The sequence below is a fragment of the Oncorhynchus masou genome, chromosome 12, assembly GCF_036934945.1.
Source record: "Oncorhynchus masou masou isolate Uvic2021 chromosome 12, UVic_Omas_1.1, whole genome shotgun sequence".
Lineage (NCBI taxonomy): Eukaryota > Metazoa > Chordata > Actinopteri > Salmoniformes > Salmonidae > Oncorhynchus > Oncorhynchus masou.
This window is the reverse complement of record NC_088223.1, coordinates 42,252,292-42,323,934: the sequence shown is the minus strand read 5'-3', so window position 1 is coordinate 42,323,934 and position 71,643 is coordinate 42,252,292. Positions and strand designations below refer to the sequence as shown.

Here is a 71,643-nt window from a genome sequence, read left to right as displayed (position 1 = left end):
AGATTTAAAAAAGAGTCTGTAATTTGCTTTCTAATGATCATGATGATCTTTTTGTAAAAGAAGTGAATTTATCACTGCTGAAGTGAAAATCATCCTCTCTTGGGGAATGCTGCTTTTTAGTTAGCTTTGTGACAGTATCAAATATAAATTTGAGATTGTTCTTATTTTCCTCAATTAAGTTGGAAAAATAGGTTTATCGAGTAGCAGTGAGGGCTTTTTGATACTGCGCGGTACTGTTTTTCCAAGCTAGTCGGAAGACTTCCAGTTTGGTGTAGCACCATTTTCGTTCCAATTTTCTGGAAGCTTGCTTCAGAGCTTGGGTAGTGTCTGTATACCAGGGAGCTAGTTTCTTATGACAAATGTTTTTAGGGGTGCAACTGCATCTAGGGTATTACTCAAGGTTAATTTGAGTTCCTCAGTTAGGTGGTTAACTGATTTTTGTACTCTGACGTTCTAGGGTAGGTGGAGGGAGTCTGGAAGGGCATCTAGGAATCTTTGGGTTGTCTGAGAATAGCACGGCTTTTGATGACCTTTGGTTGGTGTCTGAGCAGATTATTTGTTGTGATTGCAAACTGAATAAAATGGTGGTCCAGGATTATGAGGAAAAACATTAAGATCCACAACATTTATTCCACTGGACAAAACTAGGTCCAGAGTATGACTGTGGCAGTGAGTATGTCGGGAGACATGTTGGACAAAACCCACTGAGTCGATGATGGCTCCAAAAGATTTTTGGAGTGGGTCGGTGGACTTTTCCATGTGAATATTAAAGTCAACAAAAATGTGAATATTATCTCCCATGACTACAAGGTCCGATAGGAATTCAGGGAACTCAGTGAGGAACGCTGTTTATGGCCCAGGATTCCTGTAAAGTGATTGAGTAGGCTGCATAGATTTCATGACTAGAAGCTCAAAAGACAAACTGAATTTGCTATCGTAAATGTTAGCAACACCTCCGCCTTTGCGGAATATGGTCACTATTGTAACCAGGAGGTGAGGCCTCATTTAACACAGTAAATTTATAAGCCTTAAGCCATGTTTCAGTCAGGCCAATCACATCAAGATTATGTTCAGTGATTAGTTCATTGACTATAACTGCCTTGGAAGTGAGGGATCTAACATTAAGTAGCCCTATTTTGAGATATCACAATCTCTTTCAATAATGACAGGAATGGAGGAGGTCTTTATTCCAGTGAGATTGCTAAGGCGAACATCGCCATGTTTAGTTTTGCCCAACCTAGATCGAGGCACACAACAGCTGAGCTGACTACACTGACTGTGCTAGTGGCAGACTTAACTAAGCTGGCAGGCTGGCTAACAGCCTGCTGCCTGGCCTGCACCCTGTCCCATTGTGGAGCTTGGGAAGTTAGAGCCCGGTCTATGTTCGTAGATAAGATGAGAGCACCCCTTCATCTAGGATGGAGTCCGTCACTCCTCAGCAGGCCAGGCTTGGTCCTGTTTGTGGGTGAGTCCCAGAAAGAGGGCCAATTATCTACAAATCATATATTTTGGGAGGGGCAGAAAACTTATTTCAACCAGCGATTGAGTTGTGAGACTGCTGTAGAGCTCATCACTCCCCCTAACTGGGAGGGGGTCAGAGACAATTACTTGATGCCGCCACATCTTTCTAGCTGATTTACACGCTGAAGCTATGTTGCGCTTGGTGACCTCTGACTCTTTCATCCTAACATCATTGGTGCCGACGTGGATAACAATATCCCTATACTCTCTACACTCGCCAGTTTTAGCCTTAGCCAGCACCATCTTCAGATTAGCCTTAACGTTGGTAGCCCTGCCCCCTGGTAAACAGTGTATGATTGCTGGATGATTAGTTTGAAGTCTAATACTGTCTCCAATGACTAGGGTTTTCAATTTGTCAGAGCTAATGGGAGGTTTCGGCGTCTCAGACCCCGTAACGGGAGGAGGAGAGACCAGAGAAGACTCGGCCTCTGACTTCGACCCTTTGCTTAATGGGGAGAACTGGTTGAAATTTCTGTGGGCTGAATGAGCAACACCGGTTGAGCATTCCTACAGCATTTCCTTCCAGAAGCTATGAGAAAATTGTCCGACTGCGTGGATTGTGCGAGGGGATTTATACTACTATCTGTACTTATTGGTGGCACAGACGCTGTTTCATCCTTTCCTACACTTAAATTACCCTTGCCTAACGATTGCGTCTGTAGCTGGGCTTGCAGCACAGCTATCCTCGCCATAAGGCAATTGTTCTCCTGTATAATATGAGTACAGCGACTGCAATTAGAAGGCATAATGTTAATGTTACTACTTAGCTTCGGCTGGTGGATACCCTGACGAACCACGTCCAGATAAAGCGTCCAGGGTGAAAAGGTTCAATTAAAAAAGTTGAGCGATGGAAAAAATAAAAATATAAAACGTAATTAAAAAGTAAAAAACGCAAAGTTGGCAGGTAGCAAAGTAAGGATAGCAACAAACCGCCCAGCAGCACGTAAACAAGTCTACATTCTAATGGAGTTGGCCTAGTATTTTATATTAAACCTACCTTACGCATCCAATTGTTTCTCCATTTGTAACTTACCCACCAAAAATATAAATATGCTGTTTAACATTTTGTTTTATTTGTGCTGTCTAATTCCTAAAATGGTGTAACTTGTACACTGGGATTCAGGAAGCAAGTTAAGGGAGTGTATTTAATAAATAAATGAACATAGAACAAAACAAAAAACACGGGTAGCATACAGACATGAACAGAAACATAGTCAATAACACCTAGGGGAAGAACCAAAGGGAGTGACAGATATAGGGAAGATAATCAGGAAGTTGATGGAGTCCAGGTGAATCAGATGAGGTGCTGATGCGTGTAATGATGGTGACAGGTGTGTGTAATAATAAGCAGACTGGCAACCTCGAGTGCCGGAGAGGGAGCATACATGACAAATGGAATAGAAGAAGAATCTGTGTGCTCTCGGATAGTAGCAATAGTTCATATGGTGTTCTTCGATGTCCCAGGTATTGGCATTAATGAATAAATAATGTCATATTTACTTAATGAGTCCACTGTGGGGCTCTATAGATGGGTTAGCTGACAACTTCTAGAAAACAATACACGTGCTTCTAAGGGGCATAATCATTGGCTTAGATTGTTGATAACGTATATATATATATAACTATAATTTTGTCTCCAATGTTTATTGAAAACATAAATAAAGTTGCACAATAAGCACTTGTTGTCTTAAATGCATTGTTACAGTTGTTGGTTAGCTAGCTAGAATTTTGCCATATTAGCACAGATGTGACATCAGTCAAAACACCTCAGAACAAGTCATGGGATCAAGAACAAGATCAATCAATCTGAAACGAGCCACTTATGATGGCAGTTTCTTGTCATTGTTGCTAGCTATCTGGCCATCCAGACCACTGAGGTATAGAAAGAAGGTTTGCCCCATTGTTGAGCCTCATGGGTCAAGAATCAAAACACAATTGGCTAACTTATTTCCCAACATGATTTTAATTAAAACAAACTTTAACTCCCTAGAGTTGATTGACGCAAAGAAAATCCCCATCAGAATCCGTCAATTTAAGATAGACATACATTTTTGCATTGGATGTGTCTCAATCCACCACATACGCCTATGTCGCACTTCTGCATTTGTGGTGAATGGTGGAAGAGTGAGACATCACTCTCACGAAAACCTCTGTAGCGTCCGAACGGTTTGTCCTACAAAACTATTACAACCCCAGGTACCTTCCATTTTCCAACTTCTGTTTGTAGCGTCTGAATGGTTTGGGCTACATAAATACGTTGGAGTTCTACGTTTTGCTCTGTGACCCACACAAGTGTCACGGGACTCGTCTGAAGGTAACCGGTACTGGTTTACATGTTTTTTTATGGAAGTGTGAGGGTAGTTTTGTGCCTACCTCAAAAATGGGTTAAATATTTTTTATATCTCATAGATAAAGGACAAACGCTTCAAAACCTTGTTTCTTATGATACATTTTTTGACTTTCTTTAAAAAAAACACATTTATAAATGTGTTATTCAATGCATTTCTTTGGACTATAGTAGTAAAGGCCAAATTCAATATTTTAACAAATGATTATTTATTTAATATTTTTTTCATACCGAAAAAGGCCCTAAATTATTTTAGCAAATAACTAAATGATCCATAGTATGACCATCTTAAAACAATTCCCCCCCCCCCCCCCAACGGCTTGGAATTAATAAGATAAAAGATAGAAATAGGATAAGTAGGCTTGAGGTATTTTTAAATAAACTTAGATGACCTAAAATAAAATATGAACAGTGACGTCACGATAACAGAATGACGCAGTAAAGCCAAATCAAATGAATGACTCAATGAGGCCCGAGTAACAAAACCGTCCAGTTGTTACTTGTCATTCATTTGATTTCGGCTTATTGCATCATTTTGTTATCGTGTCTGTTGGTTGATTTCTGGTATGTAGCTGGATGAACCACTGAATTTGGAGGTAACTGCCAAAATAAAGGAAACATCAATATAAAGTGTTGGCATTGGTTCTACAACTGGAACTCTATAAAACACCATTCTTCCAAGAGAAATTACATAATTTAGTGTTTTGTTGATTCTGGTGGAAACCCATGTCTCAGGCGCAGCTCCACACAAACACACTTTAAACCCCTAATGCTCCTTTGAGACCCCTCTTTCAAAGTCAGTGAGATCTTTTTTATTCTAGCCATGGTAACCAAAATAATGGACAACTGGGCACTTTTATGCATGAGCCTTGGCATGATGGGGGTGTTAATTGCTTAAATAACTTAGGGAACCACACCTGCATAGAAGCACCTGCTTTCAATATACTTGGCATCCCTCGTTTACGCAAGTATTTGCTTTATTTTGGCAGTTACCTGCAGGTTTATCAAATAACTATATGAACTGTGGTCCAGAGAACATAAACAGGACAAGGAGAGTGCCCAAATCCATCCATCCATTGCAGGTAAATTCAAGTAAAATATGTTGTCCTGGTTTTTATCTTGGCCAGGTCGCAGTTGTAAATGAGAACTTGTTCTCAACTTGCCTTCCTGGTTAAATAAAGAAATAAAGAAATACAATTCCCTGGGGAAGGAGGGGCGGTTGGCATGGTGATAACGGGTAATGACGCCAGTCTAGCTCGCTCTGGAAGTTTCAAGCAAGTGAAAACAACTGAAAGTGGCGTAAATTGGACTGAAAGAAAACACACACAGCTTGCTAAACGCATATGTCGCTAGATAGCAAGCGAAATATTACTCTTGTTCGTTTAGGAGGCTATAATGAAATGTTCATTTGACTAACGTTAGACTGTAACAACAGTAGCTATAGTATAGTTACGGTCAACATCTGTGAATTTTAGCTTGCTAGCGAGCTTGCTAACGTCACCTGCCTACTGTACTTACTTACTAGCTAGCTAAGCTACATCACCTTGAGGATGAAAAAGAGGGTTGAGAAAGTCGTGAAAGAGAAGGCAGCTGGAAACGTTGAGGATGAGTTTTCGAAAACTGCTGGTAAGATGAAGGAATTCAGTCCCAGCCTTGCCTGACAAGTCCAGTTTCTAATGACAAGTGCTATTTACGTAGACCGTGGTGCAGATGCAGAAGTTTGGCTTATTTTGTTTTATATTTCGGTTGTTAATTAAATAGCTGAGCACTTCACTGTTCTTTGTCCCTTTCTCTGCCCATTAGGACTAAATATACAGGAGAAATGTCCAGTTCAGAGGATAGGTAAGATTTGAACCAGTAACATTATCTGGGCAGAGGAAGAGAAGATAAATATCACGAGTAGGCATATTCATCCTCCTCTGCCCAGATATACCTCAGTTGCCCAGATACTGGTTCAGGTAAGATTGTACTATTTTGGGAAATATATAGTACTGTACCTAACATTTTGTTTGTTGCTGCAGATTGAACTTCCTGTTTTTAATAACCTCAGTACAGTGACATACTATTGCAAAACTGAATGGGTAGTCATAATGACAGATGGAATCACTGGATGTCATTCTGTGGTTGGATCTTCTCTCTAAAAGATGATTATCAGTGCTCTGGCAGCCTGGAGATGGACTTCCCTGAGCTGTGTTCTCTTCTGGGCATGAAGGAGATCCCTGCTGTAACCCCACGAGCCCCAGCCTCTGTCACTCCTACCACAGAGAGAGGCAACATGGGTAAATGACAGTCCACCAGCCATTCACATGAACCACCAAACTGTGGCGCTAAGCCTCATGTCTTACTCGTTTCTCTATTGCTAGACCCAGGGTTTTTTCTAGATCAAAAAGGGGCTTAGGTATTGGACGCTGCAGGGGGCGTGACAATGGGCGTGGTCGACCTGTTGCTTTTTTAAGCCAATTTCCTGCATTTCTAAAACATTATTCATGAAGCTGAGATAAATGTTTACAGTTTTAAAGCAAATTTACACACATTCTACATATTCTACCATGGAGCTGAGATAATTGTTTTGCAGTGTTAAAGCAAATTTCCCATCAATTCTATGCATTTTGCCATGGCTAATGCTGTGTACTTTTGCTCAAACATAAGAACAAAATCAGTACTGCTAAATTAATTGTTTTTGGAATTTTTAATTATACCTGTCTAGCTTTTATTTTGGTGATTTTTGTTTATATTATTTTTGATTATATTATAAAACTATTGGCCCATTTATATTTTCTACATACTTTATATATTTTATTTACGGTATACATTTTGTGTGTGCCTGTGTGCACACATTTCATTACACATTATTCCCAAGCTCTCTCATCCTCATTCAGGTTGTGTCCCAAATAGCACCCTATTCCCTATAATGTACTACTTTTGATCAATGCCCATAAGTGTACTATAAAGTGAATAGGGTGCCATTTGGGACTCAGGCTCACTTATTATTATTGCTGTTTATCATTTACATACTTGTGGTGTCAGAGGAGAGCCAGTCCCAGATGGGTGCTGGTATAGCGACCACAACGTGGTGCCCTAAACCACGCCTCCAAGTGGAGCTGGAGAGCGAGGACCCTCGCAGTATTAAGGAGGTCAGGGTGTGTGGTGAGAGCATAACTGAACCAAACATAATCCATCACTGTCTGAACAACATTAGAATACTCCTAAAGTAAACAATGTAGTGTAGTTGTGATAGTAAACAACATACAGAAAAAATCATTTAAAGATATGAGTTGTTTTAAAACAATACTGCTTTCTCTCAAGAGACACTGACATTGACATTTGAACTCTACCACTTCTCTTACATATTCACCTCTTACACATTGAACAATATAAATAGTACCATGTAGTGCCATTGTATGAACATAATTTGTAATGGCAAACAAGAAGTGTCAGAGCCATTGTTTCTGTCATTTCGTAGGGTGGAAGGTAGATGAGCTGATGGCTCGAGTGCTTAACAAGACACTTCCAGCCCTAAGCAACCTACAGAATCTGCAGTGAGTACTGTATTTAGATTGAGATGCATATTTTTGTACTTCATGATATACAGTATTTGCCCAAGGCAAAGCTAAGCTCTATTGGGCATGTTCGGCATGTTTTTTTTTACCCCAGCTTATGTCCTTTTCCTGGAAGAAACTGAGCAAAATATCCCACATTTATTGTTACTTGGTTGTTAGTGTAATGTTTGGGGGGTAGGCATTGCTCTTGCAATATTATCTTCTGTGTTGCAGTCTGTGGTGTGCTGGTCTGACGGGGCGAACTCTGACCTCCCTGAAGAATACAATATCTCTCTGCTCAAACCTAAGGTGATTGGATGATTCACCATATACAGTGCCTTCAGAAAGTATTCATTATACCCCTTGACTTATTCCACATTGTGTTAGACTGAATTCAAAATGTATTACATTTATTATTTTCTCACTCATCTGCATACAATACCCCATAATGACAAAGTGAAAACATGTTTTTAGAAATATTAGCACATTTATTGAATATTAAATACAGAAATATGTAATTAACATAAGTATTCACACCCCTGAGCCAATACTTTATAAAAGCACCTTTGTTAGTGATTACAGCTGTGAGTCTTTCTGGGTAAGTCTCTAAGAGGTTTCCACAACTGGATTGTGCAACATTTGCCCATTTAGTCTTTTCTAAATTCTTCAAGCTCTGTCAAATTGGTTGTCTAGCAATGATCAACAACCATTTTCAGGCCTTGCCATAGATTTAAGTAGATTTAAGTCAAAATTTTAACTCAGCCACTCAGGAACATTCAATGTCATCTTGGTAAGCAACTCCAGTGTAGATTTGGCCTTGTGTTTTAGGCTATTGTCCTGCTGAAAGGTGAATTATTCTCCCAGTTCTGGTGGAAAGCAGACTGAACCAGATGTTTCTGGTTCAGGATCTGAACCAGGTTTTCCTCTAGGATTTGCCTGTGCTTAGCTCCATTCAATTTTTTTTTTATCCTGAAAAACTCCCCAGTTCTTACCGATTAGAAGCATACCCATAACATGATGCAGCCACCACTATGATTGAAAATATGGAGAGCGGTACTCAGTAATGTGTTGTATGAGATTTGCCCCAAATATAATCAGGACAAAAAAATGAATTGCTTCGCCACATTTTTTTGCAGTATTTTAGTGCCTTGTTGCAAACAGGATGCATGTTTTGGAATACTTTTACTCTGTGCAGGCTTCCTTCTTATCCCTCTATCAAGTAGGTTAGTACTGTGGAGTAACTACAATGTTGTTGATCCATCCTCAGTTTTCTCCTATCACAGCCTTTAAACTTTGTAACTGATTTTTAAAGTCACCTTACACAAAATTGTATGCGTGGGATACAGAAATGAGGTAGTCATTAAAATATACTATTGCACAAAGTCCATGCAACTTATTGTGGGACTTTAAGCAATTTTTTTTAATAACTCTTTTAACTTATTTAGGCTTGCCATAACAAAGGGCTTGAATACTTATTGACTCAAGACATTTAAGTTTTAAATGTTTAATTCATTTGTAAAAATGTCAATAAACATAATTGCACTTTGACATTATGGGGTATTGTGTGTAGGCCAGTGCCAAAAATATATATATATATATTTAATCCATATTAAATTCAGGCTGTAAAGTGGAAAAAGTCAAAGGGTGTGAATACTTCCTGAATGCACCGTACCTATTCTCTTTGAATGTGCTTCACTACCTGTGTCATGGAGATATGCAGAGCATAATGAAAGAATATTTGGGCCCGTATTAATCAAGCATTTCGGAGTAGTGCTGATTTAGGATCAGTTTTACCTTTTAGATTACAATGATAAGATAACATGGACAGCAGGGACCTGATCTTCAGGCAGCGCTCGTACTCTGAGACGCTTGATACAGTCGGCCCCTGAACTTCTCATGTTCTCTGTCTCTCGGTTAGGACTGTGGTTTTGGAGGGAAACCCACTACCAGAGCAGAGTTATCACCTCCTTATATCTGAAGACAGTATGTGAGTCCCTGTTTTTTATTTATTATTATATATATTTTTTTTTTCAATCATTCTTACACACACATTTCAATGATGATGTATCACTGCAATACAGGCTTACTCATGTATCACTGCGTAATAACCGGATTGGCGAGGAGGGAGCACGCCTGATTGGCTCAGCCCTCGCTACAGCCCAGACTGCCAACAATAATCTTCTGTCACTCAATCTGGCCTTCAATTCCATTGGTGATGCGGGTGCTGCTCATATAGCACAGGTACTCTGGATGAGAGCATCTGCTAAATTAGTCAAATGTAAAAAATGTAGCCCACAATTGTAGAAATGTGTTTTCCACATTTACCAGCCTTGAAGGATGATACGTGGCAGATATTTGTTGTTGTATCAACTTCTTTCTCCCCTATTTTTGCTACCAGGGTTTGCGTCTGAATCGCTCTTTGCTGTGTCTCTCTCTGGCCAATAATCATATTGGAGACACAGGAGCCTCTCGTCTGGCAGAGGTGGGTACTTAACCGCTTACAAATGATTCCCCTTTAAAAATAAACTAAGAGTTTTCAAAGGGTGTATAACAAATGGCACTCTATTCCTTAAATTTGTATTTTTTTATTTTACCTTTATTTAACTAGGCAAGTCAGTTAAGAACAAATTCTTATTTTCAATGACGGCCTAGGAACAGTGGGTTAACTGCCTGTTCAGGGGCAGAACGACAGATTTGTACCTTGTCAGCTCGGGGATTTGAACTTGCAACCTTTCGGTTACTAGTCCAACGCTCTAACCACTAGGCTACCCTGCCGCCCCAAATAGTGCATTCCCTATGGGCCTGGTTTGAAGTAGTGCATTACATAGGGAATAGGGTGCCATTTGGGATCCAAGTCTTTTTTTTGTATCTTTACCCTCCCAATGATCTCTCTCTCTCTGTGTGGGTTCCTTAGGTGCTGGGTCCCTTTTCTCTGACCCATGACGAGGTTGTTGAGAGGAGGAGGCTGCTGCTCAGAAGAGACCAGTCGGTGAGAGCGGAAAGCACACCTACACACTACTTTTCTTAAATTCATTTTTTTTAGGACTGGAGCAGTCACACTTCTTTTTATATATTTGCTTTTCATATATTTTTTTTATTAGATAGAACAATAACAGGATGATCAATGGATGATCAATACTGACAGGAAAGGTAGGAAGAGAGAGAGAGTGTGCTAGAAAAGCAGTGTGACGGATTTAAACCCACGCTCTCACCTGGATATGTATTCTGGAGGCAGCGGCTTAGACCGCTAGAACATCCCAAGCCACACACACACACACACACACACCTACACACTTCTATAGAAGAATAACACATCAATAGCTACACACTAACTCAAAACTAAACTGCACGCACACTAATCTGATCCTTTTCTCTCTCTCTCTCTGTCTTCCCAGCCCTCTCATGCTGACTCTAAGTGTGAACGACCTCTCTCCATCCCCAGCAGCTCCTCACTGGAGCGCAACGTCAGCAAAGGAGCCAAGGTTGCCTCTAAGAAAAAAGTATCTACCAGAACTCGGGTCTAGTTTCCCAGACACTGATTAGGCCTAGTCCTGGACTAAGGCATGGTCTAGGAAAGGGGTTTCCAAACATTTTGGGCTCGTGACCCTATTACAAATCCGACTGACAGTACTTCAATCTAAAACAATTATGGTTTGAAGTGACTGAATTGCATTAGAAAGATATCGGGAAGTTCAGATCATCAGGCAAAAATTGGATATGATCTTCTATGTAGAAAAGAACACCATCATTGTTTTGAATTTGGTGCCTGGTCCTGTTCTTTCTAATGAATACTGCATGGCCTGTAAGCATTGTAGAGGGAAACAGACAATAAAAATGTGTTCCTGAGAGTCTTAGGTCGGGTTCCCCTGCGGCGACGATGAATGCATCAAGCAATGGTTGATGATCGACTTGATGATCGACTTTTTCATGGAAGAATGGTGTCGCAGCCCTCCAATAGAGTTCCAGACACTTGTAGAATCTATGCCAAGGCACATTGAAGCTGTTCTGGTTCATGTTGGCCCCACACATACTGAGACACTTTATGTTGGTGTTTCATTTATTTCGGCAGTCATCTGTAGCGTATAGCTTCAAAAGTTAGAGCCACATTTGAAGGAAGGAAGGAAGGGGGAGATAATTTAAGTGGTGTACAGTGTATTCAGACCCCTTCACTTTTTCCACATTTTGTTATGTTACAGCCTTATTCTAAAATGGATTAGATTATTTATTTTCCTCAATCTACACACAATACCCCATAATGACAAAGCAAAAACTGGTTTTTAGAAATGTTTGCAAATGTACAAAAAAACAACAGAAATACCTTATTTAACATAAGTATTCAGACCCTTTGCTATGAGACTTGAAATTGAGCTCAGGTGCATCCTGTTTCCATTGATCATCCTTGAGCTGTTTCAATAACTTGATTGGAGTCCACCTGTAGTAAAGTCAAATGATTGGACATGTTTTGGAAAGGCACATGCCTGTCTGACTATATAAGGTCTCACAGTTGACAGTGCATGTCATTGCAAAAAGCAAGCCATGAGGCCATGTTGAGGCACAGATCTGGGGAAGGGTACCAAAAAATATCTGAAGCATTGAAGGTCCACAAGAACACAGTGGCCTCCATCATTTTTAAATGGAAGAGTCTGGAACCACCAAGACTCTTCCAAGAGCTGGCCGCCCAGACAAACTGAGCAATCGAGGGAGAAGGGCCTTGGTCAGGGAGATGACCACGATCACAGTGGTCACTCTGACAGAGCTCCGGAGTTCCTCTGTGGAGATGGACAACCATCTCAGCTGCACTCCACCAATCAGGCCTTTATGGTAAAGTGGCCAGAAGGAAGCCACTCCTCAGTAAAAGGCAAATGACAGCCCGCATGGAGTTTGCCACAAGGCATCTAAAGGACTCTTGACCACGAGAAACAACATTCTCTGGTATGATGAAACCAAGTTTTAACTCTTTGGCCTGAATGCCAAGCGTCACATCTGGAGGAAACCTGGCACCATCCCTACGGTGAAGCATGGTGGTGGCAGCATCAATGCTGTGGGGATGTTTTTGAGGGGCAGGGACTGGGAGACTCGTCAGGATCGAGGGAATGGTGAACAGAGAAAAGTACAGAGAGCTCTTTGATGAAAACCTGCTTAGGACCTCAGACTGGGGCGAAGGTTCACCTTCCAACATGACAACGACCCTAAGCACACAGCCAAGACAACGCAGGAGTGGCTTCGGGACAAGTCTCCGAATGTCCTTGAGTGGCCCAGCCAGAGCCCGGACTTGAACCTGATCGAACATCTCTGGAGAGACCTGAAAATAGCTGTGCAGTGATGCTCCCCATCGAACCTGACAGAGCTTGAGGATCTGCAGAAAAGAATAGAGAAACTCCCCAAATACAGGTGTGCCAAGCTTGTAGCGTCATACCCAAGAAGACGAGGCTGTAATCACTGCCAAAGGGGCTTCAACAAAGTACTCAGTAAAGGGTCCAAATACTTATGTAAATGTGTTATTTCAAGGGTTTTATTTTTTATACATTTCTAAAAACCTGTTCTTGCTTTGTTATTATGGGGTATCATGTGTAGATTGATGAGCAGAAAAAAAACAATTTAATACATTTTAGAATAAGGCTGTAACGTAACAAAATGTGGAAAAAGTCCAGGGGTCTGAATACTTTACGAATCCACAAGGCGCATTTGTAAATGAGACCTAGGTCTCAATATGTCTTCACTGTTAAAATAAAGATAACACACATATATATATATATTTTAAAATCAGACGACCCCCACCGTTGGTCGCGACCCCAAGTTTGGGAAACGCTGTTCTAGGCTTAATCTGTCTCAGGGAAACCACCCATACAGTATGATCTCTTTCATAAACACACAGAAAAAAAGGTTCCTTCATATTCAGATTAATCACTTGATTTTTTTTTTTAGGACACAGCCAAAAAGGATGAGAAGCCAGCAGCAAACCAGACAGGAGGGGTAGCAGGAAAGAAAGAGGAACCAAAGTTGGCCAGAAAAGGTAAAGCATTGTCATAAACCCTTATGATAACCATAATATTTCTCTCTCTTCTATACCTTAGTTTTTCTTGTTCCCTCTTTCAGCCTCTGACACCAAGTTGCCCCGGGGTAAAGGGGGAAAGTCAGGGGGTAAAGAGAAGCGCCCATCTGTGTTGGATCAAGAGGTACCAACAGAGACCCTGTTAGACTCAGGTTAAATGCATTGTATCCCCTTGGAAATATGTACATTGTGGACAGCTCATGTCCCTCTGTTTCTTTCTGCAGGAGAAGGCCAATGCTACACAGAATAAGGTGTGTTTGTTTGGGTGTATGTGTACATTGCAGTTTGTCTCACAGATGACAACATGTTAGTGTTTCTTTTCAAAGAGAAGAAGCTTAGACTGTGAAATGCACAATGTTTGGATTTGGTGGATATCCAGTGCATTCGGAAAGTATTCAGACCCCTTGACTTTTTCCACATTTTGTTACATTACAGCCTTACTCTAAGATTTATTAAATTGTTTTCCCCCCTCAATCTACACACAATACCCCATAATGACAAAGCAAAAACAGGTTTTAAAAAAACTGAAATATCACAATTTACATATGTTTTCAGACCCTTTACTCAGTACTTTGTTGAGGCACCTTTTGCAGAGATTACAGCCTCGAGTCTTCTTGGGTATGACGCTACAAGCTTGGCACACCTGTATTTGGGAGTTTCTCTGCAAATCCTTTCAAGCTCTGTCAGGTTGGATGGGGAGCGTTGCTGCACAGCTATTTTCAGGTCTCTCCAGAAATGTTCAAGTCCGGGCTCTGGCTGGGCCACTCAAGGACATTCAGAGACTTGTCCCAAAGCCACTCCTGTGTGGTCTTGGCTGTTTGCTTAGGGTTGTTGTCCTGTTGGAATGTGAACCTTCGCCCAGGTCTGAATTACTGAGCACTCTGGAGAAGGTTTTCATCAAGGACCTCTCTGTACGTTGCTCCTTTCATCTTTCCCTTGATCCTGACTACTCTCCCAATCCCTGCTGCTGAAAAACATCCCCACAGCATGATGCTGCCACCACCATGCTTCACCGTAGGGATTAGTGCCAGGTTTCCTCCAGATGTGACACTTGGCATTAAGGCCAAATAGTTAAATCTTGGTTTCATCAGGCCAGAGAATCTTGTTTCTTTACTGACTTTTTACCCATGGGGACATTTTGTTGCAGTGTCATGTACACAACAAAACAAATTGACAATACAACTTTCATAAGTTACATACCATTAAAAAGAGACTAGCCTGCTGGCCTTACTCGGTGGATAGGAACATTAGCCCGAGCTATTTAGGAGGAATATCACACCTGGCACAAATAATTGTCTAGTTCTGTTTTTCCTTCCGAGGGATGCATTATACCTGCGCCCAGAGGGGAGTAGTTCAAAGTCCGGGTACAGGGGGTGGCTTGGGTCTAAAATGATTTTGTGAGCCTTGCGGAGGGCCATGACCTTAAAGTTCTCATCCAGGCCTGTCTGTTTGACTCCAAGTACCTTGCTTGATGTGGTGATAATCCTTCTCAGCATATTTCTCTGGCTGACAGTAGAATTGCCAAACCAACAAACAATACAAAAAGTGAAAACTCAATGAAAGATTTGTAAAACAGAGTCAGTATAGTACAATTAACATTAAAAGATCCCAGCTTTTTGAGAAAGTACAGTCTCTGTTGACTCTTTTTGTAGATTAGTTTCTCATGGTCAGAGTCCTTTAGGATCCTTTCGGCAAACTCCAAGCAGGCTGTCATGTTCCTTTTACTGAGGAGTGGCTTCCATCTAGCCACTCTACCCTAAAGGCCTGATTGGTGGAGTGCTGGAAGGTTCTCCCATCTCCACAGAGGAACTGGAGCTCTGTCAGAGTGAACATCGGGCTCTTGGTCACCTCCCTTACCAAGGCCATTCTCCCCCGATTGTTCAGTGTGGCCAGTTCTAGGAAGACTTATTGAGGACTTACAATGCTGCAGAAATATTTTGGTACCCTTACCCAGATCTGTGCCTCGACTCAATCCTGTCTATGAGCTCTATGGACAATTCCTTTGACCTCGTGGCTTGGTTTTTGCCCTGACATGCACTGTGAACTGTGGGACCTTACAAGACAGGTGTGTGCCTTTCCAAATCATGTCCAATCAATTGAATTTACCACAGGTGGACTCCCAAGTTGTAGAAACATCTCAAGGATGATCAATGGAAAGAGAATGCACCTGAGCTAAATTTGAGTCTCATAGCAAAGGGTCTGAATACTTATGTAAATAAGGTATTTCTGTTTTTTAATTTTAATAGATTAGCTAAAATGTCTAAACCTGTTTTCACTTTGACATTATGGGGTATTGTGTGTAGATTGAAGGGGGGGTATTTAATCCATTTTAGAATAAGGCTGTAACGTAACAAAATGTGGAAAAGTGAAGAGGTCTAAATACTTTCCTAATGCACTGTATGATGTACATAAAACTAACTGTTAAAGCATTATTACCACTGTATGTCCAATCAAACCTCATCAATATTTTGATACTGAGTTGCATCCCAAATAGCATCCTATTCCCTTCATAGTGCACTACTTTTGCCCTGGTCAAGAGTAGCACACTATAAAAGGAATAAGGTGCTTAATGGGACACAACTCAGATTTTTCATCCAGTTTCCTTCCACCAGTCAGCAGAGTTGGTTGAGACAGTGAGCCCCCTGCTGGAGCCGGGAGTGCAACACACTGGAGGCCGAGTAATTCTGCCTGGGAACACAGCCCTCACTTCCCTCAACCTAGCAGGTCAGACTCTGCGCCAATTCCCAGAGACACATTACTTGGACTCGAGTTTGACTCGAGTCACAACTTTGATGGCTTGAGACTCAACTTGATAGAAAATAACTTGCGACTTGATTTGGACTTTGAGCCTCAAGACGCGGGACTTGACTTTGACTTGAGCCTTGAAATGATCTGGCCAGGTTTTTGTAATGTTTTGTCACTCTGCGGCACAGAGTCTCCGTGGATTACTCTCCACGCAGCCAGAGACAGTAGCCGCAGCATTGCCCTTGCAAAAAAAACATGCAACAGATTGGCTAGAGAAACGCACACTTGTCACTGATTGGACCAGCAAATTATCAACACAGGGCGGGAGAGCTAGTGAACAGATTACTGATTTGATGTACAGCAATAGATCGGGTGCAGCGCAAATGTCAAAATGTAAGGAGACAGGATTGCCATAATAAATAAATATTCAGCTCTAAAAATTGTCTATCCACTTCTATCCACAGTCCATATAAGGAAATTAGTCAATTGAAATAAATTCATTACATTTACATTACATTTAAGTCATTTAGCAGACGCTCTTATCCAGAGCGACTTACAAATTAGGCCCTAATCTATGGATTTTGCATGACTGGGAATACAGATATGGATCTGTTGGTCACAGATACCTTAAAATATGTAGGGGTGTGGATCAGAAAACCAGTCAGTATCTGGTGTGAGATGTCACAGCACGACACATCTCCTTCGCATAGAGTTGATTCTGGCCTGTGGAATGTTGTCCCACTCTTCAATTGCTGTGAGAAGCATCCCAAACATGCTTAATGGGTGACATGTCTGGTGAGTATGCAGGCCATGGAAGAACTGGGACATTTTCAGCTTCCAGGAATTGTGTACAGATCTTTGAGACATGGGGACGTGCATTATCATGCAGAATCATGAGGTGATGGCGGCAGATGGCACAACAATAGACTTCAGTATCTTTGTGCATTCAAATTGTAATTGTGTTTGTTGTCCGTAGCTTATGCCTGCCCATACCATAGCCCCACCATGGGGCACTCTGTTCACAACGTTGACATCAGCAAACCGCTTGTCCACATGATGCCGTACACGCCGTCTGCCCAGTACAGTTGAAGCCGGGATTCATCCAAGAAGAGCACACTTCTCCAGCGTGCCAGTGGTCATCGAATTCCGAGTTATTTGACAGTTTGTGCAGAATTCCTTTGGTTGTGCAAACTCACAATTTCATCAGCTGGATGGGTGGCTGATCTCAGACGATCCCGCAGGTGAAGAAGCTGGATGTGGAGGTCCTGGGCTGCCGTGGTTAAATGTGGTCTGAGGTTGTGAGGCCGGTTGGACATACTGCCAAATTCTCTAAAACGACAATGGAGGAGGCATTAACATTAATTTCTCTGACAACAGCTCTGTTGGACATACCTGCAGTCAGCATGCAATTGCATGCTCCCTCAAAACTGGACACATCTGTGAAATTGGGTTGTGTGACGAAACTGCACATTTTAGGGTGGACTTTTATTGTCCCCAGCACAAGGTGCACCTGTGTAATGTTCATGCTGTTTAATCAGCTTGATATGGCACACCTGTCAGGTGGATGGATTATCTTGGCAAAGGTGAAATGCTTACTAACAGTGATGTAAACACATTTGCGTATGGAACATGTCGGTATCTTTCATTTAATCTCATGAAACATGGAACCAACACTTAACATGTTGCGTTTCATATTTTTGTTCAGTGTGCATATTCCATCTAATCCTAAAATAATTGCTAACTTTTCAACATTCCATCCCTGTACTGTTTATTGAAACACTTGGACATATGTTTTCATGTACCATTTCTTACCTTCCGAGTGGGCACGATGTTCATTGCAAACTTTCATGTGCACAAGACTCATGACGTAGAAATTCTGTTAATTTAATTAAATATGGTGTTGTGTGTTTGTCAACCGCAAACATTTCAACAATAGAACAAAGTGCTCTCCAATGGTGAAAGCGCCATATCATACAAAATATACAAGCAGATTTACCAAATATACATGGGCAATAGCCTCTGATACAGACATTGTGGTTGTGTGTAATAGGAGTGTGTGCACCTCAGTGTGTCGGTAGCAGTGCGTGGGTAAAATCAGTAAGTAGAAAAAACATGTGGACTCACCCTAGTTGTAGAGAAATTCCAATGCCATCCTCCTGTCTTTCATGTTGCTGAAACGGTCTGTGACACTGTCATACAGTATACGCTTTTAGTTTTTGTTGTCCTAGGCTACCTGGCTAAAATGCTTGCTCGCTAGACTAACTTCCTATCATGGGCAACAATTAGCCAGCTAGCTAACATTAGCCTTCTACATATTGAACTTACATCCTCAGGTTCATGGTTGGATCAGAATGACTGTTGTAATCATTGGCCAGTACATAGAATTAAGTCCAAATTCATATCTCCATCCATGACTTATTTAGGAAAGGGAACATTTTAGCTAGCTAGCCAACGGAGGACAACAACACAACTAGAGGCAACTGTAACAGTATGGTTTCCGTCCCTCTCCTCGCCCCAACCTGGGCTTGAACCAGGGACCCTCTGCACACATCAACCACAGTCACTCACGAAGTGTCGCGCCACAAAAGCCGAACAAGGGGAACAACTACTTCTAGGTCTCACTATTAGCGCGCACCACCGCTAACTATCTAGCCATTTCACATCTGCCACACAACAATTCCATTTTCTTCCCAAAACGTGCTGCAGACTAGTGAAAACAGCTGTCTGTAGCCTCAATAAATAAAGATGTGGCAGATAGATTTAGTCTAGATTTAATTTTACTTGACTCAACTTCACTTGCTCTTAGAATGCAGGACTTGGACTTGACTAGAGACTCAAACCTTGTGACTCTAATAATAGTAACTTGGTCCCACCTCTGCCACTTTCACAACACAGGTTGCATCCATAATTACACCCTACTACATTTGACCAGAGCCCTATGGGTCCTGGTCAAAAGTAAAGCACAGGGAATAGGATGCCATTTGGGACATACTAACAACATCCTCAGTGAAGGCAGCTTTCATCACATGGGAATAACTGCTGTAGTTGTGACATTGGAAGAATTTTTTTTTGTTGCAATTATAATGTGATGTTGAAGTGAGAGATTTTTTTTTACAATGACTTGAATCGTCTTTGTATTGGGATGTAGGCAACAGGCTTTCAGAGCAGTCGCTGCTCCTCTTCCTGTCCTCAGTGGGGGCGCAGACTGAAGGGGGAGGTCTGCTTCGTCTCTGTCTCAATGTGAGTCTTGTCTATTCAAGCTCTTCCGTGTGTGTGTGGTGCATTGATTGTGTGTTTGTTGCTGGTTCAAAAGCTTGAAGATTCGTATAATTAAACAACTTAATTACTCCTGTTGTCAGTGTCCTTAACACTGAATGTGACCCCAGTCCACTTCTCTTCTTTTTTTTCTACAGAGAAACCGCTTCCCTCCAGACTGTGATTCCTTCCTCAAGATAAAAGAACTGATGTCACTCAGGGATCCTCTCAACAAAACGGCCTCTGCTCAAGTAGATGACGAACAGGGGCAGGCAGCATAAACTATAGATAGCAGAGTGAACATCTTAACTCCCCTACCCATTTTGTTATCGTTGGTACCAGAACCAATTTGTGCCATCATTCCACACCTTGCCACTTCTTGTTTGGCATATGACAATAACTGGCATGATAGCAGGTCTGGTACCCAGGCTACCAATTTGTTTCTCAATTTGAATTACATAGTGATGTTTTTCCTGGTAGTGCCCCATTAATATTTCCACGTGTCACTACTCTAGTCCAATCAATAAACAAAAACATTGACATGAAATACTACACACCTCCACAACTGTTCACTTCATAAGAGGTGAAATATTTAACTCTGAAAATAAACAGTTGTAGGAATCAGGATGCAGTCAGGGATCCTTGTTTGCACATTGGATGCATTGTAGTAAATGAATTCCATTCAAATGTCTTTGTATATCAGCAAGCTCCTGATTTAGTTAAAACATTTACGATACCAAGCCAAACAAAGCACAAAAATAGCTGTTTTACATACTTTTTAGTTGTCACTTGAAAGGTGCCAGCACGCACCAGGATTTGAATGGTGAATGCATTTCAAGAAAAATTTGTGAAGGCACATTGGACAACATTTATTTCATGCCTCTGTTAGCTGCTAGTTAAACTTTAAATGAGCTGCAATGGATGGGATGGGGACATCCCTGGTACTCCTGCCAGTCTTTTACACTCTCAGCACCTGATGTGTCAACGTTCAGCTCCATCCAGCGCGATACTCAGGCAATCAATGTAAAAAATGGTAAAAAATGTGAATTGTTGCATCATTAAATTGGGGTTATGATGACAGTATTGTGTTACCGTGACGTTACGTTTTTTAAACTATAAAAAAGGGGCTGAATCGACGTTAAGGTCATTCAAACCCATTAGCTCCCTTTTGATAACAGTAATACTCCAATTGGCTAGTCAGGAGTTTATAAAAGCATCAACAGCTTCAATACAAAAGTTGGTAGTTGATTATTTAGCCAGCATATTGTCTGAAACCAGAGGAAGATGATCCACCTCTACCCAAGTCTGCTTGGGGGGAGAATGTTGAGTGGAGACCGGCATTTTGCCATTTTCCCCATGTGAAAAGAGGTTGCCTTAACATGCTTGCTTTGTGTGCGCGAGCGTTGCAAAATAAATGTACACATGTTATTCAATCATTGCACTCACACTGCTCGCACTTATCAACGAGCGTCTGCGTAGCCAGTCGCTAAAATACAACTCTGTTCTATTTGTGACATTTGACACGCTGCAAGTCCCGCCTCTCCTCATTGGTTTTTAGGAGCATATACTCACGTGGGTGATTGGAAGGTTGAGAGCGGACCCCTGGACCTTAGTTAATCTAAGTAACATAATAAAGAAATCCCATTAGAAATCCGTCAATTTAAGCTGGAGATGCTTTGGATGCGTCCACCGCCTACGTCGCACTTCCACATCTGCAGTGAAAGGTGGCAGAACTAGAGTGGTGTTTGTCAGACCATGAGACATCCCAAAAATAGGTATTCTCAGGAAACCGTCTGAAGCGTCCAAACGGTTGGACCTACGAACTACACTGAAGAAAAATGTAAAATGCAACATGGAAAGTGTTGGTTCCATGTTTTATGAACTGAAAGAAAAGATCCCAGAAATGATCCATACACACAAAAAGCTTATTTCTCTCAAATGTTGTGCACAAATTGGTTTACATCCCTGTTGGTGAGAATTTCTCCTTTGCCAAGAGAATCCGTCCACCTGACAGGTGTGGCATATCAAGAAGATTAAACAGCATGATCAATATGAAAAAGCACGATCATTACACAGGTGCACCTTGTGCTGGGGACAAAAGGCCACTCTACAATGTGCAGTTGTGTCACATAACACAATGTCACAGATGTCTCAAGTTGGAGTTTACAATTGGCCTACTGACTTCAAGAATGTCCACCAGAGAATTATCCTGGTTTCAACTGAACGGGGCAGATGGCAGACAATGTGTATGGAATTTTGTGGGCGAGCGGTTTGCTGATGTCAATGTTGTGAACAGAGTGCCCCATGGTGGCGGGTTATGGTATGGTTAGATGGACAACAAAGAGTTGCATTTTATTGATGGCAATTTCAATACACAGAGGTACCGTGATGAGTTTAGGCCCATGGTTGTGGCCATTCATCCGCTACCATTACCTCATGCTTCAGCATATTGCATGGCCCCAAGTCGCAAGGATCTGTACAGTTACTGGAAGCTGAAAATGTCCCACATTGAGCCTGTTTGCTCTGGACCAACATGCACGATAGCGTGTTCCAGTTCCTGCCAATATCCAGCAACTTAGCACATCCATTGAAGAGGAGTGGGACAACATTCCACAGGTCACAATCAACAGCCTGATCAATTCTATGCAAAGGGTGTGTCACATGAGAGAAATGGTGACACACCAGATACTGACTGGTTTTCTGATCCACACCTCTTCCTTTTTTAAAAGGTATCTATATTCTCAGTCATGTGAAATCCATAGATTTGGGCCTTTAAAAAAATATATATTTCACCTTTATCTAACCAGGTAGGCAGGTTAAGAACAAGTTCTCATTTACAACTGCGACCTGGCCAAAATAAAGCAAAGCGACAAAAACACAAGAGTTACACATGCAGTAAATAACACTAAAATAGAGAAATCGATGTACAGTGTGTGCAGAAGAGTAGGGAGGTGAAAATAATTGCAATTTAGCATTATTACTGGAGTGATAGATGTGCAGATGATGATGTGCAAGTAGAGAGGTGAGGTGCTAAAGAGCAAGAGGGTAAGTAATAATATGGGGATGAGGTAGTCGGTGTGCTATTTACAGATTGGCTGTGTACAGGTACAGTGATCATTAAGCTGCTCTGACATCTGATGCTTAAAGTTAGAGAGGGAGATATAAGACTCCAGCTTCAGCGATATTTGCAATTCGTTCCAGTCATTAGCAGCAAAGAACTGGAAGGAAAGGTGGCCAAAGGAAGTGTTGGCTTTGGCGATGAACAGTGCAATATACCTGCTGGAGCGCGTGCTACGGGTGGGTGTTGCTATGGCGATCAGTGAGCTGAGATAAGGCGGGGCTTTACCTAGCAAAGACTTACAGATGACCTGGAGCCAGTGGGTTAGGCGACGGATATGTAGTGAGGGCCAGCCAACGAGAGCATACAGGTCGCAGTGGTGGATAGTATATGGGGCTTTGGTGATAAAACGGCACTGTGATAGACTACATCCAGTTTGCGGAGTAGAGTGTTGGGGGCTATTTTGTAAATGACATCGTCGAGGATCGGTAGCATAGTCAGTTTTACGAGGGTATGTTTGGCGGCATGAGTGAAGGAGACTTTGTTGCGAAATATGAAGCTGATTGAAGATGCTTAATGTGAGTCTGGAAGGAGAGTTTACAGTTTAACCAGACACCCAGGTATTTGTAGTTGTCCACGTATTCTAAGTCGGAACCGTCCATAGTAGTAATGCTAGTCGGGCAGGAGGGTGCGGGCAGCAATCGGTTGAAGAGCATGCACTTAGTTTTACTAGCATTGAAAAGCAGTTGCAGGCCACGGAAGGAGTGTTGTATGGCGTTGAAGCTCGTTCGGAGGTTTGTTAGCACAGTGTCCAAAGAAGGGCGAGATGTATACAGAATGGTGTCGTCTGCGTAGAGGTGGATCAGAAAATCACCAGCAGCAAGAGCGACGACATTGATATATACAGAGAAAAGAGTCGGCCCAAGTATTGAACCCTGTGGCACCCCCTTAGAGACTGTCCGGACCTCTGACAACAGGCCCTCCGTTTTGACACACTGAACTCTGTCTGAGAAGTAGTTAGTGAACCAGGTGAGGCAGTAATTTGAGAAGCCAAGGATATTGAGTCTGCCGATAAGAATGTGGTGATTTCAGAGTCGAAAGACTTGGCCAGGTCGATGAATACGGCTGCACAGTACTGTCTTTTATCAGTGGCGGTTATGATATCGTTTTGGACCTTGAGAGTGGCTGAGGTGCACCAATGACCAACTCGGAACCAGATGATTGCATAGTGGAGAAGGTACGGTGGGATTCGAAATGGTCAGTGATCTGTTTATTAACCTCACTAGGGGGGTGGGATGGTAGCGTCCAACCTAGCCAACATCCAGTGAAATTGCAGAGCGCCAAATTCAAAAACAGAAATACTCATTATACAAATGAATGAAGCATACAAGTGTTATACATCGGTTTAAAGATGAACTTCTTGTTAATCCAACCACGGTGTCAGATTTCAAATAGGCTTTACGGCGAAAGCATGCCATGCAATTATCTGAGAACAGCGCCCAGCAGACAAATCATTACAAACAGTAACCAGCCAAGTAGAGGAGTTACACAAGTCAGAAATAGTGATACAATTACCTTTGATGATCTTCATATGGTTGCACTCACGAGACTCCCATTTACTCAAATGTTTTTTTTGTTCGATAAAGTCCCTGTTTATATCCAAAAACCGTTTTGTTCAAGAATCCACAGGCTCAAACGCAGTCACAACAGGCAGACGAAAAATCCAAATAGTATCCGTAAAGTTCGTAGAAACATGTCAAACGATGTTTATAATCAATCCTCATGTTGTTTTTAGCCTAAATAATCAATAATATTTCAACCGGACAATAACGTCGTCAATATAAAAGGTAAACAAAAAAGGCACGCAATCGGTCTCGCACATGAAAACGCTCTGGGCCACTGCATTGTCCACTCATTCAGAGAGGTCTTACTCCCTCATTTTTGCCTGCCATATCAGTTCTGTTATACCCACAGACATTATTTTAACAGTTTTGGAAACTTTAGAGTGTTTTCTATCCAAATCTACCATATATATTATATGCATATCCTAGCTTCTGGGCCTGAGTAGCAGGCAGTTTACTTTGGGCACGCTTTTCATCCGGAAGTGAAAATAGTGCCCCCTACCCTAGTGAAGTTAACTTGGCTTTTGAAGATTTTAGAAAGGCAGGGCAGGATGGATATAGGTCTATAACAGTTTGAAGAGGGGGATGACCGCAGCAGCTTTCCAATCTTTGGGGATCTCAGACAATACGAAAGAGGTTGAATAGGCTGGGGGGTGGGCAAGTTGCTGCAGGGGGTGCTGAGATGTTGGTCGGGGTAGGGGTAGCCAGGTGGAAAGCGTGGCCAGCCGTAGAGAAATGCTTATTCAAATTCTCAATTATCGTAGATTTATCGGTGGTGAGTGTTTCCTATCCTCAGTGCAGTGGGTAGCTGGGAGGAGGTGCTCTTATTGTCCATAGACTTTAGTGTCCAAAAACGTATTGGAATATGTCTACAGTATGACTACTCTATGGAAAGGGGAGACTCCCACAAACACAAGGTTGTTCTCTGTTTTGCTCTACGACCCCAACAAGGACTCATTTGAAGGTAACTGGTACCGATTTTAAAAAACTGAAAGTTTTGTGCCACCCCCCCCAAAAAAAAAATATTTCCTGAGCTTTTTTATCTCCTAGATACAGGGCAGATACTTAAACTTTGTTTATTTTGACACATTTATTAATGTGTTATTCAATGTGTTTTTCTGGGTTATAGTAGTAAAGTCCAAATTTGATATTTTCACAACATTTTTTTTTATATACCTAAAAGGGGTTCTAAAATTCCAAATCAATGATCCATATGACCATCTGAAACCAATTCTATATCAGTTTAGTGCAATTAAGTGTTAAGTGGTTAGTACTGACTGTTCGGTCACCTGGTCAGATAAAAACCCACCTAAGAGAAAGACCGAGAGCCAGATGATCAAACCAATTGGTGGGCGACTAGAATAGAACTCAATTATATTAAGGAAATCCAGAGCACAATTTAACATGATCAAAAAGGCAAGGCAAAATAAACATTTCACAATAACGTAGTGCTTTTTATTAAAAAACAAAAACAAATTGAATATAAAACAAAAAGTAAAAACCAACAGCATTTTCATAACTTTAGAATCATAATTACAAACTTTTAACGAGAGTGGAAGAAGTTGACAAACTGTACACATCACAAAATGTCTGCCAGTCTGTCCATTTACAATGCTTGTATCTTATTTTGTGATTGTCTAACAAAATAACTAAACAAATCACACAAAACACACAAGTACAAGCATCACATTTATGACCGCTATCACAAACTGAACAATTTCTCAGGGGGGAGTTACATATTGGAGCTGACATCTTTCAAAATATCAACATTAAGTTGGTTTGTTTTTTTAGTGTTCAACACTTTGCAGCAAAAACAAGGAGCATATTTTCTCCTCAAAAGTAATATTACAGCGACAGATGTAATTTCAGAGTCACTGTTATGTCCCAATGCTTTATATGAAGTTCGTTTGACATTCTTCTCACACTGAACAAAAATATAAATGCAACATGTAATGGGTTGGTCCCATGTTTCATGAGCAGAACTAAAAGATCCCAGAGATTTTCCATATGCATAAAAAGCTTATTTCTCTCATTGTGCACAAATTTGTTCACATCCCTGTTAGTGAGCATTACTCCTTGACCAAGATAATTCTTCCACCTGACAAGTGTGGAATATCAAGTAGCTTATTAAACAGCATGATCATTACACAGGTGCACCTTGTGCTGGGGACAATGAAAGGCCACTAAAATGTGCAGTTTTGTCACAACACAATGCCACAGAGGTGTGAAGTTCAGAGAGCGTGCAATTGGCATAGTGACTGCAGGAATGTCCACCAGAACTGTTGTCAGAAAATGTAATGTTCATTTCTCTAACATAAGCCGCCTCCAACATTGTTTTAAAGAATTTAGCAGTATATCCAGTCGAGCCTTACAACTGCTGACCACGTGTATGGCGTCGTGTGGGTGAGCAGTTTTCTGATGTCAACGAACACAATTGCATTTTGTCTATGGTAATTTGAATGCACAAAGATGCCCTTAAAAAATGGGCCTAAGGATTTTCACGTTATCTGTTACCAAGAGTTGCATATCGGTGAAATCCATAGATTGGGGCCTAATGAATTTATTTCAATTGACCGATTTCCTTATATGAACTGTAACTCAGTAACATCTTTTAAATTGTTGCATGTTGCATTTATATTTTTGTTCAGTTTAATTTTTAGGCAACAAAAATTCTGTTTAAGTTCATGTCATTCAATTAGGACAGTTGTACGTTTTACTGAATAAAAACACCTCTCCCAAGCTTAAGTGTCTTGATTATAGTAATACAAATGGCAGAAATAATAATAATAATACATATGGGGCTGAGTCCTGTACAATACACGAAATCCGTTATCAAGATATTGCTTTTGGAGACACTTCTCACATTATCCCAGTCTGTATATACATAACTTGGCACTGTACAACTTTGTCCTCTTTCCGTCTGTTTTCTTACTCTCTTCATCTCTAAGCCAGTCCATCTTGATGGGACATCTCGATCTAAGTTTCATTTTAAACAGAAGCATTTGGAAAAAATAAATCTCATCAAATCTCACAAATGATTTAAAATATTCTCCATGGCAACCAGAAACACATTTGAAGAAAACATTTACAGCTAGAATCCCTTCCCTCCCAACACATACCCCTTTTCATAGAATATAAGAAAATATGACCGTCACAATACATTTTACGTTACCTATGGTTTCCACAATTTCCCATAAAATGTTAATTGCCATCAAGCCCTTAATTTTTTCTCTTCAAGAATTCTGGCAGATTAGACACACAAATGTGCATACACTCACGCAAGGCAGTCAGGGACCACGGCGTTCTAAGGCGTTACAGTAAGAGTCAGTGTTCCCGCCGCCTGACTTCATTAAGCTGGTGAATCAGGTACTTCAGAAAGAGGGGCAAAGCGGACAAGACACTAGACTGACCAAAAGCGCACATTATATCTTTCCAAAGACCACCAGCTATTCTCTACAAACACAATCCCGTCCTTCCTTCTCTGTTCCTAATGAATTACTACAGTATGAAAGAAAAAGAAATACTTATTATTAACTTGTGTTTTCAGACTGCATCATCCAATAACATGTGAGTGTTAGTGTGTCTCGTTGATACATTAGAGAGCCAACCATATCCATGGTACCAAAGTGCAGTTGACCAACCTCGTTCCTGCAGCTTCTCTCCTAGTTCATCGTCAACAGTGTATGTTTACAAGTTGCTCATACAGTCCACTGCATAGCCTCCTATGCCTCTTATCCTCGTACATTTAGGTCTCGTGGCCTATGTTTAGTTTCATTACCACCTAGTCCCACTGGGGGCGCAGGTTTCCAGCCTCCTCATTCCCATTTGATGTCGTTAAAAAAAAAAGTATATTTGAGTCTATGACTATGCCACAGCCATGTTCAGTACCACATGTTCCTTTCTTTTGCACACTAAAAATAATTGACTCAAGGTTTCACTGATGAGCCATGTGTATAGATAATGTGAAGCCTATGTAATAGTCTCTTTGCCCTGAGTAACCAGGGCTGTCTTTGATTAACATTTGTTCAATGCGCATTTTTAAGTGCATGGGGTACTTTTTCCTACGTAAAAAAAATGCATTTGCATCGTACTTCAATAAGTCTGGGTCCACCCTCCTGAGAAGAAGTCCTTGTGTCACCAACAAAACCGTTACCATTGACCACAACAGTTGAGGGCACTGCTTCAAACCGTTGGGTTGTCATTGGGTTGTCTCATCACTTGAGATGACAGGTTGGGGAAGAGGAGACACGCCCGGGAAGGGTACCAACCCTTGCCCTTTGTGGTCACTTTCTCTTTGCAAATGTCATCTTCCCTTACCATGTTTTCCATTTCACCCCCACCTCTCCCAAGTGAATGAAAGGGGAATGTGCTTGCCAGGTAAGTGGCAACATCATTTTCTACCCACAAAGTCTCCAAATCCAAGCGTCCTTCTACGTAATCGCCGCCCTGACCCCTCCTCTAGAAGATAAGTGACATCTATGGCTGTTGGAAGAAGAGAGAGAAGTTACTAAACACCAATGACACTAAGTTAACTGTCCGATATTTCCCCTTCATCAAGTCTCCCTCTTCATCAAACCACCCAGTGCCTCTATACCCGTTTCCTCATTGCCTGCTCACCATTCTTATTGGGTGTTCTGTGTAGCAGATCCAGCAGAATCTTGTTTAGCCGATCCCTTTGTGCCTCCCTCCTGCCAAGTCCAGAGTGATGGAGGGGTGAGGAAGAGATGGAAGGGAGGAGATCCAGCATGTCAACTCCTCTCTGTGCTGCACCTTCCTCCAGCTCCCTATGCTCCTCTACCTCCTGCCCCCCGTCTTCTTCTTCTCCCTCCCCTGGCCCAACTGGTTGCGGGGGTTGGGCTGCCGCAGGGAGTGTGGTTTCTTCTTGGGCAGCATCCATGTCTCCCTCCACCCCTCTTCTGTTTTCACTCTCCGAACGGAAGTTGTCACCCTGGTCGCATGGGGAAGCATCGTCCTCACAGGCTCCTCCAACTCCTTTGGGCCGCTCGCTCTTCCAGGCCGAACGCCCCCCGTTCCTCTTGTAGTTGTCGGGAACGTAGTGCGGCTAAAGCGAGGTTGGGAAGGAACAGACTTTCAGTTGACTTACAAGTTGTTCATGCACAGCAGAATTAACTATCAAGCTGAACCCCCATCATCTCTCTCAGGATAACTAACGGTTTGCAAAAACAGCACACAGTTAAAGAATGGTAGGCACATCAGTCCTCACTAGTGCCTGATCCATCATCTTTGATAAATCAACTCCGATACACTTCTCCGATTACACTAAATTCAATTCTACCTCAAACGAGCTTCACTAAAACTCCAGAAAAACACTTCAATACAACCCCCAAGCCCTCCTCTTGGACCCTCTTACCGAGAAGTCTCTCTTGGGGGCCAGCCTCTTGGGGAAGTGGTTGAAGGCGTAGGGCTTAGTGCACACGGGGAAGCGGTTGCGGTGGATCTTGTAGAAGAGGTGCGCTGACTTGTCCAGGCGGTAGTCGCAGATGTACACATCCTGCTCCTTCACTCCCTTTGGCCGTCCTGAAAGGAAATAACACCACAGGTCAGTTTAGGTAATTATGTGTGTTCGCGCAGTGTGTGTTTATACATCTCCCTTACAAACTGTGTACGCGCGTGAGTGTTTCTCACCCTTGCAGTAAGTGTAGTGGTCGAGGACACAGCAGGTCCCGACCACGGCCTCCAGTGGGATGATCTCGTAGAGCGGCACGCGGAACAACTCGTTGTGGTAGAAGCGGCGCGAGGGCGAGTGGTGTGTCTCATGGGGCCTGAAGTAATGGTGGCCAAAGGCAAACCTCTCACCCCTACAGGGCACACACACAAAATGAGACGAGAGAGTCAGAGACAAAAATACAGCAATGAAATTGCTGATGTTGCTCAGTGCTGGCTCGAAGTGGTGTTCCCTTTGTCCCATTCCTTACTTTTCGCTCTTCCAGAGTTTCTCGATGCGGAAGATGTCCAGCTTGTCCCTGTTGACATGGGACAGGAGGCGGTAGGACTGCCTGACTGGCTGGCCTTCTGGGGTGCGTCTGCTGTCCCTCATCAGGTACACACAGTCACCTGGACAGACAGGTTACATAACATTGTCATGGTTTTTATCTATAAAGCATATTTAACACACCCCAAGGTGCTATACAACTATTATTCAATGTGGCAACCTGTGCAACTGGCACACAAACATACTAAAACATTGACTTGGCCTTATACAGTACACGAGGTTGCATCTGAAATGTCATTCTATTCCCTATATAGTGGCCTATACTTCTGAGCAGGGCCCTAGTCAAAAGTAGTGCACTATATAGAGAATAGGGTGCCATTTCACACACAACCATGGTTATAGTCCCCTTCCATACCTTGGTGCAGCAGCAGTTCGTCTCGCAGTAAACAAATGTGGTAGATGGAGCCAGACTGGGCGTAGCTGGGCTGGGGCAGCATTGGCACCTCCTGGAGCACCAATGGGACAGGATATCAGATGAAACAGGAAGATGAAATAGACAAAAGCACTCATTTGACATAACCAGGGCTGTGGCAGTCATGAAGTCGTGTCAGCCGGAGATTAGCAGTTATTTGCTCGACGGTCTCACTGTAATTGACCGTTAATAACAGTTTCTCAACTGTTTACGCTCTAAAATTGGAACTTGAAACGCAATCACTGAAACCTGAAACTCATGTAACAAATCCCTAATCCAAGTCTGCAATTCTGCAAGCACAATTCCTGCTTTTACACTCAGTTTTCAATTCTTTCACACTTTTTGCAAAACACTACACACAGTTCTCTACATTAGGCACAACATTCAAAAACGGTATATTTTTTGTCCCTTTGGAAAGCAACGCCAATCACAATGCCGAGCTCTACACACCAATTAGCAACACCCACTTCCCATAGGTGTAAACAGTATTTGCTTAATTGTTCACTTAGAAATCAGAGCTTTAGCACTAGAAAAGGCCACAGATGAGCTAAAAAAAAAGTCTAATAAATCCATTTAATATAGCCTGCACCATCACAATAAATCCATTATTTTAGACAGGTCTAAAGAAACATGATATGAACGAAATGTCTATATCAGAAGAACAGAATAGCATACTACATACTATATATACTATATATATTTTTATATATATATTTTATTTTTTAACACAGGTGGACTCCAAATTAAGTTGTAGAAACATCTCAATGATGATCAATCAAAACAGGATCCACCCTTTGCTATGACCTCAATATCAACTCTCATAGCAAAGGGGCTGAATACGTGTGTAAATAAGGTCTGCTTTGAATAGCATACTCTTGACTTGTCCTTATGTTAGGCGCTGATATGGCTGTGGGCTACACAAAATTATTTCAGGCAAGATTTGCTTAGAATTCCATAGCATTCATTTGTATTATTTTATAGTATGAAAATACAATTGAACATAGCTGAATAAAATAGAAAATATATTTTCTTCAAAAGATTTCCAGTGGAGTGATGCGGCTAACTTGCTTAATTTAAAGTTATTCATGCAACTTAAGTTGTAATAAACGTTGGCCTATATGTTTTGATTTTTAATACATTCTTAAGCTGCATGATGCGTCTGATTTGAAAAAAGTTCCATGAAAGACATGAGCTCTGATTTGTTTCTTGTGCAGGCTGCACACACTTCATCCGTATCTCATTCACAATTTGACAAGCACTTAATATTCTCACCAGGCCTCGTATTTCCCAGGGACATCCCTCATGTGGCCATAATGCCCCCTAAAAAAAGCCTTTACTTTTGCCATCAAAGTGGCTGTTGTGCCCTTGGGCTGAATATAATTCCCTTCTCCCGGTTGCCGTGCTCCAAAGCACCTCTCACTCATGTCTCTCTCAGATCTAAATCCTTATTAGCCAATGCCCCTCACTGGATCGAGTCCTTCTCACAGGCATCTCAGTGCCAAAGTAGGCTACAAGTAAAGACACACGTTGGGGATGCAACTGTATGTGTCACTCCCCCTCACTGGATCGAGTCCTTCTCACAGGCATCTCAGTGCCAAAGTAGGCTACAAGTGAAGACACACGTTGGGGATGCAACTGTATGTGTCACTCTTATCAAATTCTAAGGCCATATTGAAGAGGTAGAAACTGTCCACATTTAGCCTACTTTCGTCAGCCAACAAGATGCGTAGGCCTAACGAACTGCAGAAGTACTAGCCTATGTCAATCTACTGTCCCCCATAGTACAAAAGTTGACCTATTCTATTGGGCAACTTGTCCTTCTGTGAGAGAAATAAATATCCCCGACATAATATAACCCCTCACATAAAAAAAAACTTTTAAAAGCCATTAGGCTGATGGAACAGATCAGAACATTTAACTTAATGTTGATAAACTATTAGGCGATTTCATCACATTATACATTTACATTTAAGTCATTTAGCAGACGCTCTTATCCAGAGCGACTTACAAATTATAAGCGCAGCAATGCACACATGGCAGTAGGCTATAAGATTGAATGTTCCAAAATGCAATCAATTCGCGGGAAAACACTTCTCAAAGATGACCGCAATTGTGATTATACATTTAATGCTTTATTATTAAAAAGGTGCATTTTTTATCTTGAAACTCATGCACCGCCTATGTATGCCAGTTAGGCTCTACAAGAGTTGTATATCAGATTAATGTGCTTAGTTTTAAGACTATGATTTGAAAAAGTCGCAAAAAAAAGTGTGTGCTGTTTCTTGCCTTTCTGCACACATTAGACATCACTCACAAGTGATAATACATCCATTCACAAGTGATGGGCTAATCCTGCCACCCATCAGACTATTCTTGATTTAATATTGTCTTTACATTTACTAAATAATATATGTGTGAAATTTGTTTTGATTTAGAATGGACCATTATCAAACACCTGTCAAAAATACATCATCTATGTACTTAGATACCGAATGGAGGGCGCTTTTCCCATGGTTTATTTTCATGGTCGCCAGGTAGGCTATACTCCTGTTGTAAAGCAAAGAAATGTGCTTAATATGAGCATATGAACTTCCATTGTGTTTGATTTGATTTTCGATCACATTTGCATCGATGCCAGAGTGATGAGGGACAAAAGCAGCAACCCAAACATAGGCACAGTCACATGCATACATACACGTACACATGGATTTTGTGTTGTAGATATTTAGTTGTGAAAGTACCTGTTGTGAATGTTTTAATTTGATACAGTGCATTCAGACCCCTTGACTTATTCCACATTTACATTACAGCCTTATTCTAGAATTGATTCAATTATTTCCCCCCCTCAATCTACACACAATACCCCATATTAATTTTTGCAAATCTATTACAAATAAACATCACATTTACATAAGTATTCAGACCCTTTACTCTGCACTTTGTCGAATCACCTTTGGCAGCGATTACAAGACGCGAGTATTCTTGGGTATGACGCTACAAGCTTGGCACCTGTATTTGGATAGTAATTCCTGTGTTGTCTTGGCTGTGTGCTGAGGGTCGTTGTCCTGTTGGAAGGTGAACCTTCGCCCTAGTCGAAGATCCGGAGTGCTCTGGAGCAGGTTTTCATCAAGGATTCTCGCTGTACTTTGCTACGTTCCTCTTTCCCTCGATCCTGACTAGTCTCCCAGTCCCTGCCAGGGAAAAACCTCCCCACAGCATGATGCTGCCACCAACATGCTTCACTGTAGGGATGGTGCCAGGTTTCCTCCAGACATGACTCTTTGCATTTCAGGCCAAGGAGTTCAATCTTGGTTTCCTCAGACCAGAGAATCTGGTTTCTCATGGTCAGTGTCCTTTAGGTGCCTTTCGGCAAACTCATGTGCCTTTTACTGAGGAGTGGCTTCCATCTGGCCACTCTACCATAAAGGCCTGATTTGGTGGAGTGCTGCAGAGATGGGAGAACCTTCCAGAAGGGCAACCATCTCCACATAGGAACTCTGGATCTCTGTCAGAGTGACCATCGGGTTCTTATTCACCTCCCTGACCAAGGACCTTCTCCCCCGATTTCTCAGTGTGGCTGGGCGGCCAGCTCTAGGAAGAGTCTTGGAGCATCTACGGACAATTCCTTCAACCTCAAGGCTTGATTTTTGCTCTGACAACTGTGGGACCTTACATAGACAGGTGTGTGTCTTTCCAAATCATGTCCAATCAATTGAATTTACCACAGGTGGACTCCAAATTAAGTTGTAGAAACGTCTCAACGATGATCAATCAAAACAGGATCCACCCTTTGCTATGACCTCAATATCGAGTCTCATAGCAAAGGGGCTAAATACGTGTGTAAATAAGGTCTGTTTTGATTATTTTGAATATATCCATAATAAATACAGATACAAATACAATAGAGTGTGGAGGATTAATCAGCAAGTTTGGTAGGCTACTAATGACCATCAGCAGGATCAGATCTTGGCAGGAATACAATCACCAGCAGCCCTAGACATCACCACCTTTAGCTTTTAATTGAACAATGTTCATGCCTGGAACAAAAATGTTTTTGTCCCAAATGGCACCCTATTCCCTGATACATTTACAAGCAGCAATCTGCGAATGGTAGATCGTGTACATTTTTGGACTTGTAAATTACTCATTATATATCCATTGATTCGTCAATAATATAAAACTTAAAAATGCCTTAGGAGTAGGAGCTTAGTTCGACTGCCGTTCCCCATCAGAGCCCAAAATATAAGCTTTACTACTGCCTTGCAGGTAAACGTCATTGTTCTACTAAGCTATTCAGTAGGTTTCGTTCTCCGTTTGTACTTATGTTGAAGCATGCAGAGAAACATGACGCAACCACACAAAAAATGCTAAAATGTCTTAAAATCAATAGAGGCCATTATTTGAACTCAAACAAGAAAAAATAAACTTAGGATTTCTAATGAAATATTGCCCATTCGCATTCCATAAGTTGCCCGACTAGAATATTTTAGCTTGATATGTTCATAAATACTGTATTCATTTTTGCATGTTTACCCGCCTATAATACCTACCCACTGGAGTGAGCGTAGATCACAAGCCCATAGTTAAATAGATTTACCCATAGGTAAAGTCCCCCCTTATCTCAGCTCGCTGGTCACCATAGCATCTCCCACCTGTAGCACACGCTCCAGCAGGTATATATCTCTAGTCACCCCCAAAAACAATTCTTTCTTTGGCCGCCTCTCCTTCCAGTTCTCTGCTGCCAATGACTGGAACGAACTACAAAAATATCTGAAACTGGAAACACTTATCTCCCTCACTAGCTTTAAGCACCAACTGTCAGAGCAGCTAACAGATTACTGCACCTTTACATAGCCCACCTATATTTTAGCCCAAACAACTACCTCTTTCCCTACTGTATTTATTTATTTATTTTGCTCCTTTGCACCCCATTATTTTTATTTCTACTTTGCACATTCTTCCACTGCAAATCTACCATTCCATTGTTTTACTTAATATATTGTATTTACTTTGCCACCATGGACTTTTTTTGCCTTTACATCCCTTATCTCACCTCATTTGCTCACATCGTATATAGACTTGTTTATACTGACTGTATGTTTGTTTTACTCCATGTGTAACTCTGTGTCGTTGTATGTGTCGAACTGCTTTGCTTTATCTTGGCCAGGTCGCAATTGTAAATGAGAACTTGTTCTCAACTTGCCTACCTGGTTAAATAAAAGTGAAATAAAAATAAATGGTAAGTCAATAAGGCAAACTGGCAAGCTAGTTAGCCACAAAGAATTGGTAGCTGGCTACCCATGGAAAATGGACAGCTAGTCATCTACTTTGCATAACATTCGTTTGAAGTTGTTTATGACTGTTAAACTAGACGGCAAGCTAGATTATCATGTTCAGTGAATGGGTAGGTGCAGCATGCCATAACAGTAGAGGGAGTGCGATTGCTTCTCAAATGTAATATTTGATTCACACTCGCGTCCTCACAAGAACATGCTCAAGAGAACATCCTCTGAGCATGCACTCGGAGCATAAGTGTGGAGCACAGTACTATGCGCATAGAGAAACACCCATGGTTGGTTTAGACCACGGGGTGCGGTCGAGGTTGGGTTAAAGAGGACAAACACTCACCCTGTCCACAGGTCGGGGGTCGCACTGATCACACAGGTAGTGTTCCACCTCCGCCTCAAGCCGCATGCAGTCAAAGTGCTGCCATACCTGAGACAGACAGACATCACCGTTTACACTGACTCACACCAGGATCATAGCCAAAACTAACAATTTATAATAAGAGTGCCATACTAAGAAGTCTCTCACACAACCAACTCCTGCTTTCAAAACATTGCTTCCACAGACAAGAACAAACACTCACCATTCACTCGGAGTCATCAGGCAGGTACCACTACATTCAACAAGCCCCAAGTCCCAAATTCACCCTATTCGCTATAAAGTGCATTACTTTTCACAAGGACCAATAGGGCTATAGGAGACAAAACTAGGCCATTGGACTCTGGTCAAAAGTAGTGCACTATGTATGGAATAGGGTCACCATTTGGGACTCCATTCTCCAGACGCTCTCTCTCACCATGCACTTCTCACACTGGATCATCAGGCCCTCGTCTTTGTACATGCCGCAGATGCAGCGGATGATGTCATCGTCCTTGTCGTGGGAGCCCGGCCAGCCCCCTCCGTGGTGGTGATGGGCGTGGTCTCGCTCCAGCGAATCCGAGCTGTCCGCTTCACTGGCCGTCTCCCCAACGATCTCGTCGATCTGGACGGCAGCCTCGTGGCGAGCTCCGTAGTAGGCCTTCCTCAGCCGGCACACATCCCTCCCAACCGACGATTTCCGCCCGTAGTATTTCTGCCATTATGGAAGGTGCACAGGGCAACAACGTTGAGAACTTGGGAAATACAGTGTGTGTTGTAAAGTGGAGTCAAAGACCAGCTCCCATGAAAATAATAACAAAGCTACCTAAATAAGCTTGACCAGGCTTCCAATATCCCACTGGGAATTCTAAGCCCTTGCACAAGGATACGTTTTCCCTGGGGTTCATTGCAGACACTGAGGGCCTTTGAACAGCGGGGTCAAATTACTTTCAAGGTGCGCTTCATTGACGAGTTCGCTGACAATGTCATGAAAACAATGCACACGTCGATGGGGCAGAAGTCTGTGTGTTGTTATGATTCTAGACTGTCAGAGAGCTAGCAACAATGACAAGAAGCTGCCATGTGGGGAATTTTAGGGGCCTCAATTCAGCTCTAATCTTGTTATTGATACCATGTCTTGTGTTTTGACCATGTGGTGTTTTGACCTGGCAAAAAATTTGCTAGCTAACCAACAACATTAACATCCTATTTGAGCGGCAACAAGAAGCTCATTGTGCAAATGTAAGATTTGAAGAGGAAATATAATTGACAGTGTTAACAATCCTTTGGACTTTTAACCAAAAACGCCTGTTTTACTCCTCGGTTGCGCACACATCGGTTTTGCTGCTAAACAACCCACCTGTCTAGTGTTAAGTACCCTTCAGAAGATTCCAGTGGCACTTACATCCTGCACAGTAAATCAAAGATACCTCTGTGCTTGTGTGTGTAAATGATCCGTGGCCGTGTAAATCCCATAGGGAGGATTGTGGGAGACCCACCTCTGCGTTGCGGAACACTTTGAGCATGTCGGTGTCAAAGGCCTCCACAGTCTTGTAGTGCCCTGTGGTGATCTGCTTCTCAATGGTGCTCAGGTCCAGCGGGTCGGACACCTTCTCATAGTACTGCGTGTTCCTGGGGTCAAACACACACAATGAGTCATGGGTGAGAGCCAAAACTTGGCCTCTTGTGTCATGAATCCAAACATGGTTGTAATGGTTGCAGGAAGCGATAAGAACATTGAGGGCGTTCTGACCTGGATAAGACAAAGTGTTGCACAATACACTTACATAGAGTAAACATGGGTGAAAGCACTAGCATGCATAATGAAAACAAACGCGCAAACGCTTACCGCTTTCTTGAAGGTAGGTTGACCAGCGGAGCAGCAAGGGTCTGACCAGCTGAGTCTACGGACAGAGATAGACGTTTTATTATATTCAGCAGCGTATTTCTTTTTACTGTTATAGGGCATAAATATACTCAGGGGAAAATGTGTCTTTGCTAATTTGAATCAGATGTACATCAGTAGACGTTTGTAGAGGCAAAAGCCACACAGGTAAGCCAGTTGTAGTGGTCCGTACAAGCACGTGGATCGAGTCCTGTTGAGATTGGGTTGCATTACAGAGAAGTGTTGACTTTATATCGTCTTAACCATTTGCTTGAATTAAAACCCGGTAGACCAGAAGTCTCTCTGAATACATCAGAGATGGCAATGAAAGTTTGTCTAGAGACTAGGGAGTTGACGTGAAGGAGTACAGTGTGTGAGTGATCGAGTGTGTGTTTGTCAGCGAGTATTGCATGTGTGTGTGTGTGTCACTGACCCTTGTAGCTGGTGATCATGTCACAGATCTCTTTGAAGATGTGTGCCAGGCGGGCGGTGCGGGTGACCTCCGTGTTCTCCTCGGCTGCCGCCAGCCTCCGCGTACGCACCGACCGGGACGTCTGCAGCGCCGAGAACTGTGTCAGGAACACGTCTGCGACGACAACGTGACAAACACACACACACAGTCAACAAGCCATCAAAAACATTGACACCGCATACAAAACATACCCATTATATGTAAGCATATGCCACAAGAGGCAGTGCTGTATCATGAATAGTTACAGGTAAATGGTGTTGTTCAGCCCAATGTAACAGCAGAGGGCCAGTCAACCCATTTACCTGTGTCTGTATTCATGATACATCACTGCCTCGTGTGCCGTATTACTTAAATATAAAGGCTGTTTTGCTTTTAGAAAAAATACAATGAATTACAGTACCAGTAAAAAGTTTGGACATACCTGCTCATTCAAGGGTTTTTCTTTATGTTTTACTATTTTCTACATTGTAGCATAACAGTGAAGACATTAAAACTATAAAATTACACATGGGATCATGTAGTTAACAAAAGTGTTAAATCTAAATATATTTTAGATTCTTTAAAGTAGCCACACTTTGTCTTGATGACAGCTTTGCACACTCCTGGCATTCTCTCAACCAGCTTCATGAGGTAATCACCTGGAATGCATTTCAATTAAGAGGTGTGCTTTGTTAAAAGTTCATTTGTGGATTCTCTTTCCTTCTTAATGCGTTTGAGCCAATCAGTTGTGTTGTGACAAGGTAGGGGTGGTATACAGAAGATAGCCCTATTTGCTAAAAGACCAAGTCCATATTATGACAAGAACAGCTCAAATGAGCGACAGTCCATCATTACTTTAAGACATGAAGGTCAGTCAATATGGAACATTTCAAGAACTTTGAACGTTTTCAAGTGCAGTCGCAAAAACCATCCAAGCGCAATGATGAAACTGGCTCTCATGAAGACTGCCACATGAATGGAAGACCCAGAGTTACCTCTGCTGCAGAGGATAAGTTGAAATGACCAGCCTTTAAAATTGCAGCCCAAATACATGCTTCAGAGTTCAAGTAATAGATATCAACGTAAACTATTCAGAAGGGACTGTGTGATGCAGGCCTTCATGGTCGAATTGCTACAAAGAAACCACTACTAAAGGACACCATTAAAAAGAAGAGACTTGATTGGGCCAAGAAACACAAGCAATGGACATTAGACCAGTGGAAATCTGTCCTTTGGTCTGATTTGAGATTTTTGATTCCAACCACCGTGTCTTTGTGAGACGCAGTGTAGGTGAACGGATGATCTCTGCATGTGTGGAGGTGTGATGGTGCTTTGCTGGTGACACTGTCAGTGATTTATTTAGAATTCAAGGCACACTTAACCAGCATGGCTACCACAGGATTCAGCAACAATGCCCCATCCCATCTTGTTTGTGCTTAGTGGGACTGTCATTTGTTTTTCAACAGGACAAATACCCAAAACACACCTCCAAGCTGTGTAAGGGCCATCTGACCAAGGAGAGTGATGGAGTGCTGCATCAGATGACCTGGCCTCCACAATTACCCAACCTCAACCCAATTGAGATGGTTTGGGATGAGTTGGAATGCAGAGTGACGGAAAAGCAGCCAACAAGTGCTCAGCATATGTGGGAACTCCTTCAAGACTGTTGGAAAAATCATTGCTCATGAAGCTGGTTGAGAGAATGCTAAGAGTGTGCAAAGCTGTCAACAAGGCAAAGGGTGGCTACCTTGAAGAATCCAAAATATTTTTACATTTGTTTAACACTAACTACATGATTCCATATTTGTTATTTCATAGTTTTGATGTCTTCACTATTTTTCTACAATGTACAAATAAATACAAACCCTTGAATGAGTAGGTGCGTTCAAACTTGACTGGTATTGTACATATTTTCTTTAAAACCTTATTTTGATGAGTAAATTATAATTATTTCACCAGAAGATATAGTGCAGACCAATCTGGTTGTTAGATATTTCACTCTACATACGCGACCCAAGTTATTAATAATTTTTGCATAGTTTTATCGCCTAGGCACCGTTCACAGTCCATGTCCATACAGAGATTGAAATTCCAAAGTAAAAAGTGTTCCGGGGTCAGACAGGCAGACAGCGAAGCTTATATTAACCCCCACTGTATCAAACTAAATGCTAGGCTGGAAACAAGGAGGAATAATGTGCTAGCTGAGATAAATACAAGAGATGAATTTGGACAGCAACATGATACTCTTATGGGTGAGGCGCAGTGATCATTTTCAGATGGAACTGTTAGCAGGCATAGTGTGCCTGTGACGGCAAATACAGCATGGTTTGGAACGCTGCTTAGCCAATCAGCATCCAAACAACCAGTTTTATAAAATCAGGACTAAACTGTGGAGTTTCCCCAAAAGCTTTGTGGCACTAATATCATCACAAGTCTATTGTAAGCAAAGGAGGAAAGATCATACTAGTGTTACAAAACTTTTTGGAAAACCTACCTCTGGTACATTCCTGCATATAGAAATATAATTATTATTCTATTCATTCTAGTTCTGTGATTCTGCACACATGGCTATGGTCCCTTGATTCCTCGCTCACACTCGCCTCTGACTCCTCACATACTGACCTGACTTGATGTTTCCATCGTCGCGGATGACTCCTCCCCAGCGTGTGTAGATGGACAGGCCGCCGCTGGCCTCCCTCTCGCCCTCCCTTTTCAGCAGCTCCTGCTTCTCCCTCATCTTCTCCCAGTTCCTGAGCAGGAACACCCGATGTTTCAGCACAAAGTTTCTGAGCCACGGAGAGAGAGAGAGAGAGAGAGAGAGAGAGAGAGAGAGAGAGCGGTGAGTATGTGTGTTGGCGCGTGCATGATGGGGAGAGTGGTTGAGTGTTTGGCACGGGTGCGCAGTGTGTGTGTGTGTGTGGTTACCTCTCTCTATTGGACATGGGTTTCATGAGAAGGTGGGGATAAAACTTGCTGCTGTCACTTGATTCCTCCTCCTTGGGAAAAGAAGGGGAGAGTTAGAGATATGAGTACTGATGATCATATGCCTCTGTTAAGTCCACCCATCTCACGATTCATGTCCATTGTGTAATCTTTTTTTATTATAGAACCTTCCACACCACAAAGACATCCTTTGAAACAAAGAACCACAGTCCTACATACACACTGCCCCTTAAAATAAACCTAACCGGGTAGGAGACTGCACTCAGCAAAAAAGCAAAAATTGGACTGATTTAGGATCAGAATATGTCTTTGTGCATTATGCACCGTACGCTGTGTAAAAACAGCCGACAACGGTAAATATCAAAAGACCCATTTACAGCAGCAGTAACAAGACACCTGATAACCTTTTTTCTCTGACATTTCCTCCTGCCTCACTCCCCCGCTCCCTTACACGCACTCGTTTTTTCAGCTGGTGCTTGGACTTGCGTTTCTCCTTGAGTCGACCCAGTCGCCGTGCCCCGCCCGTCTTCCCAGGCATCCCGTTGAGTCGCTGACTCTTCCCTCCAATGATACCCCGGCAGCCCTCAGAGCCACACTTACACACTTGCTGGAGAGAGAGAGAGGTGGGGGGCGAGAGAGAGAGTAAGCAGTAGTAGTAAGGAGAAGGTAAGAGGAGAGAAGGTCAAGGTATGAGGTGACACAAAGGAATGTGTGTGTGTGTGTGTGTGTGCCAGGAAAAGGGAACAATGGGGAGAATTTAGATCAAAGACCGAAACCCAGTTGAGCGCTCTTGGATGGTAATATAACTAAGAGAGAGATGGGGGTAGCCTGGTCCCAGACCTGTTTTTGCTGGCTTGCCGTGGCAAAAACAGATCTGGAATCAGGTTAAGTTGGGTCTGTAACTGGGAGAAGATGGTCGATGTGCAGCCACACCCACCTGCTCTTCGGTGTTGAAGGAGTGGAAGTTGTAGTCGTAGGTGAGCTCCGTGCCGCTGCTCATGTCCCTGAGGGCGAAGAGGCCGATCCTGTACACCCCATTCACCGACCTGCAGGAGCAAAAGACAGGAGGGAAGAGAGTGAGCGGAAGGGAGAGCTCAGATTTTCCCAGGCAGGCTTTGAACTTGAGCATAGGGCACAGCCTGAGCAAAGAGCTCTGGTCAAAAGTAGTGCACTATATACGGAATAGGTTGCCAATTTGGCAGCATTCTTTCTTTATCTCCCTGCACAGTACAACAGTGTAGGCTGCACTTTCCCTTTGCCGTCTAATTTTTATTCCTGTGAGGACAAAAAGCAGTTTTGGCACATTGTCTCTGGGCACTAGTACAGCTGTGTCCGAGGCCCCAGCTACCATGCCGTATAATCGCTCTTCTGTGACAAGATGGATGACTGGCCATACTTCACACTGGAAATTCTCTATCCCTGTGGAATCTCTTATTCGAGGCCTGCTCCACACCACAGCAGAGACGGAGTTGTTAGATTGGTGTGTCCTAGTTTACTGACTGGATGTTCACGAACAGCAAGGAAGAAAACAGGTCTTTTCTCAACAGCCGTTAACCGTTTTTACAGTCTGTGTTCAGGCCCTTTTGGGATTAAACAACACTTTCAACAATGAAAAAGCTATTTTATCAACTTCAACTGTCCTCCAAGAGTTGCTGAAATTCCTCTTCACTTAAACGGTGGGATGAACATGTTGAGGTCCCATTTGCCTTTTCATTCAACCCAACCAGACAAACGATAATAGTTATGCATCTTAGAGAAGGAACCAATGATTCAGATGCCTGCTTAACCAGGTCTACAACGATCTTGCTTGATCCTGACTGAGGTGTGCAATCCTGTAATAGTCTGAGGGTTGGCCAATTGGTTTATCTCAGTGAAAGGGCTTTAAACTGTTTAGTGTGGTAAACTCGGGCATAGTCCGGACGACGTGATCTTATCAGGTTATCGTGACAGAAGCAGACCATTAAGTGGAGGGGGTGAGGGGATTTAGGTGCAGATTTACAAAGCGTCTGCACCAGTATTAAGTTACCTCTCAGCAGTGAAAATCTAAGCGACAACTGTCTGTTTCACTTCCTTTCAATTCCATCTCGTACCCTTGGTTTTACCTTGTGTTCTACCTTTCATGTATTGTTCCCTGTCAAAAATAACAAGCTTGGTAGACACTTAGTAAATCATACTATTGTGTGTTAACAGACCGTCTTCTGTACTAGAGAATTAGCTCCTCAACATTAGCCAAAGAGGCAGTTTCCTGGAAACAGATTTAGCCTCGTCTAGGACTAAGAAGCACTTTTAATGGGAGAATATCCATTGAACATATGCTTTTCGGTAAAGTAAGTACTGTGTCCGGTAAACCGTCCCTAGCTGAACCCCAAGCACTACTAGAGTTGTCATGTGTGGCTCAGTTGGTAGAGCATGGCGCTTTCAACGCAGAGGATAGTGGGTTCTATTCCCGCTTGGGCCACCCATACCAAAATATATGCACGCTAAATGGCCTATTATTGTCCTACTAACTCACCACTTCTGCATCTCACAGTTGGGTTCACAGCTGTGGTTGATGAAGCGGGCCTCGTTGCCCATCCGGTAGCTGTCGATCACCATGCCGCTGTCCAGGTTCAGACAGTATTGGCCGCTGTGGGCGAAGTACTGCTCCATCATGCGACTTCTACAGGACGGGGAAGAGGGACAGAGGGAAATTAAAATGGGGAAGAGGGACATTAAAAGATAATAATACTATACAGTGTTTAGGAACACAGACTGACACTACAGAACCAGTCAAAGTGCACAAAAATAGAATCATGATTTAACAGGGAAGAATACAATACATTTGGCCGCAAATCCTTCCCAACTTACACTTAAGACAAAATTTCTCTTAGTCTCCCATTGACATCAATTTATGACTACGGGCTCTATATTCGACTGGCGCTAAGGAGGCGCAAGGGCCTATTTATATAATGAATTTGGAGGGCAGAAATGAAATATTAAAGCATTAGACCTCATTAAAGGCGTCAGTCATACACAAGTTATACTTAAATCTGAACTGGTTCTATAGCAAACATTTATTCCGGATCCAACCTCTCACTTTCGGTTATTTGAAAACGAAATCTCCAAAATGTATTTTTTCCCCCGATGTTCTGATTCCATGGCACATGTTTTATGAATTGACACACAAAACAACACCGTATTCAAAATTTTTCCATTTAAATGATTATACAAAATTCTTGCAACCAATAGAATGTTATTTCTACGGGGGATACAACATTTACAGCTCTGCAGATTTTGCTGCGAAGAGACAGTCATTTTATCATTTATTTTGGTACTGTCCATATGTAGCTCGTTTTTGGTCACAGGTCCAGGAACGGCTGAAGAATTGTAACATTTACCTGGAGCTAACTCCGCAGAAAGAAATACTGGGTGATTTGAAAGGTCAGTCAATTGATCAAGAATATAATAACACTTTTAGCCAAAATATTTTTCATTTGAAAATCTCTAGAAACTATTAGACTAGAAGGGTTCAGAACTTTTTTGAATCATCACAGCACAGTTTAAAAATATATGGCAAATAGAAATCCAATATGGATAGAAGGGATAGAAGGGAGGGGTTTAATGGAGCTGCAGGGTGGGACTAATAACAAGACAACAAAAGGTAAAATATCTGTATTATGTATCTGTCTGTAAAATGTATAGATTCAGAACTTTAGTTTAATAGCACAGTTATAAATATCTGGCAAATAGAAATCAAACTGGACGGACATCAGATATAGATGGGAGAGGTGCAGGTTAGAGGAAGGCCAGGCCTAAAAACAAACAAGGTATATACAAATGACTTGTGACATTGTGTTTACAATAAAGAATGTAAAAAAAGATGTAAACAAAACGCTTTGTTTTTATTTACAGTAGTGATGGACAGCTGGTGGCGTTTTTCAAACACTTGTAGCCCGATTAGCAGGACAATACTCTTTATAGCCCGGCTACTGTAGGTATGACCATCCCCTATACCTTCAATGTATTCAATGCTTAAGGACTCTGAAGTTTTACATTACTAACTCAATTGTTGCTGCTTACTGGAATATACTCTTTCAAACACACGGTCACGTTGTACAGCTCCATTATGGCTATTAGCAGGGCTATATTTTGGCCTTTATGGGCGGCGCACAATTGGCCCAGCATTTTTCTCCCTCTAAAAACAGAAATAAATGTTTGCCTTTATTCAGATTACAATATTTCGTTGTTTTTTTATCAACTAAATAACCTCCAAAATACAGTTATATATTATCACGTTCATATAGCCGGCACCTACATAAAGCTGAGTGACACTCATTCATGGCTTTGGATAAAAAATATTCAGTACCAACATTCTTTCTGATAGTCTTAAATAAGGACATGTTTTCGTTATCCTGACCTAGCCACCATGTACAGTATAATAAATGCCCATGGTGGGCTATTAGCAGGACAATATACCTTCAACACCTCTCTGTATTTTGATACTTTCCGGAGTGGATGGGGGCTCCCAAACTGCAAAATGCATTGCTGCAGATGCAGGTTCGATACCCATGCCGGCCTCCACCAGGAAACCCATGAGGTGACTTTTGGTTGTAATTTAAAATCCTCTATGTAATAATTGGCGGAGAGTCACATATTTTCCGATATACTGTAGGTCTACCGTAAATGACATGAGTATCACTAATGTTGGGTAATGTGCTGTTAAAAGTGGTGTAGCATATTGAAATTAGAAGCAATAGCCTACAACTATTTTAGCACTTTTTCTTGCTGCTCTGCGATAAGCATAGGGATTGTTCTTGATAAATCAACTCTGTTTGGGTTTTGGTTAAATATACAGTGCCTTGCGAAAGTATTCGGCCCCCTTGAACTTTGCGACCTTTTGCCACATTTCAGGCTTCAAACATAAAGATATAAAACTGTATTTCTGCCACCACCATGTTTGACAGTGGGTATGGTGTGTTCAGGGTGATGAGCTGTGTTGCTTTTACGCCAAACATAACGTTTTGCATTGTTGCCAAAAAGTTCAATTTTGGTTTCATCTGACCAGAGCACCTTCTTCCACATGTTTGGTGCGTCTCCCAGGTGGCTTGTGGCAAACTTTAAACGACACTTTTTATGGATATCTTTAAGAAATGGCATTCTTCTTGCCACTCTTCCATAAAGGCCAGATTTGTGCAATATACGACTGATTGTTGTCCTATGGACAGAGTCTCCCACCTCAGCTGTAGATCTCTGCAGTTCATCCAGAGTGATCATGGGCCTCTTGGCTGCATCTCTGATCAGTCTTCTCCTTGTATGAGCTGAAAGTTTAGAGGGACGGCCAGGTCTTGGTAGATTTGCAGTGGTCTGATACTCCTTCCATTTCAATATTATCGCTTGCACAGTGCTCCTTGGGATGTTTAAAGCTTGGGAAATCTTTTTGTATCCAAATCCGGCTTTAAACTTCTTCACAACAGTATCTCGGACCTGCCTGGTGTGTTCCTTGTTCTTCATGATGCTCTCTGCGCTTTTAACGGACCTCTGAGACTATCACAGTGCAGGTGCATTTATACGGAGACTTGATTACACACAGGTGGATTGTATTTATCATCATTAGTCATTTAGGTCAACATTGGATCATTCAGAGATCCTCACTGAACTTGTGGAGAGAGTTTGCTGCACTGAAAGTAAAGGGGCTGAATAATTTTGCACGCCCAATTTTTCAGTTTTTGATTTGTTAAAAAAGTTTGAAATATCCAATAAATGTCGTTCCACTTCATGATTGTGTCCCACTTGTTGTTGATTCTTCACAAAAAAATACAGTTTTATATCTTTATGTTTGAAGCCTGAAATGTGGCAAAAGGTCGCAAAGTTCAAGGGGGCCGAATACTTTCGCAAGGCACTGTATTTGTTTTAATTCTTATTTACAATGGCAGCCTACTCCTTCCTCCTCATCGGGGAATTGAACCCCGGTCTCCCGCACAACATTGGGATTCTTTAGCTAAAGAGCCAGTACCTTAGACTGTCACGTTGTACAGCGCCATATTTTCCATTCCACCCTAACGGAAACCTAGAGGGGTTTTTGTTTTTCTTGGAATAGGAACACTATAATATTAAGCAAATTAATTAAGTACCAATCAAAAGTTGACACCTACTCATTCCAAGATTTCCTTATTTTTACTATTTTCTACATTGTTTTCTACATTGATTCTTTAGCTAAATAACCCAGTACTGTACTACCGACCCTCAAGTTGTATTTTTCCTCGCTCACTCAAGGTTAAATGAAAATGGAAATCTCCAAAATATTGTTACTTTAAAAAAAGTGATTATTATTAATTAATTAAGAATTATATAAAAATCCCCTTAGATATTCTCACAGATCCTAATGGATACTTAGATACTAATTTAGAATCCTACAATCTTCTAAAAATGTAATTATTGGCAAAGAGTCACGTCATTGAAAAAAATATTTGTAGATATACTGTAGGCCTAGCATAGGCGAAATTAGTATTGGTTTCACTACAATTAGGGTGTGGAAATGTTATGCCCCTTATATATTAATTTAGAATCCTCTTATGCTGTATCCTATTCCCGATTGTCACGTTGTGAATCATAATATTTTCCATTCCATCCTAACGAAAACCATGAGGGTTTCATTTTTCTCGGAAAAGAAACACCATAACATTAATCCAATTAAGCCAATTTTTTTCAAAACAATCCCATCCTTCCAATAAATGTTATACCCCTTGATCGTCAAGAACAGGACTTGGAAATATGCAAGTATAAATTTGCCAAATTGTCTTGCCTGAGCATAACCCCAAAACAAAGGGCTTATTAGCCAGCCCTACTCTTTCGGTCGATATTATGGAGTTAATTCGGAAAAAGTTTGACGTTGTAGGTGACTGAATTTTCGGTTCGTTTCGGTAGCCAAATGTGATGTACAAAATGGAGCGATTTCTCCTACACACAGACGCTTTCAGGAAAAACTGCGCATTTGGTATGTAACTGAGAGTCTCCTCATTGAAAACATCCGAAGCTCTTCAAAGGTAAATGATTTTATTTATTTGGTTATCTGTTTTTTGTGAAAATGTTGCGTGCTAAATGCTACTCAAAATGCTAAGCTAGCTTAGCATACTCTTACACAAATTAGTCAATTGCTATGGTTCAAAAGCATATTTTGAAAATCTGAGATGACAGTGTTGTTAAGAAAAGGCTAAGCTTGAGAGTAGGCGCATTATTTTCATTTTATTTGCGATTTTCAGAAATCGTTAACGTTGCATTATGCTAATGAGCTTGAGGCTATAACTGTATACAGGTTTTTTTCATAGCCAAACGTGAACAAAACGGAGCGATTTGTCCTACACAAATAATATTTTTTTGAAAAACTGCACATTTGCTATGTAACTGAGAGTCTCCTCATTGAAAACATCCGAAGCTCTTCAAAGGTAAATGATTTTATTTATTTGGTTATCTGGTTTTTGTGAAATTGTTGCGTGCTAAATGCTACTCAAAATGATAAGCTAGCTTAGCATACTCTTACACAAATTAGTGAATTGCTATGGTTCAAAAGCATATTTTGAAAATCTGAGATGACAGTGTTGTTAAGAAAAGGCTAAGCTTATTTTCATTTTATTTGCGATTTTCAGAAATCGTTGCGTTATGCTAATGAGCCTGAGGCTTTAGTCACGATCCCGGATCCGGGATGGGGAGTTTCAAGAAGTTAAGAATCAATGGATATATCATTTATAAGTCCAAAAATGTACAAACTACAGATTGCCCCTTTACGTCTATCAAAAGTGTGTAAGTTTGAACTTCTCCATTAGGCCTATGGATTTTTCTTACCATGAATTAGATTGAGCAATAAAAGCCTCACTTTTATTCCATAGGCTGGGATCCGAACTATGCAGCTGAAGCCAGAGAGCATTTTTCACTGGCTGTCCACTAGTTTCAAAAACAATGATTGATAGGCTGCTTAAACTTCTTGAATTCAACCATTGGGTTCAAATACACATTTAGATTTGTGAACAGCCATCCACAACAATAGGTAAATGAGAGCAGCAGTGTGATTCACATCAATGCGCTGTGTTGATAACAATAAGTGATATCCGTGCGCCGTAGATTACACCACTGCTGTCATCCTTACCTCCAAGTGTTTATTCAAAGTGGATAATCTTTGGATGCCGACAGCAGTCGCACCATTGGAAGACAAAGCTTGGACTATAGCCTACAAAAGCCAATTCCTGCGATCCATCAAATACATTTGGTGTGTCATCATAGTGGTCTGATTTATGGTCAGACTCACTCAACAAATTTAAACGTATGCCTTTCTTCAACGCTGATTTGAATGTCATTGAAAAAAACAGAAGTGTCAAAGAGTTCTCAAACATCGTTTCTGATTTAAAAAGTAATCTAGTTTTTCAAAAATATCCAATCAGATTACAATATTTTTTTGCTGGTAACGTAAGGGATTATTGTTACAGATTTTTTGTAATCCCTTACATGTAATGTTTTATATGTAATCAGTTACTCCCCAACCCTGAGTATGTATGTGTATATCAAAATCAAATTTTATTGGTCACATACACGTGATTAGCAGATGTTAATGCCGGTGTAGCGAAATGCTTGAGCTTCTAAATTCAGCACTAACTCGCTTCTAAACTCAGAACCCTGTCTTTCAAAGATAATTCGTAAAAATTCAAATAACTTCAAAAATCTTTATTGTAAAGGGTTTAAACACGGTTTCCTATGCTTGTTCAATGAACCATAATTAATGAACATGCACCTGTGGAACGGTCATTAAGACACTAACAGTTTACAGACGGTAGGCAATTAAGGTCACAGTTATGAAAACACTATAGAGGCATTTCTACTGAAAAACACCAAAAGAAAGATGCCCAGGGTCCCTGCTCATCTGTGCATATGTGCCTTAGGCATGCTGCAAGGAGGCATGAGAATTGCAGATATGGCCAGGACAATAAATTGTAATGTCCGTACTGTGAGACGCATAGGACAGCGCTACAGGGAGACAGAACGGACAGCTGATCATCCTCGCAGTGGCAGACCATGTGTAATAACACCTGCACAGGATCGGTACATCTGAACATCACACCTGCGGGACAGGTACAGGATGGCAACAACTGCCCGAGTTACACCAGGAACACACAATCCCTCCATCAGTGATCAGACTGTCCGCAATAGGCTGAGAGGGGCTGGACTGAGGGCTTGTAGGCCTGTTATAAGGCAGGTCCTCACCCAGACATCACCATCAACAACGTCACCTATGGGCACAAACCCACCGTCGCTGGACCAGACAAGACTGGCAAAAAGTGATCTTCACTGACGAGTCGCAGTTGTGTCACCTGGGGGCGATTCGCATGTATCGCCGAAGGAATGAGCTTTACACCGAGGCCTGTACTCGGGATCGATTTGTAGGTGGAGGGTCCATCATGGTCTGGGGCGGTGTGTCACAGCATCATTGGACTGAGCTTGTTGACATTGCAGGCAATCTCCATGCTGTGCCTTACAGGGAAGACATCCTCCTCCCTCATGTGGTACCCTTCCTGCAGGCTCATTCTGACATGACCCTCCAGCATGACAATGCCACCAGCCATACTGCTTGTTCTGTGAGTGATTTCCTGCAAGACAGGAATGTCAGTGTTCTGCCAGCGAAGAGCCTGGATCTCAATCCCATTGAGCACGTCTGGGACCTGTTGGAGCAGAGGGTGAGGGCTAGGGCCATTCCCCCCAGAAATATCCCGGAACTTGCAGGTGCCTTGGTGGAAGAGTGGGGTAACATCTCACAGCAAGAACTGGCAAATCTGGTGCAGTCCATGAGGAGGAGATGCACTGCAGTACTTAATGCAGCTGGTGGCCACACCAGATACTGACTGTTACTTTTGATTTTGACCCCCCCTTTTGTTCAGGGACACAATATTCCATTTCTGTTAGTCACATGTCTGTGGAACTTGTTCAGTTTATGTCTGTTATTGAATCATACGTTCATACAAATATTTACACACGTTAAATTTACTGAAAATAAACACACACACACACACATATATATATATACACACACACACACACACACACTATTGTGGGGTAGAAAGATGAGGTAGTCATTTAAAAAAAATCTTATTAAACACTTATTTCACATGGGGTCCATGCAATTTATGTAAGTTATTACTACTACTGTTTACTCTTGAACATATTCCGGCTTCCCATAACAAAGGGGTTAAATAATTATACACTCAAGACATTTCAGCTTCTCATTTTTAGTTAATCAAGCTTAACATTATGGGTATTGCATGTAGGCCAGTGACACAAAAAATATCTACTTAACCCATTTTAAATTCAGGCAAAAACACAAGAAAATATGGAAGAAGTCAAGGGGTGTGAATTGTTTAGAAGGCACGTATACAAAGCCCCTCGGAAAGTATTCAGGCCCCTTGACTTTTTCCACATTTTGTTATGTTACAGCCTTATTCACAAAAACAATTGATCTTTTATTTTTAAATATCCCCCTCAATCTTACACAATACCCCATAATGACAAAGCAAACAGGTTTTTAGAAATGCTTGCTAATTTATAAACGATTCTAAACTGAAATATCACATTTACGTAAGTATTCCAGACCATTTAGGTAGGGGCGGCAGGGTAGCCTAGTGGTTAGAGCATTGGACTAGTAACCGAAAGGTTGCAAGTTCAAATCCCCGAGCTGACAAGGTACAAAATCTGTTGTTCTGCCCCTGAACAGGCAGTTAACCCGCTGTTCCTAGGCCATGTTTGAAAATAAGAATTTGTTCTTAACTGACTTGCCTAGTAAAATAAATAAAATAAAATGTTTACTCAGTACGTTGTTGAAGCGCAATTACTGCATGGAATCTCCTTGGGTATGACACCTGAAAATAGCTGTGCAGCGACACTCCCCACCTTGAGAGGAACTGCAGAGAAGAATGTGAAAAACTACCCAAATACAGGTCATACCCAAGAAGACTCGAGGCTGTAATCTCCGTCAAAGGTGCTTCAACAAGTAAACGGTCTGAATAATTATGTAAATGTGATCGTTTATTTGATCAAATTTTCTCAAATAAAAAAAACTGTTCTTGCCTTGTGGGGTATTGTGTGTAGTATTGTGTGTAGCTTGATTGGGGGGGGGGGGCTATTTCATACTTGTTTGAATAAGTCTAATGTAACAAAATGAATACTTCCCGAACACACTGTATATATGAGTCCAAGTCCACCAAAAAATAGCTGAATTAAAATGATTGTACCATTATATGATATATATATATAGCCTACCGCATATTACACGTGGCAGAAAAACAAATAAATACCTATTTAAGATATTTGGTACAGAATGGTCTAGCCTAAATTAAACAAATTCAGATTTAGCCTACAAATTAGTGCATTTTATTTTGACTAGCTTAGTAATTTCATAATTAATAGACGGACACATTACCTTTAGCTACAGAATATCTCACCACCGTGAGTTTCCATCTCCTCCCCTCTCTCCTTCATTCCTTTCTTCAGCGCTCAGAGAGGGGGGCTGTCAACAGTTTAATGAAATGTTTCATTGTTAAAACATGTTACTATTGATGTTGCCAAACAGATTTCACTTGGTTTCCCAAATTCAGCCACAAAAGCATTAGTGAGGGCGGGAACTGATGTTGGGCGATTAGGCCTGGCTCGAAGTCAGCATCCAATTAATTCCAAAGGCGTTCGATGGGGTTGAGGTCAGGGCTCAAGTTCTTCCACACCGATCTTGACGAACCATTTCTAGACGGAACTCGCTTTGTGCACGGGGGCATTGTCATGCTGAAACAGGAAAGGGCCTTCCCCAAATTGTTGCCAAAGTTGGAAGCACAGGATCATCTAGAATGTCATTGTATGCTGTAGCATTAAGATATCCCTTCACTGGAACTAAAGGGTCTAGCCCAAAACATGAAAAACTGCCCCAGACAATTATTCATCCTCCACCAAACTTTACAGTTGTCACTATGCATTGGGGCAGGAAGCGTTCTCTTGGCATCCCCCAAACCCAGATTTATTGAAGCGTAATTATTGAACTCATCACTCCAGAGAATGCTTTTCCACTGCTCCAGAGTCCAATGGCGGTGAGCTTTACACTACTCCAGCCGATGCTTGGCATTGCGCATGGTGATCTTAGGCTTGTGTGCGGCTGCTCGGCCATGAAAACCCATTTTATAAAGCTCCCAATGAACAGTTCTTGAACTGACGTTTCTTCCAGAGGCAGTTTGGAACTTGGTATTGAGTGTTACAACCAAGGACGATTTATAAGCGCTCCACTACTCGGCGGCCCAGTTCTATGAGCTTTTGTGGCCTACCATGTTGCGGCTGAGCCATTGCTGCTCCTAGACGTTTCCACTTCACAATAACAGCACTTAAAGGTGACGAGGGCAGCTCTAGCAGGGCAGAAATTGTACGCACTGACTTGTTGGAAAGTTGGCATCCTATAACAGGGTCACGTGGAAAGTCACTGAGCTCCCCAGTAAGGCCATTCTACTGCCAATGTTTGTCTATGGAGATTGCATGTCTGTGTGCTCGATTTTATACACGTCAGCAACGGGTGTGGCTGAAATTGAGGAATCCACTAATTTGAAGGGATGTCCACATACTTTTATATATATATATATATATATTTATATATATATTTATATATATATCTCACCTGAACTCGTGCTCGCTGACGACCTCTCCCAGGTACTCGATGATGAACTGGCCTGAGCGGAGGGGCTCCTTGGTGCGAATGCCCCAACCCTTGCCCTCGGCACGGAAGCGCTCCAGGCACTGCACCCACTCATGCCTCTGGATGTGCTGGTTGTCACACTGCTCCCCGCAGGGACAGGTGCCGGGAGAGCACTCGGCAAAGCTCATCCTGACAGAGTGGAAGAAAATACGTATTACTGCTAAGTGCGAGACACCAAGATTCTTTAAATAATTCTGAATTCCAAGATGAGATGCTATTCCAAGGCAGGTGTCTGAATATTGATGTAGATTGAAAACCCACACAGGTTTGAACGCGTTTTCCTTGTAGATAAGCATGGCACTTCAGGGAGCATATGCCAGTGTGCGGGTCTATTTTAATCTCCAATGCCAGTGTTTATACCTGTTGAGGCATTCGTCAAGGCAGCTTCTGTCTACGGCTTCCCCGGAAGGCCTGCAGTTACAGGTGGTGGCTTCATAACCCGAGACAGGCTTCACATCCACATAGACGTCTACAGCGGAAACAGGTTACACAAGGTCAGACACACAATAGCTTGACCAGATTATGGCTGCCTTAATGCTCAGCATGAAATAGTGTTTGGTTATGTTTTTATTGACTGGACCGTAGAAAAGAGTGTGAACTCACTTGATCTGATCTTTTTATAAAGGGGGACGTCAGGCTTCTCGTAGAGCTAAAACGACCAAGAAATGTAGGTTATTACATCATAAGTAGCCTTGTCCGAGCCAGAACTGCCCTTAGTGCAGGAGCCTATCTCCTGTTTTTGTAGAGTGAGGAAAGCTTGATGTTCAAGTATACCTGCTGGACAGGACACTAGTCTGTCGCAGGCCTTACGCCATAAAAGAGACAAACCCTTACATAGATTGAACAAATTCCTATTATAGTTTATCGACTCTGAAGGAACAACTTAGCAGTGAACATAAGTGATTACCTGGTCATGTTTCCACAGCCACAAGATGTCGTAAGGCAACTGGAAATCAATGCGCTTCTGTCTTAGGTACTTTCCTGAAAGAGGGTGGGAGGAGACAGAAAATAACAGAATGCGTGAGGGGAACGAGGAAGTTGATTTTAAGACACAGTAACATGTCATGACAAAATGTGTGCGTTTGCGTGCAAAGGACACTCACCGACATGGATGGGGGCAGGAAAAAGCCCGTACTCGTGTTCCCCAGGTGTGTACTCCAGTTTCTCTTTCTTCAGTTGCAGGATCTGACTGCGAGGACTGAAACAGAAACAGGGACAACAACAAAAAATAAGCGCGAGTGAGATGTCCATATATGCCCTAAATATTACTGGTTTGAACTTTGGTAAGCAAACGGGTGATCCAGATTTTATGTCTGGCACAATTATGGGACCCACTCCGCAGTCTTGTACACATCAGAGTAGAGCCCAGCTTTTTGGTACTTCTTCTTTGGAGGCCTGGCTGCCCTCTTCTCCCGTAGGCTGGTTATAGGAATGGGTGGAGCTTGTTCCATGGAGACGGTGCCCGGAGGTTCCGGGGAGGAGGGGCCATCTGGTTTCCCCTCCAGAGCACTGAAATAGAATCAAGACTCACTTTAAAGTAATGACTGGCTTGATAGACTCTCCTATATATACACACAGCTGCTAAGATCTAAGATTAGCTCTGCCTATGAAAGTAAGCAGCATCATGATCACAGTGCTCACTGTTGAGGCTACAATCACATGTTGGTCTGCGGTGGTGGTGGTTTTACCTGCGAAAGCGCTGCAGCTCCTCTTGGGTGAGCCAGCCTCTTCCTCCCCCAGCTCTGGACCTCATCCCCAGGCCTCCCAGGTTCACCTCCCTGTCCAGCGCTCGTTCCTCCACCTTCTCGCCCTCCGCTACCTCCTCACCCTCCCCTTCCTCCCCCTCTTCCTCCCCATCTCTCTCCCAGGGTTTCCTCTTCTGGCCTTTCCTGCGCTGGCCCTGGACCACCGACTCGATCGCGTCTGTCACCGTGTCCTCTTTACACGCTCCTCCCCCTGACCCTCCTCCTCGGTCCCGGTGCCTGGTCTGGGTCACTTCAGCCGGAAGGGGCGGCGATGTAGGCGGGGAGGGCAGGGGATGCTTCCTGGGGCGCCCGGGGCCCCTCTTCTTGACCACGTTGTTGCCTGTCCTCGCCTGTCTCTGGAGCTTCTTGGCGCGGAGGATCTTGTTGACGTGGTGCAGGCTGTGTTTGGAGGGCTGGGCCCGGTGGGAGTGGTGCTGCGGGGAGGCATCATTGTCCAGGCAGCAGCCCTGAGAGGGTGAGTCGTGGCCGCAGTGGGAGAGGCAGGCGGAGGAGGAAGAAAGGGAGTGGAACAGAGGGTGGTGGTTGTGGTGCTGCATGAGGTGGTCCTCAGGGGCAGAGTGGTCACCTCGGTTCTGGACAACTGATGTATTGCCTGCACATAAGCAGACAAGGACAGAGAAGATAGAGGGGGGGGGGGATTAGATGATAAACATAGGAATAAGCTGCAGCGTGACACTTGTGAACTTGTATTTATTCCAAGTCCTAGCTTACTTCCACTGTTAGGCTGACAACTAGCATCCGTCTTTCAATGCTGCCTAATAATGATCAAGGCTTAATCTTTAATTGAAAGGAAATTAATCAACTTGACATCCACTGCCAAATCCCTCACCAAAATGCAGTTTATTACAGATAGACATATAGACTAGGCCCACCTCACCAAACTGAAGCGCAACGTCACGTAACGAACAATGACGCCAGACTTTCTCAGCTTATTGCATTTAGTCCACTCACATTACTTATAGTAGCACCGTTCACTAAAAGGGGACTGTCAGTTTGCCCAATCAGCACCTGGGCACTCCACCGGCTCCCCCTCCCCTCTGCTGCTTCTCCCCACGTTTCTCTCCTCTGGTTCACACTCCTGTGCGAGGTTCTTCCACACTCCACCTCCCTGCCGACTAGGCTACCCCCATGGTGGTGGTGCAGTCTGACCGCTGGACGACCCTGTGTCCTGAGCTCTAATCCTGGATTACCCTGGCTGGGTTCAAACTACACCATGCTGCCTGCTTACTTCACCAGGAGCCTTCCACCCAAGCGTGCCTGGCCTCCTCACACATGCACAGTAACACAGGCACACACGCCCATCTTGCCGTCAAAGGCAGCTTGATGAAGCAGAATCATTACCCAAAGCACTCAGACTTACCTGTCCAGCTATATTAGCTGTGTACACAGAGATCTAAGACAGACAGAAGCAGCCTTTCAGTTTGACAGCTTTGATGGGGAAGGAAGCCTACCAAATATAGCCTGTAACAAAACATCCAGCTCAACTATCACGACAAGACTTTTCTTACTATTCTTACGGACAAAACATCTCGCTGTACATCCTACAAGGCTACAATGACAACCACACACAAAGCAGGGCCGTTTATGTAATTATGGGGGTTTTGCTGCCAAGCCCTTAATCACAGGTTAGGGCTATCTAATGTCAGGGCCGGTGGACGGTAGATGCACGTACAAGGGATGGCATTGTGTCCCTCCAAGGGATTTCTAAAGGGTATATTGAGTCATTGAACGCTGTGATTTAGCAGAGATAATGGACATGGCCCAAATTGCACCCTATTCTATAGCACAATACTTTTAACCGAGGCTCTGGTCAGAAGTAGTGCACTATATAAAGGGAAAAGGGTGAAATTTGGAACACACAGTGTTCAGTGCTCACTATGCCATATGGTGGTTTGCAAAGGGGTCACTGCACGGACACATAACCCTGGAATCAATACTGCCACTAATGGCTATGCATACCAGGCCAATTTCACTACTTTACTGCCAAGAAATTAAGCTAAGCGACATCATACAATCAAAACAGAAACCGCTGAATTCTTGAAGCACCAGCAGCGGAACTATTTTTGGAAGTGAACTTGGTGCACAATTCAATAACCTTCACAATGTCAGATTCAATTTGGGTCAAATTCCGAAGTAGTACAAAGATACATTTTGGTGCAGAAATCAGAGTCGGAGCTATAAATAGCACGGGGATTTTGAACGCTCTCAAAAAAGTAATTTCTATCAAAGCAACAAAAAAAACCTAAAAACAGCTGAGGATTCCCTCACATTGATGTACACACTAGATTTCAGCAAGACACTGGTACTGTAGGCTAACATCCCTCTAACAGAACGCCCTGTTACAGTGACTCACCCAACTCTCTCCTCTCCGCTGACGTGGAGTGGTCCTTTTTCAGCATCAGCTCCATCCGGGAGAAGTTCGCACTCTCCACTGCCACTCCCTTCCTGCCTCCGACTCCCCTCAGCGATGTGCTGGTCAGGGCGGTGGCGAACAGGTTGGTGTGGTGCGGGGGGTCCTGGGAGTTGGGGTCCATCTCATCTGTGGGCGTGAGGGGCTCCTCGTCTTCCTCCTCACTGTCTGAGCAGCCCGCCTGGTCTTCTCCCTGCCCTTCTGTGAACGGACCCTGGTCGGCCCCCGCAGGGATCCGGGAGAGCTTAGCGTAGTCTGCCTCCGAGCTTCCCATCCTGAACCAGGACTCTACGGGGTGGTGGCCCCGGGGCCCAGCACTGCCCTGGGTCAGGCGAGAGGGCCCAAGGCAAGACAGGGATGTCTCCTTGCGCTTGTACCTCTCGGCTGAGGAAGAGGAGGACGAGGAAGGGGAGTTGGCCGCGGCCTGGTTGTTGGCACTGGTGGTAGTAGGGGTGGAGTCTCTTCCGAAGCGGCAGCGCTGCAGAGATTCGGCCATTCCAGCGCCACTGGCTCCGCGTTCTCCTCTTCCCGATCCCGGGCTCTCGGTCATTCCCACTCCACCTCGGCTCCCTCCTCCTCCCTCTTCCCCGTCCTCCTCAGCACAGCGCTCTCTGTGTTTGTGCCTGTGTTTGTGTTTGTGATGCCAGCCGAACGACAGCTCTGAGGACATAGTAGGGTAGAGTACGGGAGACCGGCCCGCACCCAGGAACTCCTGCCTCAGCAGCTTGTGTTTCTTTTTGTGAAATTTGGAGGGGTTGAGCAGGAGGTGTGACGGGTGGTGGTGGTGCACGTAGGAAGGGGGAGGCGCTGGGTGGAAGGAGGGGGAATGATGGGAGTGGTGGGATGGGGCAGAAAGGGGGTTCTGGTGATGGGGGTACAGGGCGCTGGCTGGGGGGTATCCTCTGTAGTAACCCAGACCAAGGGGACCAGAGGAGTAGGGAACACTGTAGGATGGGTGGTAGAACCCGCCGCTAGATAGCGGGAACCCCAGCCCATGAACAAAAGGTACGTCTGACAATGACTCCCGCAGCTTTGGAGGGCGCCCGCGTTTCTTCTTCAGGTCTGGCTTGCGGACGTAGTGCAGAGAGTCACAGGGGTATGAGGGGTGGGGGGAGTAGTAGCCGCTGAAGTTGATCCTGAAGATTGTGGGGAGCAGGTCTCTGTGCAGGTAGTGATGTGGAGGGGGGCCACCAGCACCTCCCATGGTCCCAGCGGCCCTGCCACCCGACCCTGGTACTCTGCTCGCTCCTTCAGCTCCCAGGGGCATTCCCAGCCCACTGCCCAGTCTGTGAGCCGGGGTGCGGTGCGCTATCCGGATCTCACTCAGCCTCAACACAATCTCATCCAGCTCGGCCAGGAAGTCGGGGTCCTGGCGCCGGGAGCGCAGCTGCAGGTACTTCTTCTTGCGTTTGCGCTTCTGCCTCTTTAGTTTGTCGTAGCCTGGGCAGCCGTGGCTCCGGCGCTTGCATTTGTGCTTGTGTTTCTCTTTGTGGCCCACTGGTGTGGAGGGAGGGGCTGCCGGGTGGGGCCTGCGGGGGTCGGGTGAGGATCTCACCCCCAGCGGTGACGGAGAGGATGAGGGGTGCTCCAGCAGCACTGAGGACGAGTGTCTTAGTCCACCATGAGGGATCAGCCCAACTCCTACCCCCACAGCTGAGCCCATCACCCCTGGCAATAGCAGCCCATTGGCCATCCCAGGTGGCATCCCCACGCCGCAGGCCTTCTCTCCCCGGTCAGAAGTGCTGTTGTTGTCTGTTCCTATGCCGCTGTCACTGGGTACAGTCTCCTCGCTATGAGACTCACTGACGGGCGAGGGGGTGGCTTCCTTCAGTTCACTCAGAGGTGCAGGGGATGTTGGGTGGAGAGGCCTGGGAGGGGATAGCTTACGGTAGTGGTAGTGCTGCCTGTAATGGTGGTGGTGGTGATGGTAGCCACGGCACGACTTCTTCTGGGAGGCCACGGCAGCCGAGGAGCCCAGAGTGCGAGGGGAGGGGGCTGAGAACGTCGGGGGAGGGAAGGGGAACGAGTGGTGGACGTGGTGGGAGTGGAAGTGTGGGTGTGTCAGGAAGTGCACTGCCCCTGGCTCCACAAAGCAGGCGTCACTGATGGGGCTCTGGCCTCCACTGGACTGGGAGAGCGAGGGGGAGGGGAAAACCTCAGCAGTGGGGAGATGGTGCTGCTGCGACTGGGACTGATTGTGGTGGAGGGGCGATGTGGTGTTTGGGGACAGGAAAGGCCCCTCCGGGGGTGGTGTTGAAGCTGCCAATGAGGGGCTTGTTGATGCTTTAGGTTTGCGCCCTCTCCTTTTCCCCATGTATACTGTCCCCTTTTTGCTTACGTTGATCTGGGGTCCCAGTTTGCCACCGAAAGAAGCAGCCAAGGAGGATAGAGACTGGGTTGCAGCTGCGACCTGGCCCACCACCCCACTGGCAGTTCCTCTGGGGGGCTCCTGCTCTGGTCCAGACCCTGGTCCCAATAGGATCTGGCTGAGGAACCGTTTGCGTTTCACACTCTTCATCTTATTGATCTTGCCTATGATGGTTTTCATGATGAGCTGCCCGTTGCCCTTGGTCCGGAACTGCTTCCCATCTCCCCCTTCCAGTGCCAGAGTGGGGGGCTGACCCTCCTGCGGCAAGGTGGGGGGCAGGCGTTTGGGTCGCCCCCGCTTCCTCGGCATAGGTTTGGGAGGATTTAGGTCCACCTCCGGGTGGAGAACAGGGGGGTCCTGCTCCTCTTTCGACTTGTGTAAAGAAAAGACCTTGGATGGGACCAGTTTGTGTGTGGGACGTCCCCGAGTGGGGGCGTCCAGCCTGGGCATTTTAGACTTGGGCCGTCCCCTTTTCCTGGCTGGCTGTGGAAAGAGTTGAGACAAGGCGGAAGGCTTGACCTTATTAGGGTTAGGAGGCCGTCCTACAGGCCTGCGTATAGGTGGGGGAGTATCAAGGCCTGAGGATAAAGGCACAATGGTTTCGCGCTGGTCAACTGGGCTGCCCTGGCCCGCCCTCTGTGACCGGTTCACTATTCTGGTCCAGCGGGGCTTTCTGCCTCGCCGCTTCTTCAGGGGTTTGTTGTCCTGCCCTGGAGGCGAGCCCGGTGACTCTTCTCCAGGGGACTCGTCTCTGAGAGGAGGGGGTGAACGGTCGCCGGCAGGCTCTGGCGGTGAGGCAGTCCATCTCACAGTCTCCAGAGGACTGAAGATGCACCGGGTGCGACCGTCCCTTTCCCTGTTGGGACTGCGTTTACTGGGGTTGGGACTGCGTTTACTGGGGTTGGGACTGCGTTTACTGGGGTTGGGACTGCGTTTACTGGGGCTCAAGCTCTTGCTTCTCTCCCCTCTGAGTGACTGATTAGCCCCCTTAGTCTTGGACTCCTGTTTGCTGGGTGCTGAAGGAGGGGGGCATTTGGATAAGTCTCTGGGGTCGTGCCGGTCACGCTCACTGCTGTCCCTCTCACTGCTGTCCCTCTCACTGCTGTCCCTCTCACTGCTGTCCCTCTCACTGCTGTCCCTCTCACTGCTGTCCCTCTCCTCTGCCTGGGAGGGACTTTCTTGGTCTCTGGAGTGGTGTCCTTGAGAGGCTTGGGAGCCCTGGCGACATGACAGGCTCCCTGTCCTCTTCTCTGATGAGGAGCAAGATGACAAACAAGAGGGTGAGGAGGAGGAAGAGGAGGAGGCGGAGTGGGGTGGTGGGCAGTGAGTGAGACGGGACTGTGGAGGCTTCGCACCTTTACTGTTGCTGTTGTTGTCCTTTGAAGTTGTTGCCAGGCGGCTGTTGCCGCAGGCGTATGTTAGCACAGGGCTGCTGCTGCGACTGCTGTTGCTGTTGTTACTGCTGCCAGACTTGCCGGCTCCATCTGCCTCCTCTTTCCCAGGTGGGGTGGGTGACTTCTCCGAAACACAGTCTTTATTGTTCCTGGAGCCATAGGGGCGGCCAGGAGGGCGAGAGACAGGAGGGGGTGGAGCTAGGTGGACCGCTCTAGAATAGGTCGCCCTGTTGACCATAGCGCGGTCTCGCTGCTTTTGGGTGGGGGCCATAAAGTTAGAAGTAGTGTGGGTGGTGGGAGAGGGAGTCGTTTTGGGGGGTTTCACCTTGGTGGCCTTTGAGGGAGGGCAGGTGGCGATGAGTTGCGCTAGTTTCTCAGTGACAGTAGGAGCCCCCCAACTAGGAATGCTCCGGTCCTTCTCTTCCAGACCCGCACTGCTGTAAATGTACCCAGGGGGATTGGTAACGCCTTCCACGCTGGGTTCCTGTGATGGGGGCGCAGGAGGGAAGGGGGAGGAGGTCGGAGACTTGGTTTGGGGCATGGGCATCTTCTTCCCAGAGGCGTGGTGCGTTTTTCCATCTGCAAAAGGGCGGTGAAGATTCAGGGGTCTCTCCGTCGAGATGGCGGATTTCCCGTCCGACTTCGCCTCCGACTTGTCTGACTTGCAGGCCAGCTTTGGAGGACCCTGTGAAGAGGATACAACTAATAAAATATAAAAACCATTGATTGCAGAATGATAAGGCCTACCAGAAAGGTAGCTCCTAGAAAGGTATGGTCGTGTTCCACAAAGTAATCTATTTTCTAGAATAACTATTTTGACATTTGTAATCTTCTGATACGTATCCAAACCCAGGCAATGCTTTACCTAGAGTAAAAAACCTAATAGAAGAAAATGAAGCTCTGAAAGAATCATTTGACAACCACATAAAGCAGGTGTAAAGCACAACCCTGTCAATAAGTCTACCTAGACGGTCTACATGGAATCCAATCAGGTTTTGTTTAGTCCTATGTAACTTGCAGTTCATTGATGGGATTTTCTGTCCAATACTGCTTCCCAGTTCTGTTCTCGAGAAAAAGATCCTCTAGACTCAATAACACTTATTAGGGTCAGACTGGGACAGAGGAGAGAGAGGAAGGAGTTGAGAAGCAGGAAATGATTGGAAGGGGAGACAAGCCAGAGTGGGACACAAAGAGAATACAGACAAAGAAACAGATTGTTCAAAATATGAAGCAAAAATCAGCTTTAAAAGTATAACTTCTGTATTCAAACCGGCAAAACAATGCTAGAAGAGAAATGAGTGAACTGGCTGACAGTATTGCTTTGCCTCTTTTTGGCACAGTCCAAAGCCAGACAGGTCTTGTGGAATTCCTAACAGCCTCTTTAGTTAGGATACCTTGTTTGACAGGGATATGGTTTCTCGATCAAAGTCCTACCCTAAAACATGCTTGCCTTGCTTACCCGTTTAGCTAGAGTACTCCCATTCACTCGACTGGGTGAAGTGGTGGAAGGCGAAGAAACAGGTGGAGGAGGAGTGGGGGCAGCAACAGCAGAGGGAGACGAAGACGGTGGGGTGGGTCGTTTAATGCCAGGACTCTGCTCTCTCTCCCTGCCATGTGTTGGGCTCTGGGTCTGGTTGACCCCGTCGCCTGCTCCGACTCCTACGCGGCTCCCGCGGCCCCCTCCGCGCCCGCTGGGTCTCACAGTGGCCCTGAAAGCCGGCCGACACACGTAGTTCTCCAGGATCTTGGGCGGCTTCTTCATGCGTTTGGCCTGCAGGCCAATCTTGAGTTTGACGTTGCCCTCATGGAGGCTAGTCTCTTTGACAGAGAACTGGGGTGACTGCTGCTGGTCACTGGAGCCCCCTCCTCCACCTGCAGCAGAAGAGGAGTCTTTCTGCGATGCCTCTTTCTCCTCCATGTCTTTCTTCCCACCCCCTCCTGCCTTCTCTCGCTCCCCTTGGGGAGCAGTGATGGAGAGGGGGGGTGGAGTAGCAGGCCCCCCCTGAGTCCTCTGATCCATCAGAGATTTAGGGGGTGAGGGGTGACTAGGGAGGGATGTTTCGGACAGCAGGTACAGTTTTCTAGGAAAAGGCAGCGGTCCAGGAAGAGACGGGATAGGGGTGAAGGGGGATATTGGGGAAGCTAAAAAGCAATCCTTGCTCGGTGTCTTTTCTCCCCTCCTGGCTGCCCAGCCCTCTTTCTCCGTCCTTCAAGCTGTAGAGAGAATTACAGGTAGAGATGTGAGGGGGTAGAACAAGGTGGGGAATAGCAAAGAGAAAATACAAAAGTTTGATATTAGTCAGTCAACTGAGCAAAAACACTGACTTTACTTATCACTGCGGGGCATCCTTTAGCATAGTAAATGAGCGAGGAGAAGAGAGAGGTGAAATATTTGTAAAATCTATTTGTTTAGCAGATTTCCTTCTTCCCTCAGGGACTTTTTATGATGTGTTTGTCCTTACAGCTTCCCTCAATCTGTGACCTATTTACACAGCTGGGTGTGTATTTGACAAGAGGTGTAGTTCTGATGCTCAAGGACTCAATAACATCCATCCACCTCGAGAACTTCAACTCCCAATAACCCTCCAGGTCCAAGGTACAGGGTCTATAATGTCCCTATCAAGTGTCTTGAGTAAAAGAACTGGTTTAGGGTCAGTTCTGCATTTTAGATCACAACGAATAGGAATACGTCGACAGTGGGAACCTGATCCTAGACCAGCACTCTGAGCTCTGACCCTCAGATATGGTTACAGAGCATTACGGCTACCGTAGTGCATCATGCTACAGACCCCACCACCACTACCCAGGTGATTTGTGATAAGCTGCTAAATGAACCAACCCCCCATGGATGTGTCATTAGTTTTGGTGAAAATGTCTCTCAGATTGCTCCGAGCTTAGTGCTGCGGCAATGTTCCTAATTGTGTTCTCGAAAGACGGACGTGTTCGTATGAAAGAAATGGTCCGCTCCGGCTCCCTACGGCCACTGAATGATTTAATGCGGGCTCGCCCAAAGCAGGTGCTTTCTCCTGGTGGAGTCATTTGGAGGCGATTCAGAACTGTGACCTCAGCACATTGGGCCCTCTGGGGGACAGAGGATCCAGCCGCTGTTCCCAGCCACTCTGGAGCAGCCAATGAGAGAGAACAGCATGCTGACGGTTTCTCTGTGCCTGCCCTACTGTGGCAGAAAGCACTAACAGATTAATTTAGTGGAGCCAGAGCATGCCTAAGGAAAGTCTTTACAAGTCATCCGATAAAGCAGTCAGAGTTCTAAAATCAACATTGTTCGGAAGCCTGAGAGAATACTTGTTCTGGATTGTTTTCCTTGTAGCTTTTAGGGCTTGGGGGAGCAAGCTTTTTCTGCAGAATCACAAATGTGGGCCAGAACTTGGGAGTCTTGCCTGTGCTTCCCCACACCCACTTCTCCATGTTTACTTCAATTACTCACTCCACTTCGCCTCTAACTTCCACCATGTACCCCCCCCCCCCTTTACACATACCACACTCAAATCACACCTCCCTCCTTTCTGCCCCACTCTTCTTTCTACTTTCCCTCTCCCTTTCACTCACTTGGAAAGCTCCAGGAACAGAGGACAAACTAGTCACTGGTTTCCTACTAATCGAAAACACATTTATTTCCCCCACTCTTCTCTCTCTCTCCTTTCCCCATGTCCTTGCTTCACTCTGTGACAATCATTCCCCTAGTTCTTCAAAACGCACTGCTTAAAGTGTTAGTGTGTGTGCAAATTCATTGTGTAGCTTCCGCTGATCTGAGTGCTGGTATGCCAAAAGTAATTGGCTGTAGTAGCAAGGGATGTAAATGGCTACTGACACAAGACTAGAGTTAAGCATGACATTGAGTCAAAACATCTCTCCCAGTCTAAAAAGATGTTCTGCGTGAACAGAACGACACTATGCCAATTACCTAGTTCAATATTTCCAAACAATCTGACCAAAGATTGTACTATTTTTTTCTTCCTGCATATCAGGGCTACATCCAAATATATCAAAAAAGCTGATGGAGAGCAGCTCTAAAGCGTCCTCTTCCACACCGACACTCATGGTCATTCTCAAGTCAGTGGGACAGTTATTCTCAGGACAGAGAAATAATGTGTTAGCCTACTACTCTAGCGATACAATTAACATTCAGAGAGAATACTCCTGAGGTTACAGAAGGAAACACCACCTTATTTCTATTAGGTTACATTTCAACGTAGAGCCAATGTCATATGTACATAAAGAGGTTTGGTAAAGTCACGTGGGGGAATATTCCGACTCAAAAAAAGGAAAAGTCGGAGATCAAATAATCGTTTAACTTTTGCACATGTTGTCCCTCACTTCTGATTTCCCAATAGAGCAGTATTTAAAGCAGCCTCAATAGCATGCTCAGGATAGGAGGACCGATCTTAAAACGTTTTCATTATGAAACCATCACAGGCCGCTGACTCAATTATTGTAAATCTTTTCAAACTGTTATTAGTATCAGTTATAAATGACTTGGGGGCTCCCAAGTGGCGCAGCAGTCTAAGGCACTGCATCTCAGTGATAGAGGCGCCACTACAGACACTCTGGTTCAATTCCAAGCTGTATCACAACAGGCCGTGATTGGGAGTCCAATTGGGCGGCGCACAATAGGTCCAGCGTCGTCCGGGTTTGGCCGGTGTAGGCCATCATTGTACTGACTTGTCTAGTTTAATAAAAGGTAATAAAATAAAAGAATAATCAAAAACTATATATATTAAACGTTAAGAGACCAAAGCCTCAACCACAACCGCAGGTGATTTGATCTTTACCCATGTGTTGTAGCTAGACTGCTTACTTCCTAAACTCACAACAAACGCAACAACTACTGATTGACGTGACAAAACTAAATAAGCTACAGTTTCTGATTTATCTCAAGAACCATGATAAATCAGGTCCCAAACAGCTGTATTGCCCTAACTTAAAGGGCAACTGTACCACTTATCAACCTCATTTCTTTATCGACAGCACAAAACCAGTTTAAACCTATGTGAATGGCACTTTTCTATTTTTTGTAGCAAAAAAATAAAGTTAAAAAAGTTCTAGCCAAAAAGTTTAAACATTTTAAAATCAGTGCAAACAGATTTGCAGTGACATGGGAAGCAAGAAAATACCGTCCGTTGAGCTACCAACGAGTCGCAGGTTTTGAAAATCTCTATTTTTAATCCAAGCCTGTGATGTAAGAGAAGCATTTTTTTTACCTTGTCTTCAACCACAGAAAATAGATTCCCACTGTGTTCACATGCACTATATATACACACAAAAGTATGTCGACACCCCATCAAATGAGTGGATTAGGCTATTTTAGCCACAACCGTTGCGGACAGGTGTATAAAATTGAGCACAGCCATGCAATTTCCATTGTCAAACATTCGCAGTAGAATGGCCTTAGTCTTACTGAAAAGATCAGTGACTTTCAACGTGGCACTATCATAGGATGCTTCCTTTCCAACAAGTCAGTCAGTTGGTCAAATATCTGCTCTGCTAGAGCTGCCACGGTCAACTGTAAGTGCTGTTATTGTTAAGTGGAAATGTCAAGGAGCAACAACAGCTCAGCCACGAAGTGGTAGAACACACAAGCACGTAGTGCGTAAAAACCATCTGTCCTCGGTTTCAACATCAGCACAATAACTAAACTTCAGGAGCATCATGAAATGGGTTTTCATGGCCGAGCAGCTGCACACAAGCCTAAAATCATCATACGCAATGCCAAGCGTCAGCTAGAGTAGTGTAAAGCTTACCGCTATTGAGATTCTGGAGCAGTGGAAACGTGTTCTCTGGAGTGATGAATCACGCTTCACCATCTAGCAGATGCCAGGAGAAAGCTACCTGCCCGAATACATAGTGCCAAATGTCAAGTTTGGTCGAGGGCTAGGCCGCTTAGTTCAAATGAAGGTATATCTTAACGCTACAGCATACAATGACATTCTAGATGATTTTGTGCTTCCAACTGTGGCAACAGTTTGGGGGAAAGCCTCTTCCTTTTTCAGCATGACAATGCCCCCATGCACAAAGCAAGGTCCATACAGAAATGGTTTGTCAAGATCGGTGTGGAAGAACTTGAGCCCTGACCTCAACCCCAATCCAACACCTTTGGGATGAATTGGAACACCGACTGCGAGCCAGGCCTAATCACCCAACATCGGTGCCTAGCATCAGTGCCCAACCTCACTAATGCTTTTGTGGCTGAATAAAATCAAGTCCCAGCAGCAATGTCCCAACATCTAGATGAAAGCCTTCCCAGAAGAGTAAAGGCTGTTATAGCAACAAAGGGGGGACCAACTCCATATTAATGCCCATGATTTTCAAATGAGATGTTCGAGGAACAGGTGTCCATGTACTTTTGGTCATGTAGTGTGGGTAGAAACTGGTTTGGCGCTGGAGAAGGACATCTATTTACAATATCAAATCACCTCATTCAAGAACGTTTAATCGCCATGCATTGTAATGATGGGTGCAGGGCATTGCGAGCACAAGAGATATCCATCAAAATACATATTTCATAATAAAAGATTGACAATATTAACAGCTACAATAGTACGTATATCTTTCAGATTATGCATCCACTCACCTCCGTAGGAGTCCAAAAAATGTGTTCACATTATGTGGATCGAAATCCCCCCTTCGTGCGTATCAACATGGTCGCCACAGTATATGCCCCACTGCTGATTTGCAAAAACCGCAAAGATTAGAGAAATTTCAAAATTATACATCCATTCCGATTTTGGGAGATCAATTACGAATTCTGACATGTCCCAAAAATGTACCGATTTAGAACTCATTTGAATCAACTGACTATTTGACTTGATAATAGTACTGCTGTAATAAGCAAAGTGGTCAGCTATTGCTAAACTGTTCATTCATATTCTAATTAACGTTATTGTTTCGCAGTGACCCCAAACCGACGTCCTAACACGGTAATATTGCTTACGAGAGAAATATAACGAAAAACATAAAGTTAGACAATACGCCAAAAGGAAGTAAATTATTACATTGTTGCCAATTCTAGAATGACCATTTTTGGAACGAGGCAACAAAATATCGCCGGGCAGTAGCGACTATTTACAATGTATTAATTCATAGGAGGACAGTGTTGATTTTGTAACAAGCTATATGGGTCGTCCAATAACAACCTATGTTACATTGTATCAATGGTGCTCGCTAGCAAGCCATCATCTGGGCTACCTTGCTGGGATAACTTACATTTCCAGCAAAGTGGCCGTACTTGTGGGAAATGTATCCGTCTGGCAGTTTTAAATAAGTTGATATTATGCAAATAAACGCAGACTGTTCACAAATAAACTAATACAAACTAAACCAAATAACCTGTCATTTTCGCGTAGCGACTCGTGCTAGCTTTGTAGCTAAAGCTAAACTATGACGGCTAACGATGCAATATTATTTAGCAGGCAAGCTAGCGAGTCAGCTAGTACAGCCATGCCTTAGAATACTCTTCCGTCGAAGGCGTAGAGACAAATGCAATAGCAACATTTAAGGAAGCAGATATTTAAATAAAATAGAGGCAGCCTTATTCAAAAAAGACGAACTGTCAACAAAATGGCGGCTGCGTTGAATCAACATAGCTCCGAAATGGATCTCTCTCTATTTCTTGTCCCTCGCCCTGTTTTTTTTTCTCCTCACAGCAATTGGTATCCTTGATATCTCCAAACACGAATGGACTCTTCTCCAACACAACGTTAGCTGAGCCGAGACGTGTCGTAATGGGCCTCGGTCATTAATCGGGCCTCCATGTCTGCTAAGCCCGTATCGTCTCTGTCAATTCAACACGGGCATTCTCAGTCACACGAGGGGAGGGGAGGGGAGAGAGAGAGAGAGGGGGAGAGGGGGAGGAGGAGGGGGTGAGAGAGAGAGGGAGGAAGGAAGGAGAGAGTGAGGGAGGAAGGAAGGAGAGAGTGAGGGAGGAAGGAAGGAGAGAGGAAGGAAGGAGGGAGAGAGAGGAAGGAAGGAGAGGGAGGGAAGGAGAGGGAGGGAAGGAGAGGGAGGGGGAGAGGGAGGGAAGGAGAGGGAGGGAGGGAGAGAGGGAGGGAGGGAGGGGAGGGAAGGAGAGGGAGGGAGGGAGGGAGGGGAGGGAAGGGAGAGGGAGGGAGGGAGGGAGGGAGGGAGGAGAGGGAGGGAAGGAGAGGGAGGGAGGGAGGGAGGGAGGGAGGGAGGGAGGGAAGGAGAGGGAGGGAGGGGGAGGAAGGAGAGGGAGGGAGGGAGGGAAGGAAGGAGAGGGAGGGAGGGAGGGAAGGAGAGGGAGGGAGGGAGGGAGGGAGGGAGAGGGAGGGAGGGAAGGAGAGGGAGGGAAGGAGAGGGAGGGAGGGAGGGAAGGAGAGGGAGGGAGGGAGGGAGGGGAGGGGGGGAGGGAGGGAGGGAGGGAGGGGAGGGAGGGAGGGAGGGAGGGGAGGAGGGAGGGAGGGAGGGAGGGAAGGGAAGGATGGAGGGAGGGAGGGAGGGAGGGAGGGGAGGGAGGGAGGGAAGGGGAAGGAGGGGGAGGGAGGGAGAGAGAGGGAGGGAGGGAGGGAGAGAGAGGGGGGGGAGGGAAGGGAGGAGGGAGGGAAGGAGAGAGAGGGATGGAGGGAGCGGGAGGTAAGGAGGGAGAGGGAGCGAGGGAGGGAGGGGGGAGAGGGAGGGAGGGAGGGAGAGAGGGAGAGAGAGAGAGAGGGGGAGGGAAGGAGAGAGGGATGGAGGGAGCGAGGTAAGGAGAGAGAGGGAGAGGGAGCGAGGGAGGGAGGGAGAGGGAGCGAGGGAGGGAGAGGGAGCGAGGGGGAGAGGGAGCAAGGGAGGGAGGGGGAGAGAGGGAGTGAGGGAAGGAGAGAGAGGGAGTGAGGGGGGAGAGGAGAGGGAGGAAGGAGAGAGGGAGGGAGGAAGGAGAGAGGGAGGGAGGGGGAGTGGGGGGAGAGGAGAGGGAGAGGAGAGGGAGGGAGGGAGGGAGAGGGGAGGGAGTGAGGGAGGGAGGGAGAGGAATGAAGGAGAGAGGGAGAGAGAGGAAGGAAGGAGAGAGGGAGGGAGGCGAGAGAGAGAGAGAAGAGGGAGGGTAGGGAGAGAGCTAGGGAGGGGGAGGGAGGGGAGAGGGAGGGAGGAAGGAGAGGGAGGGAGGGGGGAGTGACAGAAGGAGAGAGAGGGAGGGAGGGGAGAGGGAGGGAGGGGGTGAGGGGAGGGAGGGGGTGAGGGGGAGGAGAGGAGGGAGGGAAGAAGGAAGGAGAGAGGGAGGAGAGAGAGGGAGGGAGAGAGGGGAGGGGGGGGAGGGGGGAGGGGGGAGAGAGAGGGAGAGGAGGAGAGAGAAGGGAGGGGGGGAGAGAGGAAGGAGAGAGAGAGGAGGAGGGGGGAAGGAGAGAGTGAGGGAGGGAGGGAGAGAGAGGGGGAGGGAGGGAGGGGAAGGAGAGAGAGAGAGGGAGGGAGGGAGGGGGACAAGAGGAAGAGGAGGGGAGGGAAGGAGAGTAAGGGGAAGAGAGTGAG

At 44.2% G+C, this 71,643-nt stretch overlaps 2 protein-coding genes across 5 annotated transcripts; one reads left to right on the top strand and one right to left on the bottom strand.

Annotated features, from left to right (window-relative positions):
* Positions 1-5,118: 5,118 nt before the first annotated feature.
* Positions 5,119-20,542, top strand: lrrc71 (leucine rich repeat containing 71). Its single transcript, XM_064980629.1, has 17 exons — positions 5,119-5,494; positions 5,672-5,710; positions 6,013-6,147; positions 6,896-7,015; positions 7,332-7,407; positions 7,642-7,716; positions 9,326-9,394; positions 9,489-9,648; positions 9,806-9,889; positions 10,322-10,396; positions 10,803-10,907; positions 13,333-13,420; positions 13,504-13,583; positions 13,684-13,710; positions 16,072-16,183; positions 19,353-19,444; positions 19,618-20,542. Exons 1-17 carry the CDS (start codon positions 5,419-5,421, stop codon positions 19,738-19,740), a joined length of 1,536 nt encoding a protein of 511 aa, XP_064836701.1. The 5' UTR covers positions 5,119-5,418; the 3' UTR covers positions 19,741-20,542.
* A 5,030-nt stretch (positions 20,543-25,572) lies between these two features.
* Positions 25,573-70,012, bottom strand: LOC135550120 (histone-lysine N-methyltransferase ASH1L-like). 4 transcript variants are annotated; one of them, XM_064980625.1, is made up of 27 exons: positions 68,756-70,012; positions 67,926-68,013; positions 63,626-64,380; positions 58,348-62,851; positions 55,917-56,586; positions 55,564-55,737; positions 55,332-55,426; positions 55,136-55,209; positions 54,832-54,877; positions 54,589-54,697; positions 54,151-54,357; positions 43,999-44,145; positions 42,424-42,532; positions 41,944-42,093; positions 41,469-41,539; positions 41,166-41,329; positions 38,526-38,678; positions 38,057-38,111; positions 37,707-37,839; positions 36,647-36,922; positions 36,193-36,279; positions 30,508-30,598; positions 30,076-30,214; positions 29,786-29,958; positions 29,511-29,677; positions 28,757-29,201; positions 25,573-28,621 (listed from the first exon to the last, which is right to left on the bottom strand). In XM_064980625.1, exons 3-27 carry the CDS (start codon positions 64,184-64,186, stop codon positions 28,530-28,532), a joined length of 8,892 nt encoding a protein of 2,963 aa, XP_064836697.1. In that variant the 5' UTR covers positions 64,187-64,380; positions 67,926-68,013; positions 68,756-70,012; the 3' UTR covers positions 25,573-28,529. The 4 variants fall into 4 exon arrangements, with proteins under 4 accessions (XP_064836697.1, XP_064836696.1, XP_064836698.1 ...); XM_064980624.1 differs by lacking the exon at positions 67,926-68,013 and having other exon boundaries at positions 68,756-68,849; positions 69,388-70,012; XM_064980626.1 differs by lacking the exon at positions 67,926-68,013 and having other exon boundaries at positions 68,756-68,849; positions 69,826-70,012.
* Between the last annotated feature and the right edge of the window lie 1,631 nt (positions 70,013-71,643).

Coding starts and splice junctions, on each gene's coding strand:
- LOC135550120 (XM_064980625.1), bottom strand. CDS start 64,186: ATGGATCAGAGGACTCAGGGGGGGCCTGCTACTCCACCCCCCCTCTCC. Junction 62,852..63,625: donor GGAGTACTCTAGCTAAACGG/GTAAGCAAGGCA, acceptor TCCTCTTCACAG/GGTCCTCCAAAGCTGGCCTG. Junction 54,878..55,135: donor GGCTGTGGAAACATGACCAG/GTAATCACTTAT, acceptor TGGTCGTTTTAG/CTCTACGAGAAGCCTGACGT.
- lrrc71 (XM_064980629.1), top strand. CDS start 5,419: ATGAAAAAGAGGGTTGAGAAAGTCGTGAAAGAGAAGGCAGCTGGAAAC. Junction 7,408..7,641: donor AGCAACCTACAGAATCTGCA/GTGAGTACTGTA, acceptor TCTGTGTTGCAG/TCTGTGGTGTGCTGGTCTGA. Junction 13,711..16,071: donor CCAATGCTACACAGAATAAG/GTGTGTTTGTTT, acceptor TCCTTCCACCAG/TCAGCAGAGTTGGTTGAGAC.